At 36.5% G+C, this 72,089-nt stretch overlaps 1 pseudogene; it reads left to right on the top strand.

The window, feature by feature from the left end:
• The first annotated feature begins 24,125 nt into the window (after window positions 1-24,125).
• LOC131053111 (amine oxidase [copper-containing] alpha 2, peroxisomal-like) lies at window positions 24,126-66,813 on the top strand (annotated as a pseudogene).
• Window positions 66,814-72,089: the final 5,276 nt, after the last annotated feature.

Here is a 72,089-nt window from a genome sequence, read left to right as displayed (position 1 = left end):
TGTATATATACATATATGTATATATATACATATATGTATATATACATATATGTATATATACATATATGTATATATATGTATATGTATATATACATATATGTATATATACATATATGTATATATACATATATGTATATATACATATATGTATATATATGTATATGTATATATACATATATGTATATATACATATATGTATATATATACATATATGTATATATACATATATGTATATATACATATATGTATATATATATATATATACATATATGCATATACATATATGTACATATATGCATATATATATGTATATACATATACATATATGTATATATATACATATATGTATATATACATATATATATATACATATATGTATATATATATATATATACATATATGCATATACATATATGTACATATATGCATATATATATGTATATATACATATATGTATATACATATATGTATATACATATACATATATGTATATGTATATATATATATATATATATATATATATATATATATATATATATATATATATATATATATATATATATATATATATATATGGTTTTCATTCCAGTTTATTTAATGATATAAAAAAAGAGTTATTATAAAAATAAGAATAAGGATTTATTCATAGGCATGCAAGAGAATAGAGGAAGTTATTTCAGATGATCTCATAGGAGCCCAAGGAAATACACTATGCTTGAATTCGAGGCAACAATACAACAGAGAGCTAAATCTCCTCAGAGATAGGTACATGTATAATTTTTTTTATTTCACAAAGATCGTATTCAACAAATCTGTCTTATGAGATAATAATTTTTTTGAATAGATTTCCAGGAAATTGATATTCACAGAGAGAGATTTCTGAAAATAAATAGATAACAAGATAATATTTCCACAGGGAATATATAAAATAAATCTGAGAAGAATTCCTACTTGAAATACTATATGACATAGCGAGATTTCTTAATACAATGATTATATGCATAGAGAAAGAAATTATTTACAGAGATAAAATATTTTGAGTTTGAAACACGATTTTATTTCTTTAATCTAATTCACAGCAAGAATTTGAACAAGATTTTTATTTATCTAATCTAACTCACAACAAGTATCTAAAACATGATTTCATTAATCTAATTCACAGCAAGAAATTGAAACAAGAAATTTGATTCTCAACAAGAAATTGAAAGAAGATTTCATTTAGTTAATCTAATTCACAACAAGAAATTGAAACAAGATTTTATTAATCTAATTCACAGCAAGAACAAGAGGCATGATTCAATTAAATAAAAAAAAGAACCTGGATACTTGCTACTTGATGTAGAATCCCCTTTGAAATTCTTCAACTAGCCTCCCTTGATCCTTCCTTGCAAGCTTGGAAATTTTTTTTCAAACAACCTTAACTATTCTCCAAAGTGAAAATATGACAACTAAAACAACTAATTGAAAAAAATTTCTTCAAAGAATAACCAACTTCCTCTTTTGAAAACTTGCATACAATAAATAGGAAAAATCCCTTAATTCCACTATCTAGAGAAATTAATTAAGAATGAGATTCTTTTCCAATATTGGACCCATGCAAAATTGATTAGTATCCTAGTGGGGGAGTTACATGCAAGGTATTGAAGATTCCTCTAGAAGCTTCTAATTTCTCCTACAACATGTGCCATAATTGGGAATGGGAAAAATAAAATAAAAATAAATAATGCCCTTTTGAATTATATTCTCCAAGTGTGTATGTGGGTCCATTATTTATTCTCTTATAATATTCATTCAATTATTTTCAATAGCTCAACCAAAAATATAATAGAATTGTATCAAATCAAAAATTGATAAAGGAGGTTTGTGACAGATATGATGTAATGTCCTACAAATAAAATATTTGGATTTAGATGTGTTTTTGTGTATTTCCTCTCATAATAAATAGAAAGGTTGACAAGAAAAATTATCAATTTTTGTTTTTGTTATAATAGTTGTTGAAGATGTCTAAGATGTTCTATATGGATTGAAAAAATTGCTATGATATAAAATTATAAAAATATTTGCTCTTGATTTCATTTTATGATGATCATGGAATTACCTTCAATTGCTATATTCTTGAATTTATCTTTCTAATCTAGGTTGAGGTTCATGAGGAAATAAAACTCTTTAGTGATGTTATTTGTACTTAATATAAAAATCTATGTAAATACACCAATAGATATCAAATTTTAAAAATAAAATTAAAACAAAGAAAGTAATCTTTATCCATCTGCCCATTTTCTTAAAAAATCAAGATTAAGATCACATGCACAACAAATCCCATAAAGATCAAGATTTTTAAAAATATAGGTTCATGCTCTACCCTCAATGACACTTCCACCTAGAAAATATTGGTTGTTGCCACTTCCTGTAGGCTTGCGTTCGCTGCTAGGTCAAGCCTTGGTATCCCTGTCATGGATGAATCCCCCCGCCCCTTTCATGGGTGTCGCTATGGATGCTGGGTTGGGGGGTCTTTCTATTGTTGTGGGTGTTGACACCAAGGTTTGGTTTCTTTTGGTGTTGTTGGTTCCACAATCCTTTTCGTGGATGATCTTGTTCCTCCCAAACCTCCTTCCTTTGTTGTTGGGCAAAGCTTTGCTCGCGTGGTTAGATCTGTTGCTCATCCTTCCAAGCGAATTAATCCTCTTCATTGTTCCAAGACCTCCCTTATTGTGGTTTGTGGCCAGGAGGTTCTGGAATATGTTGATTTCTTCAAAAGTTTCACTTTGGTTTACACATTTGTTGGGATTTGGCCTTCTCTTTCGGACCTTCACCACTGGGTGAGTGATTCCTGGAAGCCTTTAGTTTCTCATGGAATTAATATTTTTCCTTGTGCTATAGAAGTTTTCATTACTTCATTTACTTCTACTCACGATCACAATTTGGTTTTGGGTAAGTTATGGGCTTGGGGAGATCACTCTCTCTCTGTTAAGCCCTTGACAACTTCCTTCAACCACACTACCGAACCTCTTACTATTCGTTTGGTTTGGGTCTTCCTCCCTAATCTTCTCTGCCATTTCTGGGAGCCTTCTTGTTTTGAGGCCATCGAGAAATCCATTGGAAACTTCTTGAGGGTTGATGATGCCACGAATTCCATGGGTCATTCTATCTTTTCTCACCTATTAATTGATATAGACATATCTTTTCCCCTCCTTAGAGGTGTGGTACTAATACTTGGGGATAGGTCATGGACTCAATCATTGGATTATGAGGGCCTCTCCTTTCACTGTTAGAGATGCTTCTCAACAAGTCACTTAGGTTCAGGCTATTCTCTCTCCCACCATAGAGGTGTTGCTACTTGGTGGAAGGATGCTACTGTTGATTACTTGATGGTCTATCTTCTGAGTCTAATCTTGTTGACTGCTCTTAGAAGGGTGATGTTGTTGGCAACAACAATGAGAGAAAACTGAGAGGTTGGGGGGGGGGGGTGAATTAGTTTTCACCAGATCTACAAACTCAACCACAAATACAAATTTGATAAGCTATAGCAACAACAAAGATAAGAAAATTGATAGCACAAAACACAACACCAATATTTTGATGTGGAAAACCTGATTAATGGAAAAACCATGGTGGGAACCTACCCATAATAAGATGATACTTTGTAGTAGTATGTGAAAATATTACAATGGGGAATGCACTAGCATTCAGACACACTACCTAGAGCTTACAACTCAAGATACAATAACCCAGAAGGCTACAACCCTCAGGGAAGTCTCACTGACTTACAACAAGATTCAAACTACAATCCAGAAGGAATGAACTGCAATGATAGCATCTGCAAATGCCTAATGACAGTTCCGGTTAAGCACATTTGTCTGCTTTATACCAATCTTTACTCAATACACCACACCAAAAGATGAATCCCTTTTTCACACATACACCACCCCTCTGATAATGCAAACACAACCTCAATCAAAAAATTACATGACTATATCACCTATTTATACAATTCATCAACCTTGACAACAATGTCGGCTTAACCCTCAACTCATAATTACAAAATTACATCACACAATACAAAGATCAACCACTAGATCAATATAATGATATACATGACATAACATGGACCTAAAGCAAATCTCCAAATACACAAAACCACCAGAAACCACACCAAGATCAACCACAACATGCTACACCACCAGGAATATTGTATAACACAAAGAAAATCACCAGTTTAGCAAAATCACCAAAAAATCACACAACTATCAATGCAGATCATCAAGACAAATAGGGTACAATTAGGAAACACCAAAAGACACATTGGAGTCATCGGTAACAACTGCACAAACACCACTTATCAAATCTTCAATGATCAACATTTGAAACTCAAGAACACTCAACCAACAACAACTATCACAAAGAAATATAACTTGTGGAGCACCAAATCATGGACCAATTGAAATGAAGATACACAAGACCATCCCAAACAATCTCCCAAAATATTATCTCAAGATTTGATCACACTGGAATATACCGGAGGAAATACTGAACTATACAAAGCACTGATCAGAAAAACAAACTACAAACCAGATCATATGATATGATCAATTAAGCTTTCTGGATCACCAAAACCAATACAAAAATATATAATGATACTAGAAATACTCCATACATCAAACCATGATCCCAATAAACCAATCTACAATGATGGTTGCAATAAATCATAGGAATATGTTGACATCAATGACAACAACATATCCTAGCAGCAACAATGCCCAACAATCTTCCCCTTTGGCATTGATGATAACACATGAATGTGAAAAACAGTCAATGCAAAGAAAGACGACATCTCCAACTAACTCCCCCTAATATCAAGCAGATAAAACAATTTTTCACATGCCTCTCTCCCCCTTTGATAGCAATGTGAAAGATTCTCAAAATAGAAAACCAAACTTACTCTCCCCCTTAAACACATTGACTATTCCAACAGAGTAGCAACACCAACTCATCAATCCAAAAAAAAAAGATAAGATTGTGAAGTTCACTAGACTAATGCAATTCAATGCATCTAGTTCTCATCAAGAGGGGTAGATACCCCTAACTTGTCTCTCAAATAGACAAATGTATTTGCAGGCAAAGGCTTAGTGAAAATATCAGCAATTTTTTCCTTTGTAGATACATACTCCAACTTTACTTCCTCTTCACTGTCTTTTTTCTCAAGAAATGATACTTGATTGATAAATGTTTAGTCTTTGAATGTTGCACTAGGTTCTTTGACATATTAATAGCACTGGAATTATCATAATATATGATAGTAGGCTCATCATATATAACTCTGATATCCTTCAATATTTTCTTCATCCAAACTACCTAAGTGCAATTACTAGCAACAACAATTTACTCAACTTCAACAGTAGATAAGGACACTGAATCTTGTTTCTTACTTTCCCATGAAACCAGTTTCTTACCCAAAAATAATGCACCACCAAAGGTACTCTTCCGATCATCAACATCACCAGCCCAATCAACATCAATTTAAGCACATAACATGAAATCATCATTCTAAAGATACCACAAACCATAATCCATAGTTCCTTTCAAACATTTGAATATCCTCTATATAACAGTGACATGACTCTCTTTTGGATCATCTTGATATCTAGCAACCATGCATATAGCATGCATAATGTCAAGTCTAGTATGAGCCAAATATAGTAGTCCACCAACCATAGATCTGTAGAAAGTCTGATTAGCTTTCGGAGATTCATCATTTTTTAGATAATTTGAGGTCAGTCACCATAGGAGTTCCAACTAGTTTAGAATCTTCTAACCCAATCTTCTTCAACAATTCCTTCACATATTTAGTTTGAGATATAAAAATACCTTTTCTAGTCTATGAAATCTGCAAACCTATGAAAAATTTCATCTCTCCTATCATAGACATCTCAAATTCTTTTTGCATATCATCAAAAAACTTCATACTCAAGTTATCATCTCCTCCAAAGATAATATCATCAACAAAGACTTCAACAATTAAGATGTTTTCACTCTCAATATTGAAATATATATTACTATTAGTAGTACCTTTATTAAACCCTAATTTTAGCAAGTACTCATCCAATCTAGCATACCAAGCTCTAGGAGCTTGTTTCAATCCATAAAGAGCTTTCTTCAGTTTGCATACCATGTCTCCATCATTTGATAATGAAAATCCATCAAGTTTCTCAATATAGACTTCTTCTTCAAGATCACCATTCAGAAAAGCTGACTTGACATCCATTTGATATACCTTGAAATCCTTATAGGCGACATATGCAAGCAATAGTCTAATAACTTCAAGTCTAGCTACTGGAGCAAAATTATCCTCATAATCAATCCCTTCTTTCTATGAACATCCTTTGCACATAATCTTGCTTTGTTTCTGACAACTTCACCGGCTTCATTCAATTTGTTCCTAAATACCCATTTAGTACCAATCACATTCTTATCTTTAGGTCTAGGCACAAGTTCCCATGTGTTATTCTTTTCAATCTAATTCAATTCTTCTTCCATAGCCCTTATCCAATTGTCATCTTTTCAAGCTTCAACAACATCTTTGGGTTCAATTTTAGAAATAAAAAATACCTCCTCAGCAGCTAGCCTTCTTCTAGTCATCACACCTTTTTTTTTTTCACCAATAATCTTATTTTTAGAATGATTCAATCTTACATACCTCAGAGTCTTCTAATTATTCATACTTTCAGGTCCCTGTACCTCTTCACCAACAACAACAATATACGGATTAATAGTTTCTACCAAATCATTCTACTTCAATTCTTCAGTCTGAATAGGTGTTAGAACAATATGCTGACGAACATCACATCCACATGCTCTGATCTCTTTTCCATAGTTCTTATCAACCTTCACATTTTAACTCTCCACTATCTTTCTTAGTCTCTTATTGTAGCACCGGTAGGTTTTTCTCTCTATTAAAATATACCAAGAAAATTCCTTCATCGCTTATTGCATCAAACTTTCCTACATCCTCATCTCTCTTGATATAACACTTGCTACTGAAAATTCTGAAATATCTCACAGTAGGAACATGACCAAACCATAGCTCATAAGGAGTCTTACTGGTATTGCCTTTTATATACACTCGGTTTAATGTGTAAACAACAATGCTAACAACTTCTCTCCAATAGATCTTCAGAACATTCCCTTCAATTAGCATAGTCCTTGCATCATCCAAGACGATTTTGTTCTTCCCTTCAACAACTTCATCCTATTGTGGGGTTCTAGGAGAAGATAATTGTATTCTAATCCCATGCTTCTCATAGAATGAATCAAACTCACCAAAACAAAATTTTCCTTCTCTGTCAGATCTCAAACATTTCACATTGAGTCTTGTCTCAGTCTCAACCTTTGCTTTGAATATCTTGAATTTGTCCAATGCTTCTAATTTTTCCTTAAAAAAGACAACCCACATCATTCTGGAATAATAATCAATAACATAAAGTATCTGTCACCCTACACACTTCTAATATTTGTAGGTACACAAAGGTTAGTATGCACAAGATCTAGCAATTCATCAGATGTATACTTCTTACTCTTGAAATAAATTCTTATTTGCTTACCTAGTTGACATTCCTTACATACCAGATTAGTAGGCTTAACAATTTTAGGAAAATATCTAATAGCTTGTGTAGAACTGATCTTAATCATTGAATCAAAATTAACATGACACATTCTCTTATGCCACAACCAACTTTCATCAGTCTGAGCAATCAAACAAATTTTCTCACCAACATTCAAATCAAAGATATTACCTTCAGTCTTAGTTTCAGATGCAATCTCTATATCGGACGCATTTAGGACCTTGTATTTTCCATTCTTGAATTATAAATCACAACCTTTGTCCAACATCTATTGAACACTTAAAAGATTATACTTCAAACCTTCAACATACAAGACATCATCAATGATATGCTTATCATAAAAGGAAATAAAATCTCTACCACAGATCACACAGGCTTTGTCATCTCCAAATCTTACTATTCCACCATCATATCTTTCCATACTCACAAATTTTCTTTTATCACCAGTCATATGATGTGAACAACCGCTGTTAATCACCCATTCATCTTTCTCTTCTACTTTAGCAGCTAAATCTTTCTCCTCAATAGTATAGCTTGTGGAATCAACAGGTACCTGTCAATCTTCTTTGATAGAAATAAACACAACTTCATCTCCTTCTGATTCTTTATCTATAACACGTTCATTAGTAGCATAATAACAGTTCTCTCGATGCTTATACTTCTGATTAGGCTTGTAAGGATTATTGTGAGATTTTTCCAAGATCAAGGACACAATAAAAAGTATAAAAGAGAGACAAAAGAATGACAAGAACAAATTGTATTCTCATCAATATGCAAATGATCAACTAGATTAACCAATACAATGGATATAGGCCTGCTTATATAGGCAAGGCCATATGGATGTACTAGCACACAATCATGACATGTGGCTCAATGAGAAACAAGGGTAGGTAAGAAATACTAGGGGTAGGTAGGAGAAATAATATAATATTCCACAAGAGGTGGATGACCCACTGAATGTGGAGTGTAACAAAAAAATAAGACCACAAAAGCTGGAATTTCTCCTACAAGCTATATCCCTATGTGCACACTTCCCTAAGTGTCTCAAATCCAAACTATGAAGAGATGCATTATCCTAAGTTAACTTAAGTAAAGTGTAATAATATCCATGATGAATATTTATTTACACTGACACCCCCCCTTAAGTGCAACTTAGGGGAATGAAGACTCAAGTAAATAATGCAAGATGGGTCCTGTCTACTAGGCCATGATAGGTACCCATGTACAATATGCAAATGCAAGCAAAACTATGCAATGCAATCTCTCACAAACGGAGAATGGGAGAAAATCCAGTGGGAAAAAACTCCCCCCCAAAAGAGAGATGAATGTACAAAAGACTCTCAAAGAAGAAGGACAAAACCTTAAAGAGGAAAAAGTCCCCCCCATAAGAGAGGAAGGAGAAGTCAGCTGACCCCCCCTAATGAGACATCCCACACCCCCAAGAGAGCTTGCAACTGTTGGAAATTACTCTCGGTGAAAGGTTTGGTGAATATGTCTGCAACCTGCTCCATTGTAGGACAATACTGCAAACCAATGACCTACTCCTGAATCAGCTCTCAGATGTAGTCAATATGGATCTTGTTGTGTTTGGTCCGATGGTGCTGGACTAGGTTCTTTGAGATGGAAATAGCACTCTAATTGTCACAATGTAGAACTAGCAGTTGTGGAGTCATGAACCCAAACTCTGTGAGAATAGGCTGAATCCAAATGGTCTCAGTCATTGCATTAACAACTCCTTGATAGTCAACCTCAGTCAAAGAGAGAGAAATAGTATGCTACTTCTTTGTCTACCAACAAATGGGGCCCGAACCAAGGTGAAAACTGTAACCTGAAGTAGACTTATGATCATCAAGATTTCCAGCCCAATTGGAGTCTATGTAACCAACCAAGTGAAGTCTTGTGCCTGTTGTATAGTGAATCCCATAGTGATGTGTACCTTGGATGTAATGAAGGATGCATTTGGCAGCCTTCCAATGAAGCTCATGTGGTTCCTGCATGAAGCAATAAACCATGCCAACTGCAAATGAAATATCAGGGCGTGTATGAGTCAAGTAGATGAGACTACCCACAAGCTGACAATACAATGTGGCATCAACTGGTGGAGAAGAACACTGAGCCTCAAGCTTGACTCCTGAAAGAAAGGAGTCGGTGCAAGCTTGCAATCAACCATATGAAAGCGTGCAAGTAGACCAAGAGCATACTTGGGCTGCGATAGTATAATCTCGGAAGGTGATTGTGAAATCTCTATCTTGAGAAAGTAGTGCAAAAGACCCAAGTCAGTCATAGCAAATCTATTATGCAAAACAGATTTGACCCTACTAATGATGGATGTGGTGCTCCCTATAATGATCAAATCATCAACATAGAGCACAAGTATCAAGTGAGAGTCATCCTGTAGCAAAATGTAGACATTCAAATCAGAATGACACCTGGTGAACCCTGCTGAGAGAAGAAAGGAATCCAACTTGGCGTACCAAGCCCTGGGGGCTTGCTCTGAGGCCATAGAGAGATTTCCTTAGTCTGCAAACCAAGGAAGTATCCTGGATGAAACCCTTTGGCTACTCCATATAAATCTCCTCATCAAGATCCCCATGAAGAAAATCACTCTTCACATCCATTTGATGTACAACCCAACCATGAGCTACAACAATAGCAAGTGTCAAGCGAATGGAGTTCATCTTGGCTACGGGCGCAAAGGTCTTAGTATAGTCAACACCTAGAACTTGAGAGAAACCTTTCGCAACAAGCCGAGCCTTATACTTATCCACACTACCATCCGCTGCAAACTTGGTTGGATAGATCCACTTACATCGAACCATCATTCTCCCCTTAGGGAGATGAACTAAATCTCATGTGTTGTTCCTCATCAAGGAACTATACTCTTCCTCCATAGCTTGGTACCACTCAGGAACCCTTGATGCTTCCCAAAATGTCTGTGGATCAGAAGTGGTAGCAATGAAGGCATGTGGAAGGTCCCGATGCTATGATCGAGTCCTCTATGTATCTGAAGAATCCCCAACAAGAGAACCTACTTATTCAAGTGTCTGTCGAGCCCAACGAGGTCTAGGTGGAGGTGGAGAACGAGGCTCCTCAATTTTCAAGTGGACCCTATGGAGGTGTAACCCTGCGAGTCGAAGTTGAAGGAGTCTCATCATTTGAATCACTAGCATCACTATCCACAATGGAGGGTGTTGGAGGTAGAGAGGCTAAGCTAGGAGAGCTTTCCTCAAAGTGAACACTCCTCTCAATGAACACCTCATGTGTCTCAGGATCCATCAATCTATATGCCTTAACACCCTCAAGATATCCAACAAAAATATAAGGCCTACTTTGAGGTTCCAATGCCTTGCACTTCCGCAGAGGTATGCTAGCCCATGCTGGACACCCAAAGACTTTGAAATGTCTCACAATCGATTTCCTACCAGCCCAAGCCTCAAAAGGAGTAATACCTTGCAAAGCTTTGTGAGTAACCCGATTTTGGATGTGTGTGGCACAACTGATAGCCTCTACCCAAAAGGCAGGATCAAGAGAATGTGCATGTATCATACAACTAGCCATTTCTTTGAGAGTTCTATTCTTGCGTTCTACAACTCTGTTTTGTTGTGGAGTGTATGCAACAGAATGTTGAAGATCAATCCCCTCAAATGTACAAAAATCCTCAAGTCTTTTGTTCACATATTCCCTTCCATTATCTGTACGAAGAATCTTGACCACTTTCCTGGATTGATTCTCCACACGAGTCTTGAAGTCCTGAAATCTGTCAAATACTTCACTCTTAGGAATGAGAAAGTAGACCCAAGTGAAGTGGGAGTATTCATTAATGAAGGTGAGGACATAGCAGGCCTTGCTAAATGAAGGTGTTGGAAATAGACCTGCTACATTGTTGTGAACAAGTTGAAGAACTTCCAAAGCTCTCCAAGCTTTCCCCTTATCAAACTTATCCTTGGGATGCTTGCCCATGGAACAACCTGAACATATACCCTCTAAAAAACTGATTCGAGGTAGACCTGTGACCATGTCTTTAGTGCTGAGTTGCTAAAGATAGCGGTAGTTGAGGTGACCAAACCACTCATGCCATAGCTTACTTTCTAAATTTGAATGAGTAAGCAAGGCCCTAGAAGGAGAACTTGGCACAAAGTGGGAGAATGAATAAATCCTTGAGTTGTCATTGACTTATCCCACTGCTACCAAGTCATCATTATCAAGTTCCTTTACCACAATTGAATCTGGTGTAAACTCAACCTTTTTCCCATTCCCATAGTGAGTGATTTGGTAGATAGAGATAAGGTTGGTAGACAAGTTACGAACATAAAGAACATTCTCAAATGTTCCATCATCCATGTCAACTGAACCTTTCCCTTCAACCTCAACTTGTGTATCATCACCTATGTAAATGTGAGGTACCTTATATGGCTCCAATGAAGAAAACTGCTCCTTTGTAGAAACCATGTGATAAGAGGCACCTGAGTCAGGTATCCATTGCTGTGAAGAACTTGTTGTAGCCACAAATGCTTGCCCTTTTCCCTTAAACTATGAGGAAGAGGAAGGAGATGAATCCTTCTTTGTGTAGGCAGATGGAAAGTTGATGTTGTTTTTCTTAAGAATATTTGTCAACTCATCAACTTGCTTTGTGTGGCATCGATGCTCATCATGACCATACTTCTTACAATATGCACAAGTTGGTTTATCCTTCTTAGGTGGCGTCCCCTTCTTGGAAGAGGATGAAAAATCACCTTGTGATGGAGAGGATGATTGTCCTTTTTCCTATTGTGGCTTTGAATTAGAGTGCTTCTTCTTCTTGTTGGAATGTTTTCCTTAACTTCCTTGATTCCCTTGATTAGCCACCAAAGCCTTGGACTTTCAAGACTTGAGAAGCCCCATGTTCAACAACTTAGATTGTTCCAATATCAACATTTCTGTGAAAGCATCAAATGAAGGCATGATGTAGGAACTCCCCACTATCAAATGATGAGTTTGGAAGCTAGACAATGCTGCATATTCTAGTGCAAGCTTGTCCAACAAGTTGAATATCAACTGAGCATCCTTTTTGTCAATTCCACAATCCTTAAGCTTTTCTCTTAGCTCATTTTCTTTGGTGACATAATATGGAATTGTATCAAAACACTTGGGATCCAATTTGGTGAGCTCATTGTCAATCTTGTAACCTCTGATTTCATCAACTTGACCATACAATTTCTGCAACATATCCCAATCCTCTTTGATTGTAGTACACTTCTAAATGGGAAAAATGAGGTCATTCGATACATACTTATGCAAAGTTCCAAGAGCCATGCAATTCTTAGTGAGCCATTCTAACTGAGCATTAGGATCAACCTTTGTATCAGGTGGTGGTGCTATTGTCCCATCTATGTAATGCATGAGACCTTTTTCCATTAATTTGCTCCATACTTTAATTTTCCATTATGCATAATTGTGTGGAGTTAAAGGTGGAAATTTATGAGGACTCATTGCAACAAAAATGAAAGAGCACAAGGAAAGAGAGGCACAATCACATAAGACACCCCCCCAAAAGTGATGATTTGGCAATTTATACTTAGTGCATGTACAATGGGCCACTTGCAAAAAATGGCAAAGTGGACTTATTATTTCAACTTTACTACTGCCTCAATAAGGTCAAAAGAGACTCAAACTATTAATCCAAGAGATCTAAACTAAGATCCAAGCAATTTACAAGTACCAAATATGCCAAATAAGACCAAATCTGAAAGTACAATTTCCACTCAAAATATCTAAAAACTAATCATATATTATGAAAGTAGACAAAAAAACATGCACTTTCAAAATAAACGGCACCTAAAAAGGAGGTCGTATGAGCTCAAACAAAGCCTTTGAAGTTGCAAAATCAAGGATTGGACAAGTATAGTTGAAAGAATCCAAAAATTCCAAAAAACCTATGTCAAAAAATCAGAAAATAACCACACCACTACAAAGAGCATGAAAAATTAGCCCAAATAAAAAAAAATTGCACCCAAAAAGGAGAAAAATTGAGTAAGTTATGAGCCTCCAAAGTTGACTCAAAAATCCAAACTACTCAACAGAGAGGGGTTTAAAAAAATTTCAAAAAATGATGACTATGCAAAAAAATGTTAGGTGGCACTGACTAGGTAGATCTACTGATGTGGCAGGTGACTAGGCCTACTATTGACGTGTCAGGTAGAGGTGGCAGGCGGTGGGCCCGGCTGTCGCGTGGCACTCAGAGGTGGGCCAGTATTGACATGGCGCTGTTGGCAGTCACCGGCGGTCTGGTGGGCGGCGGCTGGAAGTCTGTCAGTGGTGGCAACTGGGATCAGCGGAGGTTGCCAGAGGTTCCTGGGCAGGGAGTTGCAGGGGCTACCGGAAGCTGCAGAGGCCGCCAGAGCTGCACGGACCTGCGGAGCTTGTAGGAAAAAATTTGAAAAAGGCGAAAAGGATTTTTTTTTTTTTAAAAAGAAAAAAAAAATATAGTTTTGGGGCTCCGTAGATCCCCCCTGTCCCGCCGTACTAGGAATCGAACCTAGGACCTTCCATATGTTGCTGGAGTACTGTACCACTGATCTACTGGCCCTTCTTGGACCAGTCCATCATCGATCAGGGTGTGGCTTATTTCCCACACCAACACCCCCCCTTAAGCCACACCTCTCGTGTGCTTGGGGCTCCTATCCTAGATCTGGCTCTGATACCATGTGAAATTTTGCCAAGATCAAGGGCACAATGAAAAGTATAAAAGAGAGACAAAAGAATGACAAGAACAAATTGTATTCTCATCAATATGCAAATGATCAATTGGATTAACCAATACAATGAATATAGGCCTACTTATATAGGCAAGGTCATATGGATGTACGAGCACACAATCATGACATGTGGCTCAATGAGAAACAAGGGTAGGTAAGAAATACTATGAGTAGGTAGGAGAAATAATATAATATTCTACAAGAGGTGGATGACCCACTGAATGTGGAGTGTAACAACAAAATAAGACCACAAAATGTAGAATTTCTCCTACAAGCTATATCCCTATGTGCACACTTCCCTAAGTGTCTCAAATCCAAACTACGAAGAGATGCATTATCCTAAGTTAACTTAAGTAAAGTGTAATAATATCCATGATGAATATTTATTTACACCAACACTTATCATACTTTCCATGCTTCTCATATGTATCATTTCTATCATGCTTATAAAATTTATCATGCCTATCATATTTAGACATTCTCTCTGTGCATCTAGAAGCAAAATGTTATATCTTATTGCAAGAGAAACATTTCATAGATTATTTTCCGTCATACTTACCAACTCCCTTAGACAATCTCTAGGCAATCAGTGCTTCAAGCTCCTCCAATTCTCTTTCTTTCTCTCTCTTCTTTCTCATTCATATTTGGATATTTTGCATTCTTCAGGATCATACTTCTTCTTTCTAGATATAGATGCTCTAAATGTTGTCTTAGACTTTCCATGTGATTCACCAAATTCACTCAGTTCAAATGCAACAATCTTTCCAACCAACATATCTCTTGTTATAGTAGTCACACTTTGGATCTCATCAATAGCAGCTACCTTATGTTTGTAAGCAGGAGGCAATGATCTCAACACATTAGCAATAATTTCATCTTCTTCAAGGATTCCATCGACACATCTGATACCTAGGACAAGGTCATTCACCTTAGCCATAAAGGTTTTTATGTTCCCATCGTCTCCCGTCATTAGCATCTCATACTTCCCTTTCAAACTCTACAACTTAGCAACTTTTACTTGTTTATCTCCTTCATACAAGGTCTCTAGGTTCTCCCAGATCTCATGTGCAGTTTGAAGTCCCATTACATTAGTCATTTATTAATCAGTTAGGGCACTCAACAATGCTTCCTTAGCTCTAATATTATTTTCAGTTTCCTTGATCTCATCAGCAGTAACTGGTCCATTCAGAGGAATAGAATAGGCATTCTTAGTAATCTTTGAGTAATCCTCTCCAAGACATCTCAAGTGCACCTCCATCCGGTTCTTCCATATAGCATAGTTACTTTCATCAAATCTCACACTCTCCTTCTTAAAGATAACACCTCTAGTTTCCATCCTGGATCTCCTCAAGTGAGTAAGCTTCTTCTGGAGGATCTAGCTCTAATACCAATTGTTGGCAACAACAATGAGAGAAAACTGAGAAGGGGGGGTGAATCATTTTTCACCAAATCTACAAACTCAACCACAAATACAAATATGATAAACTGCAACAACAACAAAGATAAGAAAATTGATAGCACAACACACAACACCAAGATTTTGATGTGGAAAACCCGGCTAAGGGAAAAACCATGGTGGGAACCTACCCATAATAAGATGATACTCTATAGTAGTATGTGAAAATATTACAATGGACAATGCACCAACATTCAAGCACATTTCCTAGAGCTTATAGCTTAAGATACAATAACCCAGAAGACTACAAGCCTCAGGGAAGTCTCACTGACTTGCAACAAGATTCAGACTACAATCCAGAAGGAATGAACTGCAATGATAGCATCTGCAAATGCTTGATGACAATTTTGGTTAAGCACATTTGTTTGACTTACACCAATCTTTTCTCAATACACCACACTAAAAGATGAATCCCTTGTTTGCACATACACCACTCTTTGATAATGCAGACTCAACCTCAATCACAAAATTACATGACTATATCACCTATTTATACTATTCATCAACCTTGACAACAAGGTCGGCTAAACCCTCAACTCATAATTATAAAATTACATCACACGATATGAAGATCGACCACCAAAATAATATAATGATATACATGACATAACATGGACCTAAACCAAATCTCTAAATATGCAACACCACCGAAAATCATGCCAAGATCAACTACAACACGCTACACGACCAGGAATACCGCATAACACGAAGAACATCACCGGTTCAACAAAATCACCAATAACTCGCACATTGATCAATGTAGATCATCAAGACAAATAGGACAAGAATAGGAAACACCAGTAGGCATGTTAGAGTCATCAGTAATAGCTGTACCAACACCACTTATCAAATCTTCAACGATGAACATCTAAAAATCAAGAGCACTCAAACAACAACAACTGTCACGAAGAAAGATGACTTGCGGAGCACCAAATCACAAACCATCTGAAATGAAGATACACAAGACCATCCCAAACAGTCTCTCAAAATATTAGCACAAGATCTGATCACATCGAAATATACCAAAGGAAATACTGAACTCTGCAAAGCATTGATCGAAAAAACAAACTACAAACCAGATCATATGATATGATCAATTAAGCTTCCCGGATCACCAAAACCAATATATAAATATATAATGATACTCAAAATAATCCATACATCAAACCATGATCCCAATTAACCAATTTTCAATGGTGGTTGCAATAAATCACATGAATATGTTGACATCAATGACAATAACATATCCTAGTAGCAGCAATGTCCAACAGATGTCTCCTCTCGGATGAGGCATTCCTTACTATTGATGAAGCCTTAGTTGAATGGTTGAATGGTTTGAAATACTAAGAAGGGGGATAATTATTATTCTAACAACAATAAAAACTTTCCTTTGATATTACCCTTAGAAATTAATCTCATCAACATGAATCAACAAATATAAAATAAATGAAAGACATAACCACAAGATAGACACCAAATTTTTATACGTGGAAAAGCTAAATGGGAAAAACCATGGAGAGGGTTAACTTTGAAGATAATATAATTAGTTATTTGTTGTTTACATTGAGTGTTCTGGTCTTTCATGCTTCCACATTTTGTAGCATTGTGACCAAATTTATTGCATTTAATACAATAACCATGAAATGATGGGTACCTTTGTGCATTTGGTTGACGAACCGACGGTCTTTTTGTAGTAGATCTCTGATTCTAGATTTTTCCTGCATCTTCAAGTTTCCTCTCTACTTCCACCTTGACTTCCTTTCCTTTGTCTTTGTCTTTCAGATTGAACATTCACCAGTTTGAAATAATTGTCTAGTCTTTTCTTCATGAGGTTTCTGCATGTTAATAAAGTCATCTAGTAGTTTATTATTTTCATGAGCTTTATTTTTTGCCTTCAACTTCTTTACTTCTTGTTCTAGCATCTGATACTCTTTAGTATTTAGCTGAATTGAATCTTTCAAAGTTTCTTCCACTTTGTTATTTTCTTCAATTTTTAGTATCAGATCTTTAACGGTTTCATTCACCTGCTTTAATTGAATATTAACTTCTTTATCTCTCAACTTGAACTTTCAGATCTATTCTCCCAATTTCACTACACATTCATTTTCTTCTCTGATGTTTTCTTTCAATTCCTCATTCTCTGATTCCACACTTTCCAGATCTTCAAGGGTTGTATTCAATTCTTCATCCAGATGATATTCTTCGATCATTGTCACCATTTCCATGATTCAATCGACAAGGACCTCCCTCAAGAGGTTAAGCTAGATAACAAGGGACAAGACTTTGATAAGAATTGTTGAATGGTCTGGAATGCCGAGAGGGGGGATCAATAGTATTCCTACAACAATAAAAAATTTCCTTTGATATTAACCTTAGCAATTAATCTTATCAACCTGAATCAACAAATACAAAATAAATGAAAGATGTAACCACAAGATAGACATCAGATTTTTATATGTGGAAAACCTAAATCGGAAAAACCACAGAGAGGGTTAACTTTCAAGATAATATAACTAGTTATATGGTTTTTACAAAAGGGTGGCTCACTTCTTGATTACAAAATGATATGCTACTGGAATGCTCACTGCAATAGAAATGAATGAACTGAGGAAGATTGCATCTACAAATGAATGAGATCGGTTCCAAGATAAGATCAAGTAACAATACAACTCCTTATAGTAGATCTGATAAGGGATCTCTGCAACACATTCTCCAATCTATCAATACAGCCGCTTGCAACAAATCCAACAGAGATCACTGCAACACTATCTTCAATCTATCTGCATCAATATAACTGCACTCGCACACTTGACACTCACACATACCTTCACTCTTACACACACACTCCTACACGCTTCCACATATCTATCTCTCTTTGTTTCTATTTTATATCATTATTCTCCTACATATAGTATATACATATATATACATATATATATATTAGTGTGTGTGTGTGTATATATGTATATATGTATATGTGTATATATGTGTGTGTGTGTATGTATACATATATGTATATATGTATGTATGTATATATATATACATACATACATATATACATATATGTATACATATATGTATATACATACATACATATATACATATATGTATACATATACAGACACACACACACATATATACATATATACATATACATATATACACACACATACACACACTAATATATACATACATACATACACACACACATACATATTTACATACATACATACATACATACATACATACATACATATATATATATATATATATATATATATATATATATTTGTGTGTGTGTGTGTGTGTATTTATATATAAACTTGTAAGCATATACACCAAGATAATATGTTGGCCAAAAAGGTTTACAGAATAATGCATCACTCGGATCAACACACTAAAAAACATGTCTTGACCAAATAGATAATCATGTCGGCCTTCAATGATCTTCTACATGCTTCCTTTTCAATTACCAAAACAAATGCTTCAATTACTAGAGCAAAACAACAGTTTGTTGAACCCATAGACATGAATTCCAAGCATACCAACTTCCATCTTCAAGATATCAATTCCACAGGTTCCAAATCATAGAACTCATAGATCATATTGCAATACAAACATCTGAATAGCAATTCCATTGTCACAACTAATACCAACACTTGATACAAAAGGAAAGTACTCAACCATGACTAGCAAAACACTAGATTCCAGAGCAAAGGATCTTCTAAAAATTACTCCTGTAATCCATACATACCTCACTGATCAATATCACATACATACTTATCTTCCACTACTACTCAACAAGCTATATCTGGTCCTAACCAGATCATAGGGTTTGGCATCAATGCCAACATTCACACAAGTCTAACAATCTCCCCCTTTGTCATTGATGGCAAAACGTCTCAAAAAAGAAAACTTATCCACATATACTCGATATATCTCCCCCTTAATCATATCACTCATATATCTCTTTATTTCTCATTTATCCATTTCTTTCTCTCCCCCTTTGACATCAAGGACAAAGGGCCCCTTCAACAACAAAAAGAGTACAAAAAATGATTATCAACAAAACAAATTCTTAACTGCCCTTCTTTTGAAACTCTTTGAGATCTGGGAGGAGAACCTTCCAAGAATTCAATGCTAGTTTCATACTCACTTATAAGCTTCTGGTTTCAACTAATAGATCGATGGCATGAGATAACCTGTTTGGAATTGATGGATTCTGTTCATATTCTTCTACATCTTTAAGAAATCCTAAGAAATGTTCCAATTTAGCTTTATCAATTTCTTTTACTTTCCAGAAGATATTCACAATGTCTTCTTTTTGCCTTTGAAGTAATAATAGCTCATCTTGTAAAGAATTTACCTTTTTCTTTTGACTACCATCTTTATCAATTAGAAAATCAAATGTTTTCCCAATAGAGTTTAATTAATATTCAATTGATTCAATTTTCCTCTTGAAGTTTTACATAGTAGCTGACCATTGGAGACAACACATGTATACTCTATTGGCACTATCAGTACAATCCTTCATTTCACGTATACATTCGGTCAATGTTCTCTGAGCATCATAGCATATTTTCTCCAACATATTATGTACATAATTTTCTTAACAAATTCTTCTAGTGGAGACAACAGATGTTCTCTAATCTATTTAGATAATGCTTCTGGAAGAGCATCACCAATATCTTCAACTGTAATATTATTCCGAAGCATATGATTCACTAGCACTCTTTCAATCTTGTCCTACTCAAAAGATAGACCACATTTCTCCAATTTTTTGTATGCCACCTTCATCATCAAGGATTATCAATAAATTTTCTTAGATCTATAAGTCTCATCCACATTTGTCTCTGAACAATTTTGTCATTTCTGGTTAACAAAAAACTTCTCTTCAGCCATAGGGGATTCTAGATCATCAATTTCAAAAATATCTTTCTATTTTTTTTTTATCTTTCTTCTACTTCTTAGTGTTAGGATAATCGATGGAAAACTAAGAGGGGGGGATGAATCAATTGTCAACATATTATAAAACTTTAAGCAAACAAAACCTTTTACTAGAATGCATAAACCAAATACCAAAATAGTAGATATAACAATTAAGCACAAACATAAATCACAGAACAATTACCATCCATCCACAACATAGAACACTATGATTTGTATGTGGAAAACCCAGTAAAGGGAGAAACCATGATGGGAAGCCTACCCATAGTCAGATAATACTTCTCCAGTAAGTATGTGATTATAATAAGAGGGACCTACACATGTAGGAAGGTCAACAACCTAGAGCGCACTGCTCGTCACAAAAGAGCCTCAATGACTACAAAAGAAATTCAGACTACAATCCGAAAAGATGAATGAACTACAAGAATAACATCTCCTATGCTTGAGTATAGTTCTAGTTAAGCTCAACACCAGAGGTCTTAAACCTCTTACACAAACCCAATTCGATCCCATATGATTGACCAAAAGCTCTGCATATGATTACAACTTTATTCACACACAAATAATCTCATAACCCACACACCACAATCTACAAAGAGATCTTACATCATATTTATACCAACCTAGGACCTAAACAATTAGGTCGGCCACCTAAAAGATAATACAATAAATCCATTACATAATCCCACAAACCAATGATAAACCAAGTCGGCCTAAGATAGAAACAACATAAAATTATCAATAAATCCACCTGGTAACACATCAGAAGCATCAACCAACATGTTACATAAACTAGTCCATAACCTAACATAATAAGATAGAATAGGTCCGGTCCTAAATGCAAACACCAATGATCAATTAGAACACGAACAAGATAACCATCAACATCCTGATAACCTTCTAGAAGCTGCACCAACACCACTTATTGGATCCATCAAAAGATCTTCAACAAATCTCTGTCGGTAAAACCCTTATCGGTAACCAAAAGGCTTACTAAAACAAATGATAGCATCTGAATCATCAAATCCAGAACCAACTGAATGTGATATGCATCAGGAACACATGAATAACCAATCCAAACCAATTCCACAAGCCGAAACATACCAGAGAAGATCTCCAGATCAACATCATAACCCAGGCACTCTACGGAAATATGGTAGATAGAAAAACAAGTAGTGTTGACATCAATGACAAACATCAATGCAACACATAATTAATTCTTCCAAAATGCCAACAATCTCCCCCTTTCGAATTGATGGCAACACTAGATCTGAAGAACATCCAAGTGCCAAGAAATGCCAAATGAATATCCCCCAAAGGAATACATCCAACACTCTCCCCAAAATGATATGACAATAAAGTTATGAGTCAACATATTCCCCCCGCGAATGATATCCTTGTTAAGCTCAATTTTTCACATAAATATTTCTCCCCCTTTGACATCAATGCCAGAAATATGACATAAACATCAAAGAAAAATCATAAATCCTCTAAACCACACAGTTGACTACTCCTCCTGGGTAGTAGCACCAACACATCAATTTGAAATGAATGATAGTTCTGATAATACATGTTGGACTGATGCCAATAAGAATCACTCAAGTCCCTATCGGAGGGGCAAAAACTCCCAATCTATCTCTAAAGTACTCAAATGATTCCTTAGGCAAAGGTTTGGTGAAAATATCTGCAATCTTCTCTTTAGTGTTCACATAAACGAGTCTGACTTCATTTGCTTCCACCTTCTCCTTCATAAAGTTATACTTAATGGAAATGTGCTTTGTCTTAGAATGAAATACTAGATTCTTTGATATGTCAATAGATACCGAGTCATCACAGTGAATAACTACGGGTTCATTACAATCTACCCTTATGTCCTTCAACATTTACTTCATCCATAAAAATTGTGTACAGTTAGTAGCAGCAACAACTCAGCTTAGGCAGTAGATAAAGAAGTACATGAATGTTTCTTGCTGATCCATGAAACAAATTTATTTCCAAGAAAGAAAGCTCCACCAAATGTGCTCTTCTGGTCATCAACATCTCCAGCTCAATCTGTATTTGTATATGCACATAGTGTAAAGTCATAATTTTTAGGATACCACAAACCATACTCATTTGTTCCTTGCAAATACCTAAAAATCCTTTTCACCGCACTCTCATGATTATCTCTAGGATCACTCTGATATCTTGATACAATATGAACTAAATTCATTATATTTGGGCTAGTTCGAGTCAGGTATAGCAAACCTCCAATCATAGATTTATACCTTGTAGGATTTATCAGAGCTGATGCATCAATCTTTGCCAATTTCTCACTTGTAACCATAGGAGTACCAATCGGTTTAGAATTTTTCATACCAAATTTCTTCAACAACTCTCTAGCATACTTACTTTGACATATGAAAATACCTTTATCAGTCTAAGTAATCTGAAAACCTAAGAAAAATTTCATCTCCCCAATCATAGACATCTCAAATTCATTCTTCATATTATCAGAAAATTCCATACATAACTTATCCTCACCTCCAAAAATGATATCATCAACAAAGACTTCAACAATGAATATGACATCATCAATGATCTTATAATATAAGTTACTGTCAGCATTACCTATAGTGAAACCAAGCTTCAAAAGACATTTGCCCAAACTAGCATACCAAGCTCTAGGAGCTTGGTTCAATCCATATAAAGCTTTCCTTAACCTGCAAACCATGTTTTTGTCATCTGTAAGTGAAAATCCATCAGGTTGCTCAATATAAACTTCCTCTTCAAGATCTCCATAAAAAAAAGCACACTTGCATCCATCCGATAAACCTTGTATTTCTTATGGGTAGCATAAGCAAGAAATAATCTCACAACTTCAATCCTGACTACCAGAGAAAAAGTCTCATGATAATCAATTACTTTCTTATGAGAATATCCTTTACATACCAATATAGCCTTATTCTTCACAAATAGTCCATCCTCATTCAATTTATTCCTAAAGACCCATCTAGTTCCAATAACATTCTTATTTTTAGGTCGGGGAACTAAAGTCCATGTGTTGTTCTTTTCTATCTGATCTAATTCCTCTTCCATATCTCTCATCCAACATTCATCTTTACAAGCTTCAATAACCGATGTTGGTTCAACTTGAGAAGTTAAACATACCTCATCAACTGGCAACCTTCTTCTTGTCTCCAATGATCTGATCTTCTAAATGATTTAATCTTACATACCTAGGAGTCTTCTGACTTTTTGTTTCTCTGCTCTGATCTTCAGTTATTGTTGAATTCTCTGATATTATCGAGGTAATTGGTTCAACATTATGTTCCTGTACAAGTGCAATCGGTGAGAGGTGATTTCAGTTGCTTGTCGTTTATGGATTGAATGGATGTATATCTTGCGTCTAGTTGCAAACCTCGAATAATTCAGAGAGATGTCAAATTTACCAATTATATTATTAAGCAAGGAATAGAAACTCAGCACATTGGTGATTTGGTTTTTAGCAGACTGGAGGCACTTCTTTACATAACTCATCTTTATTCTTGCAATGATTCTAATAATTTAACAGAGGAGGAGAGGAGTTGGAAAGAACAAATGAATCTTGTTCCTCTATTGACCGATGGAGGGCTCCAGCAAATGCATTGCCAAGTCAAAATGGCAGCAGTCTCTCCTTGTGTGGTATTGGAGCAACAAATAAAAGCTTCAGCTAATGCAATTACCTGGTGTAAAGCTACAGCTCCTCCCTGCTGCGTGGATATTTGGAGAGCATATAAAGTTAAAACAAATGCCTGCTCCCCTCTACGTGATGTTTCCTTCTCTGTGTGGTTGGTAAAAGGAATTCAAAACTCCAAACAAATGAATTGGCAGGTTTGAATGCCGATTTAAAGTTTAATAACTTCTCCAAATGCCAAATCCTCCCTGTGGTGTTGTAATGGCAACAGAAATTTCAGCAAATAAAATCAGCAGCAAGTGCATTGGCAAGGGTAAAATGTACTATTGAAAGGTAATTAAAATTTTACCAAATGCAATTGCTGGGTGTGCAGCCAGTTTTTCCTCCTCCACGTATGTGATGAAGACAAGATATTGAAATAATAAAACCAATAGCATCCCTCCCTCACGTGGCATGATGGCTGGTGGTAGGAGCAACATGTTGAAGCAACCAAGTAGGTGTAATTCTCTACTGGCGGTAGTGTTGAAACAAAGGCATAGTAAAACAATAGCAATTTGAGTTCTCCTCCCAAAGGCATAGTAAAACACCATGAAGAGTCTCAAGAAACTAGAAAGAAAACACAGTCCCAGGCGAAGTGCATTATCCCACATTCATTGGGAAGTGGGGTTTTTTGATATTTTTAAGAAATAAGACACCCATCTAATATGTCAAAGCTTAATGACTTTTGATGGATGGTGCACAAGGGCATCCAAGGTGGACCCCACGCGTGTGGGTGTGGATCCCAAGGTGACCGAGAAGGCTAAGCAATGGTGACAAGCGAACCCCATGTAGGAATGATTCTCGAGGCGAGCTAAATTTTGTAGAGGAGTGAGTTAAAGACCATGCAGCTTCGAGAGATCCAACGATCAGCGCGATTTTGCAAGGTGGAGATGCTCACCGATTAAGGGCTGCGAAATGGCAAAAAGCTCAGGCCGAAAATGCAGCAAAAATGAGGAGTTAAAGACCATGCATCTTGGACATGATTCGATAGTCAACGGGTCGGCCTTGATTCGCAAGACGAAGTTGCTTGCTCGATACCCTTCGCAAAATGGCGAAAGGTGACATGGTAGGTCCAGGTGGAGATCCAGCTCACAGGTCCTGTCTAGTGGCAATGACATGGTGCCTAGTGGTGCTAAGGTGGCGATGACGTGGTGATGAGGTGGCATACAAGCAAGCAGCCCAGTGGCGGTGACATGGTCGACAAGTGGTAGAGTGATGAGGTGTCATCCCAGAGGGCACTCGGTGGATCCCATCGATGAATCACAAGTCACCACATGGCCGGGCATCAGGCCAAAAAGGAGACCAAAAATTAAAATTAAAATCAGATTAAATATATAGTGCAGAGTATATTAAAAATTTAAAAATTTAAATGATGTGCACACATAAATGATTAATTCGCTCCAGGTCTACATTTTGCTCAAAATATGAAGTATTATATATCACCAGAAAGCTCTCAGGATAAGGAATCCAATCATGCAGTTAATTTTAACCAATTTGGGATATTTCAAGAGTAGTTTCCATGGGAATGAAGAAGATATTTTTGAAGTTAGGGACAGAGGAGACACTTGGCTTGTTTTGATGAGATCTGATCTTTTTCCCTCCTCTTCTTATTCCAATTTTCTTCTCAATTGTAGGGGTTCCAAAATTCTGGGAGAATGGCTCCAATTTTCATGGCTTGCAGTTCTAAACTTCTTGACCCAAATTTGTAAAATTCTTTTATTTGTTTTAGGGTACAAAGGATTTCAGTGCAGTATTCAAGATGTGTTTTCTAGTTGCAGACTTTACTTGTGTTAGGCATGAGTAATTTCCCACATTATTGTCTTTGTGTATGTATTTCCATTATTATGAATTGAATCCTTAAGGAGGATGAAATTTGTCAATTTCAAGGAGATTGTGTGATTGTCTATAGGTATCCTTAAATGAAGGTTTTAAACTTTGTAATCAGTCATGAATAATGGAATGTGTCCTAGATTTGATAATTTTGTGAATGGATCTGAGTAATGCATTAATATAAGGTGTTAATGCAGGGATATTGTTCAAGGAAAACCACTTTGTAACTAGGATACATATTTGCAATTCTGTGTGTGACTCTGTTGTCCAATGAACAAGGCACTGGTCTTGCAGATTTGGGGATAGTTTCAGATCAACAATTTTAAAAGACAAATCTAATTTCCCTTTATGTTTAGGGGTTTTTGTTCTATCCTTCCAAAGCTCTGTTTCACTTATTATTTGTACAAGATCCAACCAATCTGTTGAGTTTGTGGAATGGTTTATCTGCTTCATTGATGTTGTCATGGTGAGTAAATGAGTTAATTTCATGCATCAAAAAGGGTGTCCCCCCCTAGGTTTAGTAGAACCTGAAGTGCAGGAGGATTATTAGGATCCTATGTTATGTTGTCCAAGTCCTGAGGTGTTTCATTGATTGAGATTGGCTATCTCATAGATAGATTTGCAGGTGTTCTTGGGTTAACCAGTTTTGGTGAACAACAAAAATGGCGACTCTGTTGGGGAAATCCTGAATAGAAATTGCCTAATTTCATATCCAGCCAGTCTATCCATTCTGTATGCACAGAGTTAGAGAATGTTCCTTGTTATGGATCTGTAGAATGATGTGTTATGTTATGTCATATATTACAAAGGAGTAACAGTAAATTCATTATTGAAAGTTGTAAGAAGTTCTTGCATCTGTGTGCTAACTTTTCCCTAATTGCTTATTTGAGTGGCGACTTTGTGGTTCATACTAGTGTTAAATATCCTGGAAGAGTGTTTATTGCAGCGAGATTGAAAGAGAAACATAGAATTTAAATTTGTGATTGAATGGTATTCTGCTGTTCAAAATATCCTCTATGCAAGAGGTGGCGACTTTGAGGTAAAAGACAGTGCTGAAATGTGAAGTAAATCTGCAGATCTACAAGTCTTACAATTGCAAATCTCTAGGTATTTTCAGAGGTTTTAAATGCAAGATATCTCTTCTTAAATTTTGAATGTGTAATGTAGTTTTCCCATTAAGTGAACAACACTAGTAAAGAGGGAAAGAGAGGTTTTCAAATTAGTTTGCATATCTATTTTGCTAAAATATCCAGTGTTTATGTTCTTTTGTTATAGTATGCAAATTTGGGAAAGATTTGTGTCAAGCAATGTTATGAATAGATCAGTATGATGATATGTGCTTGAGAGTTTTGTTATTCTACACAAGGTTGCATAATTATTTGTGGGAGTAGGAAGAAATGTGTAGTGAACTTTTTTAGCCCCAATTATTTCCACATATGGCCATGCCTAGTGAAATGTCACAACCATGTAATAGGAAGAGTTTCAGTATGAAGTATTATGTTGCTCTAAACTTTGAAGGTATTTTGGGTTACCCAAATCCCATACCCACAGAAATTAGAAAATATTTGCCCATATTCAGTGGGAAGAAATCAGAATCAACATGTCAACATGTGAAAAGATTTTCAGATTTGATAGGAGAATTTGAAATTTGCCAAGAGGATGTGTGCATGAAGTTATTCATTTAGTCATTGAAAGAGGATGCAAGGGATTGGTTCTCTTTTTTGTCGGTAGGTTGTATTTCCTCATGGGAAGAATTAGTTTATGATTTCATAGACCAATTTGATGAAAAGATGAGTGATTGTGATTTGCTGAAAGAATTCACTTATATACAAATCAGGGAAGATGAATTGGTATCAACATTTAATATTAGATTTTCACAAGTTTTGTCTAAAATTTCCAAAAAGTATAAACTTGATGATAAAGTATGTCTGGATGTTTATATGAGTGCATTTGATGAGAAGATGAGTTTCTTATTGAGAAACAAAGAACCCAAAACTTTGTATGAAGCTTTTAACACAGCTAGGGATATGGAAAATAACTTGAAGTATGGGATCTTGAAGAGATTCGTGTCTGCTGTTGTTTCATGCCAAAGTACCTTCAATGGTGAAATACCATGTGAAGCTGAGCAAATCATTCCTTGTGTAGGTGCATCAAGCTCTGCGGTTCCGAAAGGTTTTGTTGATGCATGTGATTCAAATTTGAATGAGAGTCAAGAACCTCTACTGTTAATACCGGTTGTCTCTCACAGTAATGATGGAATGATCAGTGGGAAGTGTTGTGAAAATGTTGATACAGAGATAGATATATACAAGGGATACGTACCATTTGATTTGTATGTCGGTTATGCTGATTATGTGGCTGCCAATTACCAAGTGAATCATGCATCTCTCGAGGATAATACTAATGAAAATAATGATGGTGATGACCATCGATCTTTACATGCTGTTGATGTATTTGATGTTGAAATACCAAATATAGAGGGATTGCCAAGTGTTGCTGTTTGTGCAAGTGAAAATGTGCAATATGATGAAAATCAAAATTGTTTAGTGCAAACAATAGTTGATCTTCACTTAAACATTGATAATGTCAATTGTGTTGAGGATGAAGTAAAAGTATCTTCAGATTTCATTTCTTCTAATCATGTTGGTGATCTTTTCAATATGAAAGTTATGCACAAAGTTAATTCAGAAAATCTCAATGGTACACATGATTGCAATGAAAATATAGCACATATAGATGGACAAATTTTTACGGAATCTCACATGGAACAGCAAAGTGTAATACAATTTCAAAAGATTGCAGAACTTAGGAAAGCTCTTGAAGTTGTGGACAAGAAGGTTGAAATGTTGGAGAGCCTTTGAGTTGTTAATGAAGACTTTCTGCAATATGGTGAAGAGGATTCTTCAGAAAAGGACTGTGAACTGAATACTTGTACACTTGATGAACAACATGCTGATCTAATAGATGGTTTTATGGCAGAAAATTTTAGTGAACATGCTGAAAACTCATCAAATGAAGTAAATGGCAACAATATTCATCTTTGTTCTTTGGCTGATGAAAAGTGTTCTATTGGTAAAGAAGATCAGTTGTGGCAAGATAAGTATGATTATCTTGATTTTCAGAATGATGGTCATAGGATGAAATCTTATGGATGTGAAACATGGAACACTGAGGATTGTTCGAGCCTAGTTTCAATTTCTTCTTTGTCTAATGAAGATGATTATGATGATAGGGTGGATGGTATCTTCAACAATTTTTCTAATGTTCTATTCAATGTTGACATAGACACGGACCAACCACTTCATTGTCATAATGTTCATAAGGGGATTTTCCATTTGGTTTCTAACCCTTTGTATGAAGAAATAATTGATCAGCTAGATGTTGTAAATGATGAACAAGTCCATAATGTTGATACCATTCCATGTAGCAGTGACATGTGTCATGATGAAGATAAGAGGCATGGGTTATGTGATGATTATTTCAAACCACAAATGGAAGTGTTTCAGGTGGATACAAGCCTAAATGAGAAAGATTTAGCTGAGGATTTGTTTCAGCCAAAGGTATGCATTCTTTTCCATGATTGGGATATTGAGAATGTGGAGGTTTTGAGCTTGATAAACAAGGATAGTATGGACTGTGATCAACATAGTGAAGTATCATATCTAGATTGTAACATTTATGTTTCTTGTTTGCATCAGTTGGTTAGTAGTGTCCCTCATTCTATTGATTTAAATGATAATAAGGTATGTGCTGATGGGAATTGCAATGTTGAGAATGAATGTTTTACTTTTGAATTTTAGCATGATGATGTCCTTGCAAAAGATAGAATTGATTGGGATGGTGAAAGGTATGGCAGCTTGTGGGAAGGCCTCAATAGTGCTTTATCTCATGATTTTATTTTTGTTGAAGTAATGTGTGACTATAAAGTTCAAAATTAGATAAAAGGCATGTACTCCAGTTGTTTCAGCAGTATGATGGTAAGGTTTGATTATAATGATTATGCTCAGTTGTTACTGGAAGGTGCCTTTGTTCGGATCATGATATCAAGAGATGAAAATTAGATTTTTGACAGAGGTAAATGTTGATGAAAGTAGAGCAGTTTATAATCAGTTGTAATTATGTTTGTATATCTTGTATAGTCGCTTTGCTTTAGTTGTGTGGTTTTCAATAAAGTGCCCTACTGTTTGGGTAGAATAAGGAGCCCTCAGTTTTTGAGAAGAGAAAGGAAGAGAAGTATTCCGTTTTTGGGTGGTTTGCTCTGCCATAGATTCTGAATTCTTGTGTTGATCTTGCAATCAACCATCCCCAATCAGAGCCACTGTTGGGACTCATTAAAATTGAGTCAAGTTTAGAGGCCCATTTCAAATTTTTTGCCCTGCATTTCCAAATGAGTCAGTTTGAATGGCCTAGTTAGAGAGAGGGCAAAATGGAGCCAGTTGATTTTTAAAGGGTAAGGCTTGAGAATCATGTCCTACACCTTTCATTTAGCCTTTTCAATGATGTGCAACTTTCAAATTTCAATTTGGATAAGTTTATAAGGTACCCATTTCAAGGGGTGAGCTGAAACTGCATTTTAGGTGCAAATGCAGATTTTACCAAGTAGCCAACTTTGAGTGTTTACATCTTTTGCCCTATTGATTTTCATGAAGAAATTCAAAATGGATTCAATTTTATGCATAAATGTGAGTTAGCTTGCAAAGTTTCAAGTCTTAACAAATCCATTTGCTCTATTTTTGAAGATCAATCCATTTGCAGTTTGTGTGGTTTGACAAGTCCCTGTTTCAGCACCTAGTTGGAGCCCTGTTTTGCACAAGTGTAAAATTTGCCTCGGTGAATGTCATGACATAATGTTTGTTCTGGGCTATTGTTGGTATGAATAAAAAGCTATGTTTCAATTTTCAAGCCTCTGCAAATCCGTTTGATCGGTTTTCAAAAGGGTTCATTGAGTCATTGTTTTCAGTGATCCATACTTCTAGTGCTATATCAGTTAATGTAGCCATTTTCATGAGTGCACCATTTGCACCCAGTCAAACTTTTGGTCAAACTAAGAATCTAGAGATTTAATATGTACTTCAAGGTACTTGTGTTTCAAATTTGAGGGTTTACGGAGGTCGTTTGATATTTTTAAGAAAGGCATCATGTGTTGCCAGAACATTGACTTCATCAGGTCCGCAGTGTCGACAAAGCCAGTTGGGCATTTTTGAAAAATAATATCTTTTCACTCGGGACTCGTCTTGAAAAACCGTTTGGTAGAGTTCATCCTTGTATATTAGAGTACACGCCTATCAGATGGTGAGGTCCAGAAAGGTGTTTTGATAGGTTTGAAAATTACGTCTTCATGATTAAATGCGAAAATGTGGCGTAAATGCCTGAAAGTTGTAAAATTCAATTTTATGATCCAAAAATGGTGTCGATCAATTCCAGAGGTAATTTTAAGGTTCCTGAGGTATTTCAAAGGTCAGTTGAATGGAAACGAAATTTTTTTAGCCAGACCCACTTTGGGGCCCGACCTGGCTCATGCCCGCACATTAAATTTTATGGCAAAATGGTCTTAAGTGCATGCTTGTATGTCAATGTTAGCTCGACTGCAGTTCACCAGTAGGACGGTGAGAGGCGATTTCAGTTGCTTGTCGTTTATGGATTGAATTGATGTATATCTTGCATCTAGTTGCAAACCTCGAATAATTCAGAGAGATGTCAAATTTACCAATTATATTATTAAGCAAGGAATGGAAACTCAACACATTGGTGATTTGGTTTCTAGCAAATTGGAGGCACTTCTTTACATAACTCAGCTTTATTCTTGCAATGATTCTAATAATTTAACAGAGGAGGAGAGGAGCTAGAAAGAACAAATGAATCTTGTTCCTCTATTGACCGATGGAGAGCTCCAGCAGATGCATTGCCAATTCAAAATGGCAGCAGTCTCTCCTTGTGTGGTATTGGAGTAGCAAATAAAAAATTGAGCTAATGCAATTACCTAGTGTAAAGCTACAGCTCCTCCTTACTATGTGGATATTTGGAGAGCATATAAAGTTAAAATAGATGCCTACTCCCCTCTGCATGATGTTTCCTTCTCTGTGTGGCTGGTAAAAGGAATTCAAAAATCAAAACAAATGCATTGGCAGGTTTGAATGCCAATTTAAAGTTTAATAACTTCAGCAAATGCCAAATCCTCCCTGTGGGGTTGTAATGGCAATAGAAATTTCAGCAAATAAAATTAGTAGCAAGTGCATTGGCAAGGGTAAAATGTGCTATTGAAAGGTAATTAAAATTTTACCAAATGCAATTGCTAGGTGTGCAGCCAGTTTTTCCTCCTCCATGTATGTGATGAAGACAAGATATTGAAATAACTAAACCAATAGCAACCCTCCCTCACGTGGCATGATGGCTGGTGGTAGGAGCAGCATGTTGAAGCAACCAAGTAGGTGTAATTCTCTGCTGGCGGTAGTGTTGAAACAAAGGCATAGTAAAACAATAGCAATTTGAGTTCTCCTCCCAAAGGCATAGTAAAACACCATGAAGAGTCTCAAGAAACTAGAAAGAAAACACAGTCCTAGGCAAAGTGCATTATCCCACATTCGTTGGGAAGTGGGGTTTTTTGATATTTTTAAGAAATAAGACACCCATCTAATATGTCAAAGCTTAAGGGCTTTTGAAAGATGGTGCACAAGGGCACCCAAGGTAGACCCCATGCACATGGTTGCTGATCCCAAGGTGATCAAGAAGGCTGAGCAATGGCGACAGGCAGACCCCACGTAGGCACGGTTCTCGAGGTGGGCTAAATTTTGCAAAGAAGGAGCGAGTTAAAGACCATGCAGCTTCGGGAGATCCAACGGTGTGCATGATTTTGCAAGGTAGAGATGCTCACTGTTTAAGGTCTGTGAAATGGCGAAAAGCTCAGGCCGAAAATGCAGTGAAAATGAGGAGTTAAAGACCATGCATCTTGGAGATGATCCGACAGTCAGCGTTGATTCGCAAGACGAAGTTGCTCGCTCGATACCCTTCGCAAAATGGTGAAAGGTGATGTGGCAAATCCAGGTGGAGATCCAGCTCATGGGTCCTGTCCAGTGGTGATGACGTGGCACCTAGTGGTGCTGAGGTTGCGATGACATGGCAATGAGGTGGCGTACAAGCAAGCAGCCCAGTGGCGGTGATGTGGCCGACAAGTGGCTGAGTGATGAGGTGTCATCCCAGAGGGTGCCCTGTGGATCCCATCAACGAATCACAAGTCACCATGTGGCCGGGCGTAAGGCCAAAAAGGAGACCAAAACTCAAAATTAAAATCAGATTAAGTATATAGTGCAGAATATATTAAAAATTCAAAAATTTAAATGATGTGCACACATAAATGATTAATTTTCTCCGAGTCTACATTTTGCTCAAAATATGAAGTATTATATATCACTAGAAAGCTCTCGGGAAAAAGAATCCAATCATGTAGTTAATTTTAACTAATTTGGGATATTGCGAGAGCAGTTTCCACAGGAATGAAGAAGATATTTTTGCAGTTAGGGACAGAGGAGACACTTGGCTTGTTCTGATGAGTTCTGATCTTTTTCTCTCCTCTTCTTATTCCAATTTTCTTCTCAATTGTAGGGGTTCCAAAATTCTAGGAGAATAGATCCAGTTTTCATGGCTTCCAGTTCTGAACTTCTTGACCCAAATTTGTAAAATTCTTTGGTTTGTTTCAGGGTACAAAGGATTTCAGTGCAGTATTCAAGATGTGTTTTCTAGTTGCAGACTTTACTTGTTTTAGGCATGAGTAATTTCCCACATTATTGTCTCTGTGTGTGTATTTTCATTATTATGAATTGAGTCCTTAAGGAGGATGAAATTTGTCAATTTCAAGGAGATTGTGTGATTGTCTATAGGTATCCTTCGATGAAGGTTTTAAACTCTGTAATCAGTCATGAATAATGGAATGTGTCCTAGATTTGATAATTTTGTGAATGGATCTGATTAATGCATTAATATAAGGTGTTAATGCAGGGATATTGTTCAAGGAAAACCATTTGTAACTAGGATACATATTTGCAATTCTGTGTGTGACTCTGTTGTCCAATGAACAAGGCACTGGTCTTGCAGATTTGGGGATAGTTTCAGATCAACAATTTTAAAAGACAAATCTAATTTCCCTTTATGTTTAGGGGTTTGTGTTCTATCCTTGCAAAGCTCAGTTTCACTTATTATTTGTACAAGATCCAGCCAATCTGTACATGTTACCTAATCTGTTGAGTTTGTGGAATGGTTTATCTACTTCATTGATGTTGTCATGGTGAGTAAATGAGTTAATTTCATGCATCAAAAATGGTGTCCCCCCTAGGTTTAGCAGAACCTGAAGTGCAGGAGGATTATTAGGATCCTATGTTATGTTGTCCAAGCCTTGAGGTGTTTCATTGATTGAGATTGGCTATCTCATAGATAGATTTGTAGGTGTTCTTGGGTTAACCAGTTTTGGTGAACAACAAGGACCAAGCTCTAATACCAATTGTTAGGATAACCAGTGGATAACTAAGAGGGGGGGTGAATGAGTTGTCAATAGATTATAAAACTTTAAGCACACAAAACCAAATACCAGAATAGCAGATATAACAATTAAGCACAAACATAAATCATAGAACACCATGATTTGTATGTGGAAAACCCGGTAAAGGGAAAAACCACAGTGGGAAGCCTACCCACAGTCAGATAATACTTCTATAATAAGTATGTGATTACAATAAGAGGGGCTGCACATGGAGGAAGGCCAACAACCTAGAGTGCACTGCTCATCACAAAAAGAGCCTCACTGACTACAAAAGAAATCCAGACTACAATCCGAAAAGATGAATGAACTTCAAGAATAGCATCTCCTATGCCTGAGTACAGTTCTAGTTAAGCTCAATACCAGAGGTCTAAACCTCTTACACAAAACCAATTCGATCACCTATGATCGACCAAAACCTCTGCATATGATTATAACTTTATTCGCACACAGATAATATCATAAACCACACACCACGATCTACAAAGAGATCTTACATCATATTTATACCAACCTGGGACCTAAACAATTAGGTCGGCCACCTAAAAGATAACACAATAAATCCGTTACATAATCTCGTAGACCAATGATAAACCATGTTGACCTAAGATCGAAACAACATAAACCAATCAATAAATCTAATAGGTAATGCATCAGGAGCATCAACCAACACATTACATAAACCAGTCCATTACCTAACTGAATAAGATAGAATGGGTCTGGTCTTAAATGAAAACACCACCAATCAATTGGAACACGAACAAGATAACCATCAACATCTTGATAACCTTCTAGAATCCGCACCAACACCACTTATCAGATCCATCAAAAGATCTTCAGCAAAGCTCTGTTGGTAAAACCCTTACTGGTAATCAAAAGGATTATTAGAACAAATGATAGCATCCATATCATCAAATCCTGAGCCAACTAAATGTGATACGCATCAAGAACACATGAATAACCAATCCAAACCAATTCCATAAGCCAGAACATACTAGAGAAGATCTCCAAATCAACATCATAATCCAACCACTCTACCAGAACTAGATAGATAGCAAAACAACTATTGTTGACATCAATGACAAACATCATTGCAACACATAATCAATTCCTCGAAAATGCCAGCACTTTGGTTCTGGAGAATCAGTATACATTGTATTCTTCAACTTTCTCTTTTCGGGGGCGTTACTTTCCTTAGCAGAACCGGTAATAGGGGATACCATATCAATACACCAAACCTCCTGAAATGTCTTGAAGTAACTTTCACATGCTTCATCTTTCTTTTCCAAACACCTCACATATCGATAAATTTGCTTTGCAATTGGAACTTGTGACTTCCACAACACATTTTCCTTCAATGGTAGAGATCTCAAAAATACATTGTTAAGAACATAAGCAAAGAACCAAATCGGAAGAGGTAGCCTTCATTCTTTGTCATGTTAATGTTCTCTATGACTCCTCAATAATTCACACAAATCATAAACTACATCTTCCATAGCAAGCTTATGTGCAACAAATAGAACAATAGTTGAGGTAGAGCCTTCCCTATTTATGAAGTAAATTTGGTAAGAGATTCCATACACAACAAATCTTACCATGGGATAAACAAATGTGTCTACCAAAAATGCTCTTTGATCTCTTGTAACCCTGGTTAGGGTTTTAACTTCCTTGTTCTTCACAATATTCTTTACCAAAATAGTTCCTTTTTCGCATAGCCTAGTAATTACCGAAATGATATCTTTAGTGATCAGATAAGGTTTGTTCAACACGATGCAATCATTTTGCACTTGACTTAGGATAAGCTTGATCAATTCTTCATTATCAAACAAAGGAAATTCTCTCCATAGATCTAGTCCTTTCTACCCTAACTCTTTAAAATTTTGTAATTTCACATCATTCAAATTGATTTCCATTTTCCTAATATTTTTATTATCAAATTCATCTAGTCGCACCTTTTCCAAAATTTTAAATTCTTGGTTGCTTGACCTTTTGACAATCATCTTAGATTCCATGATGTCAACTCTTGCTCTGATTCTCCTCTTCAACTTCTATTCTACTCCTTAAACTCTTCTCTTTGCATAATGATCTTAAAGTTCTATATTTATTTTGTCAAATACTCCTAGGTTTTACCCACCAAAAAGGGTGTCTTGTCGATGACATCAATATCTTCACCAAATGATCGGATTGCATATCGATCATAGTCATTATGAACCCACAACATGAACTACTTCAAAGAGTGGGGCTAGATAATTTTCCTTGAGAACTCTCCCTGAGCCAAAGCAACGATCTCAATTATCAAAGGAAGAGGTGCTTGCACCGGATTCTAGTACATCATATTTTCTTTCATTGTTTACCTCTTTCTTTCTCCATACAATGACTTCTATTTTATTAGATTCACAAGTCTTAACAATATTATTCTCTATATACTTCTCCACAAAAACCACATTTCTGCACTTATTAGCATAATGTTTGGATTGATTGCACTTATAACATTCGATGTTCCTTTGTATTGAATTCACTGAGTGTGTTCTAGATTTGCACTAATTAGCTTTATGACCATAACCATTTCATAGATGACAATAGCCATGAAATATCCTATACTATTCAACCCATTTATTTCAACTAGCTAATAATTCTTACTCGTAACTTGATTCCTACAGTAACTTGCTTTATTACCAAACTTCTTGTAATTGAAACATTGAGTGTTTTGTTCTTTTATGCTTCTACATTATGTAGCCTTATGACCAAATACATTACATTTAATACAATAACCATGAAATGATGGGTACCTTTATGCATTCGGTTGTCAAACCGGTGATCTTTTTGTAGTAGATCTCCGATTCAATATTTTGTCTACATCTTGAGGGTTCCTCTCTACTTCCACCTTGACTTCCTTGCCTTTGTCTTTGTCTTTTTTATTTGAACATTCACTAGTTTGAAACCCTAGTCCAGTCTTGTCTTCATGAGGTTTTTGCATGTTAATCAAGTCATCCATTAGTTTTTTTCTTTCATGAGCTTTAGTTTATGCCTTTAGCTTCTTTACTTCTTGCTCCATCTTCTCCTACTCTTTAGTCTTTAGCTTAATTGAATCTTTCAAAGTTTCTTCCACTCTATTCTTTTCTTCAATTTTTCAGGATTAGATCTTTAACAATTTCATTCGCCCACTTTAATTGATTATTTACTTCTTTATGTCTCAACTTGAACTTTTGGATTTGTTCTCACGGTTCCACTACACTTTCATTTGATTCTCTGATGTTTTCTATCAATTCCTCATTCTCTGATTCCAAACTTTCTAGATCTTCAAAGGTTGTCTTCAATTTCTTCATCCAGATGATATTCTTCGGTCATCTTCATCGATACCATGATTCAACTGAAAAAGATCTCCCTCAAATGGTTAAGCTAGAAAACAAGGGACCAAGATTTGATATGAATTTTTGAATGGTTGAATGGTCCAGAATACTGAGGGGGGCGGGGGGAGAATTAGTATTCCTACAACAATAAAAACTTTCCTTTGATATTAACCTTAGGAATTAATCTCTTCAACATGAAACAAAAAATATAGAATAAATGAAAGACATAACCACACGATAGACACCAAATTTTTATACGTGGAAAACTCAAATGGGAAAAACTATGAAGAGGGTTAACTCTCAAGATAATATAGCTAGTTATATGGTATTTACAAAAGGGTGGCTCACTGCCTGATTACAACATGACTTACTACCAGAATGCTCACTACAATAGAAATGAATGAACTTAGGAAGATTGCATCTACAAAAACATGAGATTAGTTCCAAGATAACCTCGGGTAACAATACAACTCCTTACAATAGATCCGATAAGGGATCTTTGTGACACCTTCTCCAATTTGTCAATACATCTTCTTGTAGCAAATCCGGTGAGAGGTCATTGCAACACTATCTTCAATATATTTGCATCAATATAACTACGCTCACACAATTCACACTCACACACACCTTCTCTCTTACACACACACTCCTACATGCTTCCACATATCTATCTCTCTTTGTTTCTATTTTATATCATTATTCTCCTATATATATACACATACACATACACATACATACACATACACATACACATACACATACACATACACATACACATACACATACACATACACATACACATATACATATACATATACATATACATATGTGTATGTATATGTGTATGTATATGTGTGTGTATATATGTGTGTGTGTGTGTGTGTGTTTGTGTGTGTGTGTGTGTGTGTGTACTGGTAAGCACATACACCAAGATAATATGTCAACCAAAAAGGTTTACACAAGAATGCATCGCTCAGATCAACACGCTACTAAAACATGCCTTGACCAAACAGATAACCATGTTGGCTTTCAATGATCTTCTACATGCTTCCTTTTCAATTAGTGGAACACACACTTCCATTACTAGGGCAAAACAAGGGTCTGTTGGACCCATAGCCATGAATTCCAAGCATACCAACTTTCATCTTCAAGATATGAATTCCACAAGTTCCAAAGCATAGAACTCATAGATCATATTGCAACACAAACATCTGGATAGCAATTCTAGTGTCACAACTAATACCAACACTTGATACAAAAGGAAAGAAATCAACCATGACTAGAAAAACACTAGATTCTGGAGCAAAGGATCTTTTAGAAATTACTCTTGTAATCCATGCATACCTCATTGCTCAATATCACAAACATACCTATCTTCCACTGCTACTCAATAAGCTAATCTAGTCCTAACTAGATCACAGGGTTTGACATCAATGACAACATTCACACAAATCTAACAATCTCCTCCTTTGTCATTGATGTAAACACATCTCAAAAAGAAAAACTTGTCTGCATATACTAAATACATCCACCCCTTACTCATATCACTCATATTTCTCTCCATTTCTTTGTCTTGCCCTTTGACATCAAGGACAAAGGGTCCCTTCAACAACAAAAAGGGTATAAAAAAAAAGTGTATCAACAAAATGAATTCTTAACTGTTCTCCTTTTGAAAAATCTGCTTGTATTTCTCTTTGAGTTCCGGAAGGGGAACCTTACTCCATTGCTGCTCAATATCACATACATACATAGCTTGCTACTCAATATCACATACATACATATCTTTCACTGCTTCTCAACAAGCTACATCCTGTCCTAATAGGATCATAGGGTTTGACATTAGTGACAACATTAACAAAAGTCTAACAAATTTCCCCTTTTTCATTGATGGAAAAACATCTCAAAAAGAAAAACTTGTCTGCATATACTCGATATATCTCCCCCTTACTCATACCACTCATATTTCTCTCATACTGCTGCTCAACAAGCTACATCCGGTGCTGTCGACCCTCTTGTTATCACTATTGTGGCCTCTTTCACCCTTGAGGTTCCTACATCTATCGCTCCTACTTCGTAAATCTTCTCTTCTTCTTGTGATTCTGCTCTTGTTACTTTTCTACAACAACAATCTACTATTGTTCTGTAGCAATAGCCTGGCAGTAACTTTGTGGGGTCCTCCCCGCTCAATTTTTCTTTGGATGTTCCTAATGACAGTATTTCCTGGATGGTTGTTTTATAGGTGGAAGGGGAACTTTTCCCCCCTTTCCCAAACCCCTCCTTGTCAAGTTTTGGGTGTTTCTCCTCATTCTTGAGTTGAGTTTTAGGTTGTTGTGGGTTTGATAGGTTTGTTTGGCCTGTCTGGCCTTGTTTGATTGAGGTTTGCACCCCTATTTAGTTTATCTCTCTTTTGCCACCTATGGGTTGTTGTAAGATAATTGATAGCCATTTGGCTATGTTAAAGGTCAACACCCTTGTTAACGTTGCTTTGATAATAAAAAAACAAATCCCATAAAAAATAAAATAAAATTTAACCATTTATACCATGAAAGGAAAGTTGCCATTTATGATTGTTTAAGGAAGAAAATAATAACCTTATCCTTTTTGTTTTCCTCATTAAACAACAATCAACGATCTACTGTGAAAGGAAAGTTGTCATTTTTTATTTTATAATGAAGGAAACATTAGTCTTATTGTTTTTCTTTTTCTTTCATGGATAAGAACGATGTTGCCATTGTAGAGTTCCATCTATCAACATAATATTTTGACATGTAAATGGATGCCAAATCTAAGTTATTCTTTTAACACATTGAAATCATTATAGTCCATTCCTTATTGTCACTAAATAAAACTAACCACGTCTATATAAAAAATATTAAGAAGAATTATTTTTATTTACTTAATTCTTATTTTATTTACTTGAGAGTTGTTCTATTTTACTTCAGAACTATTTAAAAGTTGTTTTATTGTATTAAGCTTGGTTAAAAGTTTTTTTTAATTTTATAAAAGAGTTACTTTATAATTTTAGTTTTATTAACATGATATTCTTAATAAATACTTTGATGTGTAAATGCTTAACAAATTTAAGATAAATTTTAACAATTGTTACATGGAAAGATGTGTACGGGTCACATTCACAACAAGTGGTCATTACACCCATGTTCACAAAATAAAAAAACATGGATAAGATTAGGTAAGTATGAAGTTTTTGGTTTTTACAAGAGACACCCATGCAACTTTTTCATCATTTGAAGCTACAAGTTTAAACAAATGATGATGGCTTAGACCCCAAAATAATGTTTTTGATATTAGCAACATCAAAACAAGGGTATGGACTTTTACACTAATAGCTCATAGGCAACATTAACAATTTACAACTAACAAGCAACATACTTACATCATTATATAAAAAAGCATTGCGTCTTAACAAGATGGTAAAAATGATATATAAAGTATTAGCAACATAAACCAAAATGCCTAAAAAGATAAAGCCAATAACCAGTGGCTATTTGAGCACATCGCTCTAGTGGTCAATGATGAACTTAATAGTTCCTTGTAGTTCCCTTCATTGTCAACATCTTTACCTAGGATTTTTTTTATACATCAAACACAAGGAAGTGGTCGAGTTGTGCATCACCCTTTGCCTAAACTTGGATATGTTGATCATCTTCTTCTCTATCTCCATCACCTTTCTCTTTAGGACCTCTAATTCCTCTATCATGGTCCTACAATTGGCAAAATTGTGCGCACTCTCCCCTTGGTGATTGTCTACCTCCTTCGGCATGACCTCTTGGGTTAGGTCCCAAGGTTCATTCTTACCACTATGTTTAGAGTTGTCATTGGTTGGTTTGTTTGAACTCTTTACCTTCCATGTACTATCGTCTGTTTCATCTTCATTCTTTGTGACATCCTCCTTGTCAGTTGCCCCCTCCTCCACTAATTTCTCCCCATAATCAACTAGTTTTTTGCCATCAGTTTTTCTCACCATATGACTAGCCAACCTATTTGAGTGTCTGCAATTGGCACTTCCACTCTTACTATAATATTTGGTGCCCTCCTCCTCATCACTAACCACCTCCTGAATGGTAATCTTGTGTTTTTTTTGGCCAGTGGGAGGGTCTCTGGGATTTCCTTTTCTTATCCACATTAGAGGTGGTAGCCGAGAGTTTATCTTTAGCCACCATACTAAGGGTAGGGTTAGCAAGGGAGCTAGGGTGAAATAGGGTTTTACTATTTTAGTTGCAGAAGAGATTTGTAGGCATTTCTTTTTGCTAGTCCCCAAGGAATTGAGAATGGTAGCCTAAGGGAGCGAGTCAAAGCATGAGGCTTCAGGTGCTTCTATAGTTGTTAGTTGTCTAGGCCCTGGTGGAGGGGTGTAGGTTTTTGGCCTTGATTTTTGGCCAAATCCAGAGAATCATGAACCAAATTTCTAGAGATGTTAACAAGAAAAGTGGAAGAGAGAGCAGATCATACTTATAAAAATGATTAAGGAGAGGAAGATGGTAATAGTAATACACTTTGAATCTTCCTTTTGAAGTAAAAATCTCATTAACATTAGACAAACCTTGCTCCATGAGTCCATCAATTTGGTAAAATCAAATCCTCCGTGTAGCCTAATCGATTCTTCCTCATCCATGAAGAATTGGGCTAAGCTTTCATTCTCTATAACATGACTTTATTTCTTCCTTTTTCTCCCTCTAGTGGAGAGGCTTGTTGCTTTCCCAATGACTTCCTCACTAATCTCAAATGATACACCTTAAATAGTAACCCTCCTATCATCCCAAGACCTAGCAAACTAGACATATAGGTTTTCATCGTAACCATTTATGCATTTAATAAATTGGGCTACCCCTCCCTCCCTAGAGATATGTCTTACTATGGGGTTCCCTTTGAACTCAGCATTGGTGTTGGGCTCAATTCTTACTGTGTCCCCACCCATAGTGAAAGCCATCATGGTAACACAAAGAACACAAACCAAAGACTTAGCCCTTTCTTTTTCCAACAATCTAAACTCAGCCTATAAAAACTTTTGAACCTTGAAATTAATTGCTTTGGTCAAATGCTTGCTAATGGTGATATAATAATTGATAAGCACTCACAATAAATGCTAAACGTGACAATCCTTTCCCTCTGGACCAAGTGAAAGATTATGCTAGAATTTCTTAGCATGGAAAATAACAAAACTTAAGACAATCATTAAGAAAGTGTTATTTTTGCTCTTAATAGTCATTTCACTGCACAATTTTTGAGGACATTCGGAGTAAATATACATAAATTCTAAAAGTTGAGGTTCTAAATACTTTCTTTGAGGAGGAATGAATTGAAAGGATAGCACATTACTTGGTCAAATTTCTCAACAAAAAAAACTTGATCAACAATAATTTTTGATCGCTCTTAATTTGCTTCTAAATTTAATTGATTGATTCTTTAACGATCTTTGTTTTGTTCTCATATTTAAATTCCATAAACTATCTAATCTCATAACCTTCAATAAATATTTTCATTCAAAAAAGACCATTAATTATATAGCCATTAAAACATATAGTATTTTAAATAGAATACCCCAAAACCCTTTCTTTCCCTCCTTACGCACCAAACCCTGCAACTGTAAGGGTGCCTGGGCAACGAAGCAGACCTTACACAACCATAAACACACATTATTGTACACCATTCCTTCATAGTTATGACTGCCATTCTTTTAAAGCCTGTCATTCAATTGCAAGGACAATGCAATTGAATGGAGAAAAGTGTTATCATACGATTAACTGCAAAACAATTGCAAAACAATTGTAATACGTTGTAGTTGCAGAAATTTAATATTTATTTGTCTGTTTTTGAATTAGATTGTGTTTTATTTTTTATTTGATGTGTTGGTATAAGAAAATTAGTATACAATCTACACAATCTAAATAATCTAGAATGTGATACTATTTTTTATTATTAACATAAAAAATAATAATTATGCACTTTACATTTACTGCCATTGTAAAGCTCCTTTACAAAATGTATCTCCTATTTTATGATAACTCTTAACTATCTCTATATGGGGAACAATCGAAATTGGGTTGTTTGCACTCTAGAGAAATTTCCAAACATGAATTGGAAAATGTGGATCTACTATTTATAATTTGGAAATGTGAATTGAAGAATGTGGATCTCATATTTTATAATGATCCTTAATTATTTATATATATAAAACAATAGAAATAAGATTGTTTGCATTCGAAAGAAATTAGCTAATGTGAATTGAAGAATGTGGATCTCATAGCCCTCTAAAAGTTCTCAAATGTGAATTCAAGAATGTGGATTGATTGATGAACTTCTTGATTGTCTTTGGTTCTTAAATGACATTGTTACATCCATATCATTTTGGTCAATGTTGTAATTGTCATATATCTATATTGTTTGGTGAAGTTTGTTTGTGGTCTGCTATATCTCTACCATCTTGGTTAATTACAGTAACTTATTTAACTTATGTTTGCGTTCTGCTATATTTCTATCATCTTGCTCAATTATAGTAACTTATATTTGTGGTCTGTTACTCCATTGACTTTTGCATTGCCAATTGTGTTTTACTGCTTTCCTATGAGCTCAACTTTGTATTAGGGTTACTCTCACCATCATACATTGAGAAATAGGGTGCCATGAAGCTAATAGGTAGTGGATCTGTAACAATCTCATGAGCCAATGGTGTAAATAACCTTAAATTCATCACTATCTTTTTCATTAGGTCTTACACCCACTTTCTTTTGTACTTGATTTATCTTATACAACAATGCAATTATAGTAGAGGAAGGAAGGGTAACAAATGAAAGTCAATGATCGATATAGGTATGATTGTGGGAGGTATGAGGTACACAAGAGATAATGGCCCGCAACTATTCTAGCTCCAAAACAGACCTATTGTACATCGTGTTAGTGATAGGTTAGTCAATCGTAACCTTTAACTATAAAATCGATGGTGTAAAACACATGACTAACATGCGTGTTAGTCAATCCGTACTATCTTTTTGGAGCCAGAATAGACGCATCAGAGATAATGAGTTAGGAACACGATATAGAGAAAGTATAAAGGAAGGATTCTTTACTTCTTGCTAGTCATCAAGGATTAGTGGTATTAAAAAAAAAAATGAGGTTATCAAACTACTAGTCTCTAGAGGCAAGTACTTCTAGGTCAACCCCATAGAGAGATTGAATTTATGGTTGTGTTGAAGATTGGCTAGCAACAAGAAAGTGTTCAAATGTTGTATACAATGTTCCTTTAATGCACTCATTAAAGGGTTCCTCTAATAAATGTTGTTTACTTCTTTAGGAAGTTGAATGATTCTAGGTGATACAAAAATAATTAGAGGATGTGTACTAATAGGCAAATGAATATATACCACAACATAGCAATAAACACAAAATATGTATCAAGTGGGTTTGTGTACGAGAATATACAAACAAAATAGATAAGATATGGTCAAATGTGAGAATGTATATAGGTCGAATTAGGTGAGAATAGAAGAAAGAGTACAACTTTACATCAAAGTCTATCAAAATGAACCCAAAACTAATCAAGAAATGACATGAATATGCAAATTTCATCATCACAATAATTAATTTTAAAAATAACTTCAAATTATTAATTTCAAAACATCATATAGAATTAAAAAATATTAAAAATAATTATTTGACTTAAAAATAATATAAAATTTTAAATTAAATTTTAGATAAGATAATTAAAATAAATAAATAATCTACACATTATTAAAAATATTCACTAATATTAATATTAATAAAATAATTTATTAATAATAAATTTATTAAAAATACTTACTTTTATTATGATGTTTTATAATCATAAAAGTGGTATAAAATATGTTATAGTTTAAATTAAATATTGAGAAATAAAATAACACGTAAGATTGGAGACAATTTAGGACAATTCATAAGAATGAATCAACCTATATTAAATCAATATTTTTTAAGGTTGTCATATGAAAATAAAAATGACATCAAAAATATTATTTTATAATTATATCTAATAAAAAAGTAATATTTTAATTTACAGTATTTAATATTTATAATTAATCAAAAAATATTGTTTAAGCTTATATTTTTTTTATCTTCAATTAATAAATTTATTGATTTAATTGACAAACCCTTCAAATATAATATTTGAATATTGAATATATTAGCGTGAAAATAGAGATGGACTACGTGAGAAAAAATAATTTTCTTCCTCTACAAAAACAATTGATAAAAGTTCAAATTTGATTTATATAACATCATTTTGTCAACCAAGAAAGTGATAGGAAGGAAGAAATTTTCACCTTTCTAAGCAAAAAAATTAGAATAAAAAAATATTTTTGATTTAGTTTATGTTATAATGTGTCAAATAATTATCTTATCATTGGTCAAAATTTACTTTTGATTATTAGTCAAGATAATGTTTAAAAATAATCATAAAAACATTTAATCAACATATTTTAAAATATTAAATTAAGTGTATTCATCTCGAGCATCAGATAAGTTTTAGTTTTAAATCTAATAAATTATTTTAGTATTTTAGATTATTAGATGTTATTGGTACTTTGACATGTTCTAGTTTTCAATTAATTAACATAGAATAAGCTAATTAAAATAAAAATTAATTCTAAAAAATCGATTAAAAATTCCCTTTTTTTTTCAAGAGTTTGATTGAGATCATTTTTGGTTGAAAATAAGAACTTTTTTATTGATAAATGTTCCTTAAAATCTAGTTCATAGACTGTTGTTTTGATATGATTATATTACAATGAAAATCACAATTTCAATGTAGGTATTATCCAATAAATGATCCATATATAGATCAAATCATTTCATTTCTTATGGTCATGTGTCTCCATTTGCTTTAATAAAATTCCAACTTGATAGTATATAGTGTTCCCATTTATTTTAACAAACAATTCAATTATCTATAGTTTTCTTTTTTATTTAACATTTTTATTATATCATAGGTACTAATATTGTTGGTTGATTTATAGGTAATAGAAGTAAGACCGGAAGTAACATTAGTGGTGAGAATGGTTGCCACAGTGGGAAATTATGATTACATTCTTGACTGGGAATTCAAGAAAAATGGAGCAATTCATGGCAATGTAAGTTACCAGCACTAATCCATCCTTATCACTTTAGGAATAACTTGTGTTTCATGTGGGTTTGTAATTATTGGATCAAAGATTAGACTTTTGTGCTAATTTTTTACTAGGATGTCCAAGTGGATAATTTTATTGTCATATAATACAAGTGCATTAAAAATATGTCATTGCTTCACCTTAACTAATAATGCATATATTTTTTTCCCAGTTTGTATTTTAACATAAAAATAAAATATAGGTGGGACTCTCAGGAATCCTCGAGTATAAAGCCACAAGCTACACACACCTTGACCAAATTCAAAAAACAAATGAAGATATATATGGAAATTTACTAGCAGAGAACACAATTGGCACATTCCATGATCATTTTCTCACATTCTATTTGGATATGGATGTGGATGGCATTGAAAATTCATTTGTGAAAGCCATGATAAAGAGGAACGATGCTACAAATGGTAAATCTCCAAGAAAGAGTTATTGGACAGTTGAAAAAATGGTTGCCAAGACAGAAGATGATGCTAAAATCCAATTTGATTTGAAAAAACAAGAGATCTACTAGTTATCAATCCCAACAAAAAGAGTAAAGTTGGTCAAGATATCGCATACAGATTGGCTACCGGATCAATTGCAACAAGTCTTCTATCACTAGATGACTATCCACAAATTCGAGTAGCTTTTACCAATAACCAGGTGAAGTAGATTATGACATGAGAAAATTCCACCTAATTTTCTATGACTATTGTTATACAATATTTGTATTTAATTTATAAAATTGTTCTTTTCAATTATATTTTTAATTTTTATTTTAATGTCTTTTTATTTGTTTAAGTGGGTGATCTCATTTGATCTAACTACTATGTATAGGTGTGGGTTAGTCGATATAATCATACTGAGCAATGGGCTGGTGGAGATTACATGGATCAAAGTCATGGAGATGACACATTAGTAGTGTGGACAAACAAGTGAGTAGCAAATTAATAAGTGTTATAATATTTCATTCTTATCAAATCATTTAAAGAAATTCTAGGATCAATCTATAATATTATTAGGTTTGATATTTTGAACTAGACTACTATTTATCTATTAGTATGAAAATAATTGATTTCAATACTTATATTATTTTGTTACTTTGAATTCTTTAACACATATGTTTAATGTTTGATGTGATTGTTATTTTTATAGGAATCGAGATATTGAGAACAAGGACATAGTGTTGTGGTATACTATGGGTATCCACCATATTCCATATCAAGAGTTCCAGTGATGCCAACACTATCAGAAGGATTTGAGTTAAAGCTAACAAATTTCTTTGAAAGAAACCTAATTTTAAAATTAGAATCTATGAATGCATCATCATTGCCTAAATGTAAAAAGGCTAGTTAGTGCATGCAGTCCTTAAGATGCATAAATAAGATGGACTTGGGGGATGAACCTTTTTCTTGAATATTTTCTTTAATAGATGGATTAATATTTATTATATTATTTGAATTCTTAAGAAAATATATAATTAAAAATTAATGTTTATAAATTCTAATGGAGTGTTCAAGTGACTACTCTAGAGTATAAAATTAGAAGTATGAAAGTATATAAAAGTGCAATTGTACAACTAATAAATATTCGCAGATAATGATTCGATGATTATTTGAGGGCTATGTCCTCGCACAAGTCTCAAGATACAATAGACAAAATAATTATGCATATGAAGTTAATCAATTATTATATGGGAAAATGTATAATTATTATATCAAAGTGATTCCTTGCATATTTTCTATGAATTAGAAGTGGCCAGGTACCATTAATAATAGCATTAATAAGTAGACATTGTTGGAAAGAATTGTAAGAGAAAATGATGTTGTATGTAACTACTGTTTATGGTGAAAATGGATAACAATAATAAGAATATTGAAAGGCTAAATAGATTCAACCACAAAACCCTAGCCTAACAACAACAAAGATCCACCATAACATATGAAGATTACCTAAGACAATGTAAATAAAACAAAATCACAAAGATTATACCATCACATGTCCAATAGGGTTTTGATCTCCATTCTTCCTATCTCCATTGATCTTGCTTGATATATTTGCTCTCAGATTTTTGTATGCACAAGAGCTCAACAAAGAACGGAATGTGGTTGCAAGTAGGATCGTAGTGTCGCCAAGTACTCCAAAATCAATCATTAGTCATTAGGGTTTGACAATGAAGGAAGCATCTCCTTAAATAGAAGACACAATAAGAAATGGAGGGTTAAGATTGAGAGGTGTAAAAAGAGAGGTCGGCTAGGATTAGAGGGTAGGTAAAAGAAATAGCAAAATAATGAAAGAGGTAGGTAGTGTATGAATTAAGAGATGAATGACATGTGTCATGTGTAGAAAAAGATAATGAATTAATTAAATAAATAAAGATTTATTTAATTAATAGAAGAAGTAGGATAATTAAATAAATAAAATATTTATTTAATTTAGGAAAGGGATAATTTAAATAAATAAATGTATTTATTTAAATGAGAAATAAGGCTAGAAGAGGATAAATGAATTAATTAAATAAATAAAGATTTATTTAATTAATAGAAGAATTAGGCTTAGATAATTAAATAAATAAAATATTTATTTAATTAGACATGACAATTTTAGGTGTCTACATTTTGCCCCTCTTTGAGACAATGCGGCTTGTCGCGTTGTTTCAAAGAAGATAAGATGAATTGATACAGAGTTGCCCCCAGAATGGGAAGGATATGCCCCCTCGAGAGATTGGATGAAAATGTTTGAAAAGATTGCAGACAATCTCTCGATAAGAAAGAAAGGCTAGAATGGACAGACCGGATAAAGTGACAGAGTCACGGGATGAAGAATACTGACTCGGGAAATGAGGGCGAGGGCTAGGGTAGGCTATAAGATAGACCACGGGCAAAAGACATCCTCATTGTCATCTACACCCTTACGAGATCATAGTGCAGAGCGAGAAAAGAGCAGCAGTAGTCAACAACAATGGCCTTTGTTCATAGATTCGACCGCGTTCGCCGATTTCAGCGACCAGCAGATGCAGGAGAGCCGGTAAGTACCCGAAGACCTCCTTATGCTTTCACGCATTTCAATTTTTGTCATTAATGCTCAATAGGTAGCAATAAATGCGATAGGAATAGGGTAGTGAAAAAAATGCAAAAATGTAGAACCGCGTCTGTGTCAGTGCCAGGCGCGTCTGTGTCCAACAGGTGCGTCTGTGTCTGGTCCAGGCGTGTCTATGCCTGGGACCGCGTTTGTGATGAATGCGGGTGCGTTTGCAAATTCCAGACGCGTTTGTGCCCTTTAGGGGCGTCTATGTTCCGTGGCCGCGTTTATGAAGTATTTAGGCACGTATGTGTTCAGAAAGCGCGTCTATATTGCATAAGCGCGTTTGTGCAGTCTATAAGCACGTTTATGATTTTAAAGCGCATTTGTGTGTCAAAAATGCATGGTTTTGGTCTTTTAGGTCAAATCGGCAGTTCTGTGATGAACATACGCTGTCGATTGGATAAGCTGCTGAGAGGATACATTCAAGCAGGTCCTCTAGGAAGACTAGGATAGATCAAGGCACTTTGTGATGAACAGGGAGCACCAAAATAGGCAGCACTTTGTGATGAACAGGGAGTGCGAATGTGAGTAACACTTTGTGATGAACAGGGAATGTCACACATGTAGTACTTTGTGATGAACAGGGAGCACTACTAGGATAGATAGCAACACTTTGTGATGAACAGGGAGTGTTACTTAGGATAGATAACCAAATGCATTTAGATAGCAAGTAGCATTTTGTGATAAACAGTGAATGCCACGATAACTGACATGATTGATTGGTTGACTGCAGGAGTATCTGCCTATGCTGGAGTCACGGGAGAGATTCCCGTCGACACAGAGATTGCGACCAGAGTTGTCGATTCAGGACAGGATTGCTATTGAGGAGATGGGTCTCAGACATGTGCTATATGTGCCCGAATTTCAAGAAAACATGGGTTTGCTGACTGCACTGGCGGAGAGATGGCACTCCGAGACTTGCACATTTCACTTACCTATGGGGGAGATGACAGTGACGCTCAAGGATGTCTATAGGATACTGCACATACCGATCGATGGAGAGCTGATTCCATATGATCGAGATGGAGACAGGGAGGCTCTGAGACAGGTATTCCAGGATCCCGGGTTGGAGATGAGAGCAGGTCACGTGGCATGGGATACCATGACCGCGATAGGTTTAGCGTTACCAGCTGTTATTGGAGGAGCCATCAGTGGTTTCTTGTGTCCAGACAGGGCTACACGGGGATTGGCAGTGGGCTGGGGAGGAGCACTGGAGATACTGGTGACTGAGCACACCAGATATGCATGGGGGCCATGTGTCCTGGCACACTTATATTATGAGCTACATCAGTTTGTCTATCACAGATCAGTAGGACTGGGCTGCGGAGGTACACTGTTATAGGTGTGGGCATATGAGCACCTTCCTATCACATGGCCTATTCATTTCAGGGGTAGAGGACATGGACAGAGTTTTGTACATTTGTATGATATGATTACGTCACAGCCTCGGATTGGCCAGCTGGAGCACTGGAGGCGGGTTATAGATGACATTGACATGGTCATCTGGAGGCCATACTTGGGGTGCGAGGAGTGGGAGGACGATGCCATGGAGCTGCCCTATACATTCAGGAGCAGGTATCTGATTGGGCGTATGCCCTACATACTGGAGAGGTAGCTGGTTGACAGGGTTGGGGGACAGTTCGGCAGGATCCAGAGGATGCCGCGAGGCTCGGGCATGTATGCCTGTACGGTCAGGGATCAGACTCAGTTCGGACCACTGTTATCGTATGATCAGGCCGTGACACAGATGACAGAGATGATGCCACTGCCTTGGGATATGTGGCCAGAGGTGGAGGATGCAGGGATGGACGCAGAGTATGCTGCGTATTGGGCAGAGCATCCGTTTCCGAGGTTGACAGATCCTGGAGAGCTGCTGGAGGGAGAGGTTGGAGGGGATGATGATGATGATGGTGGAGGGGATGGAGGTAGGGGCCGACGGAGGCAGAGGGGGGTAGTGGGGGAGAGGCGGGTGGCACCTCGGAGGGAGGGAGGATAGGAGGGAGCAGCCCAGGTGGTGAGGGGTCGAGGTGGATTGCCCCTGCAGGTACCAGCAGCACAGGGACAGAGGCAGGGACAGGTGCAAAGACAGGTGCAGCGACAGGTGCCAGTACAGGCATAGGTACAGGTTCCCCGGCATGTACAGAGACAGGCACCAGTTCAGGCACCTAGACAGGTATAGGGGGAGGCACACGTGCAGGCACCTACAGAGGAGGAGCCATAGGCAGAGGCTGAGGGTGGAGATCCTGAGGAGGATGAGCTGCTAGAGCTGAGAGAGATCTGCCAGGGCCAAGCAGACGAGATCCAGGAGTTGGAGCGGGAGAGGGATCGCCTCAAGATCAGGCTCCGAGATACAGAGCGAGAGAGGGACCAAGCCATCCAATGATATACTGAGGCCGAGACAGCTCTGAGGGCAGGGAGGCAGGCGGCAGAGGACACAGGGGCAGGCTACGCATATGTGCTACGAGCCGGAGAGGAGATAGGTTATTGGAGGGACCTGTATTATGGTGCAGTGCTAGCGGATCAGCGGGCGAGGAGCTTCCATAGACCATCCCGTACAGCGACGGCTACGGGAGGGAGTCGTAGGAGGCAGGCATCTAGTGGTGGGGTCATGGGTCCTCCACCACCACCAGATAGGCAGGGTGATCCTGGAGCGGGTCCTTCTATAGCTCAGCGTCCGTCGAGGCTAGGCGGCTCCGAGGGAGGGAGTTCATCATAGCCATAGAGGGCTCCCCTTGTATCAGTATATGTACCATTTTTGTATTGTAGACACCTGCGGGTGATTTTGTAGCCATATGATTCTTTTGACATCATTGTATCATGACACTTTTGATTATATATGAGATTATTCATCATTTTTGTGGCAGCTATATGCATGTGTACCTTATGTGATGAGATGTTCTTTATGTGATACATGTTTATGATATGGATGCTTATATGATGCAATGCAATATATTTTTGTTCTTTTATGTTGTATATGTGATGCATGATGCAAATGTGAATGTATGTAATGCAAATGAATATGATAATGCAAATGATTATTTACATAGTGAAAATGTGAGATGTGCTAACATGTGTTGTATGCAGGATGTGATGCACTTGTGATATCTATATGTATGTATGAAATGCTTATATGTGATGATGTAGGTGTAACTATATGAAATGCAAATGTTTTTGGTGTGTCATTATACTCAGTCATGTGATAGCGGGCTACGCAGACTCGAGAAGGACAATGGAAGTCAATCAAGAAAGGGGGATGGAAGACAGAAGATATGAACGTGAAAGAGCTTCTTGTGCATTATCATCATTGAGCTTTATTATGGCAAAATAGGTTATGACAATCGACGCATATGTTCGACCCAGAAAGTCATTGTACCTGTTTGCATGGAGACAATGACAGTCACAAACAAGGAATGCCTCAGTTCATACGAGACTCACAGTGTCCTCATATGCTTGGACAAGTCATAGCATTACTAAGAGACAATCCATAGATAGCAAAAGAAAATGGGTGATGATACCCCATCCTCGCCTTTCTAGTCAAAGACATCCTAGAGATAGAATCTCTAGTCAAAGACATCCCGGAAAAGCTAAAAGACATGTCACCAAAAAAAAAAAAAAAAAAAAGATGAAATCAAAAGAAAACCAAGACTCGACACCAACATCCACTGTAGTCCTCAAGTTTAGTGTCTCTTGTCACTTGTATAAGTCTTATTTGATTGTGGTCACAATGTTTACTTTCACAGAAAGGATAGATAGCACTGAACCATATGTTGTCTGAGTCTGTTGAAAGATTTGATGTGTTGAAGCCCATTGTTGCTGCTGTGTCTCATCTGAAACTGACTGGATCCATGAAACTGATACTTTATTGCGGAGAAGATGAAACTTTATTGCGGATCTGTGATGCAAATGTTGCTTTATTGTGGATTGTGCGCGAATAGACTGAAGAAAGCTGGAAGAAACTTTACTCCTCGAAACATGTGATGTTCTCAGTTCCACACCCATTACTAGACGTAGGATTTGCCTTAGCCACAGATAGGATCTGATTTATTATGGATGGAAAGGGATGCGAAAAGGGAGGTTTATTATGAATGGCTAACCAATCTTGGGTAGATCAATAACAAGCCATGATGGGAATGGGTAAGTTTATTATGGATGAATAGGTTGTGAGTGTGTGCAAAGTGAAAGGATGAAAGAGAATCCTGAAGGAGAGAGGAGCAAAGTCTCTACGCATGGCGCTGGTGACCCAGTTTTCACCATGGTACTTGCCCAGGGCGCCACCGAAGTGGTTTTCACTGTTGGACGAAATTATTTCTCTTTACTTTTTCTTTTTTTTTTTTGATTTTTTTTGTGTCACAAGGCGCCTGCTTGTCAGGTTTTCACCAAGTAACGATTTTTTTTGTTTTATAAATTTTTTTGTATTTTTGAAATTTTTTGATTTTTTTTTGTATTTTTGAATTAGGATATTCCGATGAGCTATGTGTAGAACCTGTGAAGGTGCATGTTGTTGATAGGATCCTCCAAAGGTTCACCTTTTGTAGTTGAGAGCTGATATGCCCCAGATCCATATACCGCTGTGATGATGTAAGGACCAAGCCAGTTTGGTTCAAACTTGCCCTTCTTATCTCTGTCTTGCTGATTCTTGGGGTTCTCTCTGAGGACTAAGTCACCTACTTCAAATGTGCGAGGCTTAACTTTGTGATTGTAGCTACGACTCATTCTTTGTTGGTAAGCCTTGAGATGATTAAAAGCAGTGTGTCTTCATTCCTCCAGCAGTTCTAGTTCTTGTAAGCAAGAGACCCTGTAATCTTCATCGTGGATTATGTTTCTCAAGGAGACCCGTAGAGAAGGTAACTCGACCTCAATAGGCAAGATGGCTTCAGCACCGTAGACAAGTGAGTAGGGTGTAGCTCCTATAGGTGTGCGGACACTTGTACGGTAGGCCCAAAGTGCAGGATTGAGTTGGATATGCCAGTTACGGCCAGCGTCGTCGACTGTCTTTTTAAGGATTTTAAGAATTGTTTTGTTAGACGCCTCAGCTTGGCCATTACCTTGGGGGTAATATGGTGTGGAGAAATGATGAGAGATATGGAAGCGGTCACAGAGTTCATGAACATCCTGATTTTTGAAGGGACGCCCGTTATCAGTAATAATGGAAGTAGGAATCCCATATCGGCAAATGATGTAGTTCAAAATGAAGGTAGCGATTTGTTTCCCCGTAACTTGTGTGAGAGGCACGGCTTCAATCCACTTTGTGAAATACTCTATGGCTGTGATAATGAATTTATGACCGTTGGAAGAAGGAGGGTGAATCTTGCCTATGAGATCGAGTCCCCACTGACAAAAGGGCCAAGGAGATGCAAGTGGTCGTAGTTCTTGTGCTGGTGCATGTATGAGGTCTCCATGAATTTGACACTGCTTACACTTCTTGACAAACTGATATGAATCTTTTTCCATAATAGGCCAGTAGTATCCAGTCCTGATGAGTTTCTTGGCCAAGGTAGGACGACTAGTATGCGGACCGCATATCCCTTCATGCACTTCTCGTAACGCAATCTGAGCTTCGTCACTCTCTAAACATCTAAGAAGGGTGCCATCTAGACCTCGTCGGTATAGGATATCAGCTAAAATGATGTATCGAGAGGATTGGCGAATGAAAGTGCGGCGTTGATTATTTGATAGATCGGGAGGTAAGATATTGTCGCGAAGGTATGTGAATATGGAACCATATAACTGGGATTCAGGACCAACAACACATATCATTTTTGTAGGAGTGATCTCATATGAAGGAATCAACAAGTTGTCTACCAGGAACTCATAACAGGTCTCATTTTGCAGTAGATCAATCAGCGAAGCAATTGTAGCCATGGCATCGGCAGCACAATTCTGTTCTCTTGGTATCTGCTCAAATTCTATCTTTGTGAAGTGCTGTTTCAGATCATCTACCAGTTGTTTGTAAGGCATTAGCTTTTCATCTTTTGTTTGGTAATCATCAGTTGCTTGCTGGATGACCAGTTGAAAATCCCCAAAAACACGAAGCTCTTGGATCTTCCACTGAACTGCAATTCTTAACCCAGTTGTTAATGCCTCATATTCCACTATATTGTTAGTGCAAGGAAATGATAAGCGGTATGACTTTGGTATAGAATCGCCTTGAGGAGTTATAAAGAGTATACCCGCTCCTGCCCCGTGCTATGTATATGAGCCGTCAAAATATAATTGCCATGGCTTTGCAGGTGATATTGTTAGAATGGACTCATCTGGAAATTCTGACTGTAGAGGAACATCATCTATCATGGGAGCATTTGCCAATTGATCTGCAATCACTTGTCCTTTTATAGCTTTTCTGTCTACATATTTGATGTCAAATTCACTCAGGATCATTACCCACTTGGCCAGCTGCCCAGTAAGCGTAGCTTTGTTGAGAAGATATTTTAGTGGATCAATTCTGGCAATCAACTTAGTCTTGTGAGTGAGCATATAATGTCGTAATTTCTGTGAAGCAAAGACCACAGCGAGACATGCACGCTCGATTGGTGTGTAGTTTAGCTCATATCCCACCAATGTGCGACTGATATAGTATATTGCCTTTTCCTTGCCGTCATCAACTTGTTGTGCTAGGAGTGCCCCCAGTGCTATTGGAGTAGCTGATATATAAAGTAGCAGCGGTTGATCTGGAATTGGTGGCATTAAGATTGGTGGGTTCAAAAGATAGTCTTTGAGCGCCTGAAAAGCCTGTTGACAGTTCTCATCCCATTTGAACTTGATGTTTTTGCGTAGCAGGTGCTGGAAAGGGTTACACTTATCTGCAAGTTGTGCTATGAATCTTCGTATGGACTGGAGTCTCCCTTGTAAAGATCGAAGTTGACTGATATTCTTGGGTGGCAGCATGTCCAAGATAGCCTTGACTTTCACTGGATCAGCCTCGATTCCTCTTTTAGACACAATGAATCCTAGGAGCTTCCCAGAGGTTACTCCAAAGACACATTTCTTTGGATTTAGTCTTACCTTGTATTTTTCCAGCCGATCAAAGACAACTGCAAGTATGTCCAAGTGTGTATCTCTGTCTATTGATTTTCCCAAGAGATCGTCAACATAATCTTCCACTATTATGTGCATGAGATCATGAAAGATAGTAGTCATCGCTCTTTGATAAGTAGCACCTACATTTTTCAGCCCAAAGGGCATGACGTTCCAACAGAAGGTTCCCCATGGACAAGTGAATGATGTTTTATGTTGATCTTCACGGGCAATCCTGATTTGATTATATCTAGAAAATCCGTCCATTAAAGATAACATTTCATGACCTGCTGTGAGATCAACGATCAAGTCAATGTTTGGTAATGGGAAGTCATCTTTCGGACAAGCTTTGTTGATGTCTCTGAAATCTGTACATATCCTTATGCTGCGATCTGGTTTACTGACAGGTACTAGATTGGAGATCCATTCAAGATAATCAATTGGGCGTATGAAACCGACATCCAATAATTTTTCCAGCTCTGCCTTGACTAGTAATGGCACTTGCGGGTGCATTTTCCTTAATTTCTGTTTTACTGGCTTTGCCCCCGGTTTGACTGTCAAATGATGCATTACCAGATCCGGATCTAATCCAGGCATATCAGCGTATGACCATGCAAAGTTGATTTGTCGTTCCTTGAAGAAGCTTATGAATTTTGCCCTCTCGGCCTCCATCAAAGATTGAGCCAAGAATATGTTGTGTGGAACCTCTTCTGTACCAATGTTTGTCTTTATAGTCTCCTCTACCAACATGGATGATTTTTCCTCATATGACGCTAGGAGAATGTCGAGCCTTCCATCTTCGGGTGCCTCAGAGAGGTTTTCGCCCTCAGATACATCCTTTCTTTTTACTTTTTTGGGGTCAGATAGCGCCACAGTGTGGTTTTCGCCATAAGACCCTTGTTTTGTTTTTATTTTCACATTTTTGCGACTAGAAGGCCCGACACCCTCACCGAAGTATGCCATGTTGTTGAGTTCTATGGTGTATCCTGCTTTGTGGTCTCCAGGGGGAAGATCATCTCGTATGCCAAGATAGTCGATAATAGCTTCGTCATTTTGAAATGTATCAAATTGTGCTGGTCCTTCATGATCCCAGTCAATGAGTTGGGGATGAACAAGGGGAAGATCTTTAGTGTTTTTGGAATTTGCAGGGCTAATAGTGAAGATGTGGTTATATTCAGGTATGTCAAGATAATCGTCGAGGTCATCGATGGCACTCTCCTAATCAGTTTCGATCGTGAGTGAATCCAAATTGTCATCATTAGTAGTGCCTTCTGGGACAGGTGTCCTCATCCTATGCGATTTCAACCTAGGACCTTGAAACGAAGACTGTGCGGGATCCTTATGGGTTGGTTCTTGACCAACTCTGAACTTTTTGTAAAATTCCTCCTACTCTGTAGGTTCATCTGGCTCTCTGAATGTCTCGGTGAGCTCATAGTCACTGGAGGATTTGTCTGAACCCCATTCCCACTCATTAGAATCAGTGGAATAATAATCCTCTTGTTGAACTTCGGCAACTTTGATTCGCCATGCCTCTTTTGTTCTTTTATTGTGTTTCTCAGAAGTTAGAAAACCAAGTCCCTTTGAGCGTTCCCTTCTTGTAGTTAGCTCAGGTTGTAAGGGCTCCATGACACCTTCTTTGCGTAACCCGAGAGGGCTTTTTCCATCATACCCGAATCTTTGTAGAATTTTGAAACCTTTGCCATAGTTCTCACAGGGTATAATAATCTGATCACGTGTGTCCTCTTCAATGTCTTTATAGAGCATTTTGTATAAATTTTCTTCTTCTAGTTCGCCCCACCTTTGAAAGATGGTAGGATCCCATTTGAGTATCAAGATGGAGATTTGCTTGTTAGGATGTGGCCTCCCATATTCTTTTGGAGAGCTCATGACTTGTCATAAAAACATTGTCTGATTCAAAGTGTATTCTCCCATGCCTTTGTCTTGAAACTTGCCTCTAAGTTCACCTTGTTTGGATGTCGAGGGTTTTAATGACTCAGGATCAATGTATGCTGAAGAAGGAGTAGCCTCACGATTACTGGGAATTATAGTCTCAGTATGTGATCTCAAGTTATTGCAATATATGAACGGATTTGGATCACCATTGACTGTTACCTCGACTCCATTATGAGGAAACTTAATGCATTGATGATATGTTGATGGGACTGCCCTCATTTCATGAATCCACAGACGTCCTAGCAATATGTTATACGTGAGATCTAGATCTAGGACTTGACAAACCACATCCTTTGTGACTGGCCCAATTCTTAGCGGTAAGATGACTGTGCCCTTGGACGAGCGCTCTTCATCATCATAAGCCTTAATGGTGATTTGGTTCGTAGAATTCATAGCTTTGTCAGAATATCCCAATTGTCTGATGGTGCTTAATGTACAAATATTTAGACCTGCTCCTCCATCTATCAGGACTCGCTTTATTCGATGTTTATGTATGAAGGCTTCAACGTGTAAAGGTGCATTATGAGGCTGACTTATGGAGGCATCATCGGCTTCTGTGAATGTAAGGGAGTGTGGAACGGATAGGTATCCCACCATGGCTTGAAACTGGTCCACGTTCAGATCAGTAGGGATAGTAGTATCTCTCAAGATTTTGTCAAGGATGGCTTTATGTGCAGGGGATATACGTAAGAGCTCAAGAATGGAGATGAGTGCAGGTGTCTTCCCTAATTGTTCTACAAGGTCATACTCAGGTTTGATTGGTGAAGGATTGGTATTCCTAGTGGAGGCACCTGGCAATGTGATTTTACCTCGATGAGTTGTAACATGACATTCAGAGGTAGATTCAGACGAAGAGCCAACACCCTTTAGGACAATCTTGGGTCTTTGAGAAGGATTCTCAGAATTTTTGTTCTTGATAGTAATAGTAGAGATATGATCGTCCATCGAGATGTGATTGATAGTAGAATCATAATTGTAAGGTGCTCTAGTGTAATTGGCTTGATCCTCTGTGACTTTTCCTTTTCCTTTGTCATGTTTTGGGAATGGTTCCTTAAACATCTCATGTTCTTGATTAGATGAATGTCCCTCAATCTCAATATCACCTCTATCAATGAGATCTTGCACAATGTTTTTCAATCGATGGCAATTACCTGTCTTGTGACCCTTACTCTTATGAAATTCGCAATACTCATCATCATTCCACCAATTTGGTTTGACCTTTGGTTCATATGGAGGAAAATCTGGAACTGTGATCACTTTGTTTGCCACAATCTTTTTGAATACTGATTCAAGTGGTTCTCCCAATGGAGTGTACTTCCTTCGTGGTCTAGAAGTTGTTTGAGTGTTCACCTGATTGTTGGTAGAACTTGATCCAGAAAAGACGAACTTGGGTCTCACTGTGTTGGCATCAACAACACCATCATTAACTGTGTTCTTGTTCTTGTTCCAAAATTTTGGTTTGTCCTTTCCTTTAAAGTCCTCTTTGTTTTCTTTGAATAGTTTGATAACTCCTTGTTCAATTAAGACTTTTTCTGTTGCTAGGCCCTTTTCAATAACATCCTTGAATGTAGACAAACAAGCTTTCCTGAGATCATAGCCAATAGCCTTATTAACATTTTGAGTGAACATTTCTACCATTTGTTTCTGTGGGATTTTGCAAGAGCATCTGCTAGCTAAATTTCTCCATCTTTGTAAAAATGTTGCGAAAGATTCTTCTTCCTTTTGTTTCGTATTGTACAAGGTAGTAACTGAGACATCTGTTTCTATGTTGTAAGAGAAATGCTGGATGAATGCCTCTACCAAGTCGCCCCATGACCTAATACCAGGAGGTAATTGAGAAAACCATTCCATAGCTTGATCGCCTAAGCTCTGTGGGAACAACCTCATCAAGTATGTTTCTTCTGCCGCTACCTCAATGCAAGCTGTGAAGAATTGTCTTATGTGTGCCTTGGGGTCTCCTTTCCCTCTATACTTATCAAATTTTGGCGTCACAAAGTGTGCAGGAAACGGAGGCATTGGTATACTCTTATCAAAGGGATAAGGACATATATCTCTCATAGTGTATGTAGGTTTTGATGTACTCATGTCCTCCATTTTCTTTTGTAGATCCCTAATTTGTTGCTCCAAATTATTCTTGGGAGGAGATTGATTTCTTGTAGCATACCCCATGTTTGAAATGCCCATTTGAGGAGGAGCTTGTTGCATGTATGGATGATACTGATCGTAGACATGTCCATATGGAGGTCTATATTGTTGCGGTATTTATGGAGCACTTGGCATAACTTCTTGTTGGGGAACCCCATACCTGTTTTGTGCATATATACCATATTCAATAGGTCTTTCATTTTCCATTGTGTTGCCCCCAATTTCGACATGAGGTCTCCATGATGGTCTTTGAGTGTAAGTATCATATGTTTGAGCTTGTGTATGTGGGATTGCTGCCTTTTGAAGCAAAACTGATGGTGACTCAGGCATCACATTCGGTCCCCTATTTCCTCCACTATTTGGTCTCCTTTGATCCATGTTGGGTTGAATTTGTTGTGAGGGTCGACTTTCTATAAGTTGAGATAAGTCAAAATCATGCGGTATTTTAGCTCCACTTTGTGCCATCATGTGTAAAAAGTATTGACGATCTCTCCTCATTATCTCTTCAACCAATCTATTGAAATGAGGATTCATTATGGATTCTTCTATGTCTGCTGATAGTATTGAAGAGTTGTCCACATTGTCATTGCGTGTAGCATTGTTGTTTGTAGTGTTTGTGTTTTCCACATTTGGAATGTTTCTATAGACATCCATGTCTGGTAATGTAGTGTGCTCAGGATTGTAGAATAGATCATTGTCATACTCATAAGAACTCATGTTTACAGATTCTTGAGCTTCTTTAGCTATTCTCCTAGATTTTTGAAGGCGGGTTTCAACCATGAACTAGGTGTTTGACCAATATGTGAGAGACTAGATGAAAAATGACAAGAGTATGGAAGACCAAGAGTTGTATGGAGTGTAAATGAATCTGAGGTGTACTTGCAATGTCCAAAGTGTAAGACCAAGTATGTATGTAGTAGAGTAGGTGTGACTTCCAAAGAGAGGATAGTTTCTCTTGATGAGGTAAGTTGACCTTGACTCTAAGTAAGACCAAATGAGACCCAAAGGTAAGAAACCTTGATGAGGGACCACTTAGCAAAGTGTAGTAGTATGTAGTGTGTTGAAAGAGTATAGTGAGGACAAGCAAGTGACCTTTTTGACTCAAGTTTAGACAAGTATGAATGTAAAATGAGATGTGAAGCAATGATGGATTGTGTGAAACCTTAGAACAGGCTGAATGCTAGATGAAACCTGAAGAGACAACCTAGGAAGCTCAAGTATGCCAAAACTAATTTTCTTTTGTTTGCTGGACTGTTAAAGTTTTCAATTCCTGACACAGACGCCTCTGTATACTTCACATACGCGGTTACCAGACACAGACGCCTCTCTGTTTGACACAGACGCTGTTAAAAACACATATGCTATTCTGCCCTTCACAGATGCGCTTATATGACGTAGACGCAGTTAAAACAGACACAGACGCGTTTCTGTAACCTTAGTGCAATTTTTCCAATGTGTGAAGTTGTTTTGTCATGACCAAATCTGACTGTTTGACTGTTTTTTCATGACAAGAGGACACAATGTTTGCAAACTGTTTAGACTCCAAAAGTGTGTTGTTTGATGTAAACAGTTTTGCATACACTTGAAGACACAAAAGACACAATGTTTTGTTGTTTTGTCTTGAATGTTTGAGTGTTTAGCATAAGACAAGCACAAATCTTAGGGCTGGCCAAGACAATAGTTGTTGATCCCACATAGGGTTTTACCCCAGAGGCTACGCTATTCAGAGCAGATACTTAGATGCTTGACCTCACTGGCTCCACCCTCGGCACTCACTTCTCGGGTCAGCCAAGCATCAGTCCCCATGAAAACTCCCCATGGCAAACTTTGTATCTCTACTAAAAACCGTATGTGTGTGGGCCGCTACCAGAGGTCCGACCTCCTGCCTCAACAACTAGAAGGATTTGGGCTTCTAAAACAAAATGGTGCTAGTAAGGGCATCTGCTCGTGTGGCCATACATGCGGCACTTTCAGCTCTGTAAATATAGAAGGCTCCCAGCCGGTAGGGGTTACGCCCTACAAATGATCAAATAAATTTGATCAAACGGGTTTATGGGGAGACGTAGTGTCGGTATGAACTAATCAGCACACGTTATTCATAGTTTTCACCATGAATGCATTTGATTATAGTGGTTCGGAAGAGGTGGGTTTTCCTCGCTACCACTTGGGTCGTTCTCTTCTCACTAGTAGTCCTAATGACCACACGGGAAGACAGGCCCTCTAAAGATTAAACCAAAAGAGCCTATTGCTCAAGACACAAAAGACAATGATTCAATTTTAGTGCACCAATTGAAGTGTTTGCTAATCTATGAAAACAAGGCACACAACAAAACTACAAAACCCTAGCTAAGGCCCTGCAACAAAATTGTTAGTAGTTTGGGTTGTTTCAAATGATAACCCCTTCCTGCAAGCACACAAGTTACGTAAATTTTAGAAAACCCAAAAGACTTTGTGAAAAGGGGCCTTCAACAAAAACATTTTTGCCTCCAAAGCAAGCTGTACAAACTTGGTTAGCTAGATCTGCAAAGGGTTAGCCGAAAATAATCCAGATCTGAAACCCTAAGTACAAAATCCGAAAACCCGAATCAAAGAAAATTGACAAATTTGCAAAATAGAAAGCACAAACGCTTCTATACCAGACACAGACGCTGTTCTGTGATACACAGACGCGCTCAGGTAACGCAGACGCCTTTCCCGAACACAGACGCGATAAGATCAATCACATACGCGGTTTTAATTCATAGACGCGGTTCCAGAAACCTGCAAAAATAAAATCTGGCAAAAACACAGACGCGATTCACGATATTGCAGACGCTTCTGAAACACAAAAATGTGATCCGAACGCTCGTAGACGTGGAAAAACCTAAAATGTCGTCGAAAATTGTCCGATCTACAACTTCAAAAATGCGAAATCTGCAACAAAGATGTTAAATGCAAAGGGACAAGGGTCCCACCGGGCATGCCAAAATGTTTATGGTGAAAATGGATAACAATAATAAGAATATTGAAAGGCTAAATAGATTCAACCACAAAACCCTAGCCTAACAACAACAAAGATCCACCATAACATATGAAGATTACCTAAGACAATGTAAATAAAACAAAATCACAAAGATTATACCATCACATGTCCAATAGGGTTTTGATCTCCATTCTTCCTATCTCCATTGATCTTGCTTGATATATTTGCTCTCAGATTTTTGTATGCACAAGAGCTCAACAAAGAACGGAATGTGGTTGCAAGTAGGATCGTAGTGTCGCCAAGTACTCCAAAATCAATCATTAGTCATTAGGGTTTGACAATGAAGGAAGCATCTCCTTAAATAGAAGACACAATAAGAAATGGAGGGTTAAGATTGAGAGGTGTAAAAAGAGAGGTCGGCTAGGATTAGAGGGTAGGTAAAAGAAATAGCAAAATAATGAAAGAGGTAGGTAGTGTATGAATTAAGAGATGAATGACATGTGTCATGTGTAGAAAAAGATAATGAATGAATTAAATAAATAAAGATTTATTTAATTAATAGAAGAAGTAGGATAATTAAATAAATAAAATATTTATTTAATTTAGGAAAGGGATAATTTAAATAAATAAATGTATTTATTTAAATGAGAAATAAGGCTAGAAGAGGATAAATGAATTAATTAAATAAATAAAGATTTATTTAATTAATAGAAGAATTAGGCTTAGATAATTAAATAAATAAAATATTTATTTAATTAGACTTGACAATTTTAGGTGTCTACAACTACGAATAGAAATGCATCATAATTTTTAAAAGTACTTCATGCAAATACTTCATAGAGCTATTAAGATTGTCCACTCAAATCAAGAAACTTTATTTAAATTCAAGATATTATCCATACATCACAGGATACAATTGTAACATTCTTGTTTAAATGATGACCCATATCTCTCATATGAAAGACGACCCATGATTAAATTTGGTTCTAATAGAAAATTTGTTTCATTTGTAACTCCCTTAAATATTGACTTCTTCCTCAAAATAATAATACTTTCATCAAACAATCAAGTAGAATAATTCATATGTTTAATCTATGTATATTAATAGCTAAAAATTAAAGTAAACATGTGTCCTGTACAAGTCACAACAAAGTGTTTACATCATATTGCACTACTATTGAGTACATGTAATAGATTGAATAAGAGAAACTAGACAATCTCTTTTCGACACATGTTGAGAAAATATTAACACAATTTTTAATTGGCTAAGTATATATTTCCTAACAATTGTTTTGATAACAACTCTTTGTCATGCTCAAACTTTTGGGTAAAAACGCAACAACAAATTTTATTTTTTTAAAACAACATAAAATACTAAATATACTATGATAAAGATGAGATCAATAAGTTTATCTAAGCTAAAGGTTAACTCATGCATTAAAAGAATGGTTTCCTAAAATTAATTTAATTAACTCAACCATTATAGCGCTGACATCTTTAACAAGGAAATAATTCTCCCTAAGGGGTCATCACCACTTTGTTAATTAACAAATTAATTTACCCAACAATTTTTTAATTTTAAATCGAGAGATAATAATCTCTCCTAATAGTATTTAATTACTTCTGATATTAATAACATAAAAGCTAATACATATTCCATTGATTCAAAGATAACTAATCGAGAAAATGCAAATAATGTTTTAAAATTCGACTAATAAAGTTAACCAAACAAATATAATAATTTCCTAATAATTAACTCCACATTAATGTTGAATTAAATCCCCCTTAAATATGAAATATTTAAATATTTAATATTCGACCAATATTTACCCCTTTTGCCTAAAATTAAACATTTTACTTTTAGTAATATCCATTAATAAAATTTACCACAAAGAAATTAAACTTAAAAAATAAAAATAATATATATATATATATATAAATGCCTAATATAAAATTACATTTAAAGCTAATTACCCCTATATCAATAATAGGAATAATCATCTTAAAACAATAACTAAATTACAAATGGGGTTACCCATTTCAAATTTGAAAAGGTTTCCCCCCCTTAATTATTTTATTATTATTTTCTTTATAACCCTAACTAGGGTTTGTTTATCTTCAAAACTAAATCTTGTTTTCATTCTTACCAATATCTAACCCTAACCCAAAATTGGGTTAGGGCTTCTTTGTTACTAATATTTCTTTTTTGTTGGGTTTGTGTGTGCAGGTGTTGGCAACCATGGTGGCCGAAGGAATGGCAACAAATTTGTTTTACTTGATTGTCAGTTGAAGTTCATGGACTGCGCAAGTTTAAGTTTACGACGGCCATTGTGGATGCTACCCACAGAATGACCAAGGCCATGCCTATGGGTTGCGGTCGAGGCCGCCACTGTGGGTCGCGGCCCAAGTGCGGTTGCGGTCGCAACTCACAGAGACGGCCAAAGCCACCCCTATGGGTTGCGGCCTACAGTGCAGCCAAAGCCGCTATGTGGGTTTCCACCCACTGGGAGCTGTAGGCTTCGAAAGCCTCCTGACCTTCCCTTGCATGCTCTTTTTTGTTTTGTTTATATATATATACAATTGCAAAATACATTGTGTGCAAATATTAAATAAACCAGAATATTAAGCACAATGTATTTCCCTTTTTTCAGCTTATCAATATTTTATTATATATATATATATACATATATACATGTTTAATTTATTTTTCTTGAAAGAAAAGCAACAGCTTAGTTTTTAATTTAATTTTATTTAGAACACTAGCCATTAATTTAAATAAATAATATATATATATATATATATATATATATAGTTAAAGCAGGTTATTTTTTTTTTTTTACAAAACAGGATGGCTTATATTTAATATTCTTCTATTAACATGAAGTTCTCTTTTTTTTTTGAAATAACAATACCTAGAGTAATATATTTTCCAATACGTATGCATTTTCAGAAATATAAATTTAGCAGAAATGATTTAATTTATAGCCGCAAATAGACCTTCTTAATTTCTATTTGTTCAATAAACAACAAGATGCAAATGTAAGAATAAAATTCAACTCTAAGATGTCTATTAATTTTTTTGTTTAAACTATACACATAAATAAATATTTCTCTTTTATTAATAACTGCACTATTAACATTTAATTATTTTCATTTTTTTTTTAAGAGAATAACATAAAAGAAAAATGAAACAACTTTAAGCTACATATATTTTTCCTTTTTCTCTTTTCAACATGCATTCAATATTTACTTATTTAATAAATAAAAATAGAAAGCAAATTTATTTCCATCTTTCTCAAGCAATAAATAGATATAATGAAATAACTCAAGCCTTTATTTACTATTTATTTCTCATAATGAACTAATCAAATAAATGTATTTATTGCATCATGATTTCCTTCACAAAAATAGGAAGATTACAAAATCAAGCCTCTTCATCTCTACCAAATGAGGGCTTGCAAAATACATTTTTTTTTCCTGCAACTATATACAATAAAAATAGGATCATGGAATAGTTTCCCTTCCAATCTTTATTTCCAAGCAAACCTGCAATAACATTTGTAGGTTGTGACCATGGAGGTTTACCTCCCAACCTAGGCTAACATGAAGCCACCCCCGAGCTAGGAGAACCAAGGCTAAACGAGATACAATCATTGTAAACAATACACAAGAAGACTCACAACCATAGAACTCCAAACCCAAGGTTAAACAAAGTCACTAAGTGACTATTTATTTGAGGGGTGAAGGTGGACCAAGCACCTAGAGGAGAATATGCAAATAGGAGAACAAAATGCCTTTGCAAGGCTACCAAGTAGAATAACCACGAGTTCAAACTTGCCCCAACAAATATCCTTATGTCCCCCATGGTATACAAGCCCAAAAACTCACCTTATGACCCCCATTGCATAACATAAAACACATTGTAGCAAGGGTCCCATAACGCTTGTGTATCAATCTCTTCCAAAGAGAGTCTCTACACTCTTAGGTTGTCAAGCAACCCTTCACCCCCAAAGCTACTCTACCCTCCCAAGGGTGAGTATGGCCTTGAAACACCCAAAACATATAACTTGAAATAGGCAATACAAAGCACACAAGGAAGAACTCAAAACATCTTTCCAAGCCTACAAAGAAAACAACCAAAGAAAAGCACAAACAATCTTTTCACATTTACAATACAACATTTAAAAGGAAGTAATTCAACCAACCTTAAAAATCTGCAAATGGAAATGAGGAGAGTTGTAGGAGAGCTGCCTAATCCACTATTCTTTTTCCTTCTCAAGACTTAGCCGAAAATCAAACTCAAAAAAACCAGAACCAAAAACTTGAGCAAAAATTCTATGTCTCCAAATATAGAGAGTGAGTGATCAAAATTCTCCCTCTCAAACCATTCCCTAAGAAGACACTCCTCACTCTTTCCAATCCTCTTGGGAAGGGTGAGGGATTTTCATAGGTTGGTCTTCTCAACACCTTACAAGCTCTCTATCCAAGGCACCCTATAAAGGTCAAATAAAATGGGGAAGAGAAAATATCACTCATTAGGTAGGTTGTCTAACCTAAGTAAGATCCTCAAAAGTTGAAATTCGGCCATCTTGAAAAACTTAACTTTTGAGGTGACTAGACAGTCACCAGGGAGTGGACACATGGCTAAAATTGGCCTTTACCCATAGGTATAACATATGGCCCATTAAAAATGCTCCTAACCTAACCTTAGGAGTTAGTTTAACCCTCTAGAAACTCATCCAAAGTTTACCTACGGGTCAACCTTGAGTTGACCTTTCTAATGGCTCCCTATCCAAGACGTTCTTGGTACCATACTAGGATATTATGAAAAAGCATTGGTAAAACACATTCCCTCCAAGGGACATGTCACTGCCAACTCACTTTACAACACATGTGTCAAGTGACACCACAAAATTACACAATACTTAAATACACATGGCAATGTCTCTTTTTTGGGATTAGTAAATTTAACAATTTCAAATTAAACACACATCCAAGCATAAACATTTACAAATAAAACACATTTACACATGAGGTGTTGTCTCTCCAAATAGACAACCCTTGGCTTCACAAACACACATAGGTTTAGGCTTGATTCTTTGAATAGTTTCCATGGTCACATGGATCAGTTTTCCTGCACATCTCACTTTGCACATTACTAATTCCAATAATCACATATAATATTATCACATGAAAAGAATACAATTCAGACATTTGCATACAATTTCAATATTAATAATCAAGTTTCCAATTATGTAATAAAATCCACATAAAATAATATACTCAATGGTATCATTATAATCATCATGAAATTTAATCATTTATAAAGCATGCATCCATAATTTCTAGCATCAAAATAATGCTGCAAATCAGAGATAAGTGACATACACCATATCAAGATTATCCAATCACTGGATCATATAGAATCTATGTCCATAATGTATCAAAATAAAGTATCAATAATAAGTCTAAAACATGATAATAAATGCAATGCTATGATGACTCGGGATAGGGCCTCACACCCTCCCCCTCTAGGCATGAACTTCCTCCTGGAGTTCATCAAAAAGATGGGGGTACTAAGATCTCATCTGTACTGCATCCTCCCATGAAGCCGTATCCTTGTCATAACAATCCCATTGGACCCTAACCTGGTCCAACTCTCGACTTCGAAGAGCCAGTATCTAGCAAGCCAAAATGTGAATGGGCTTCAAAGCTAACTGCCCATGTGACTCCACCTGCAAGGCATCCCAATCTAGAATATGAGACTCATCATTGATATACTTTCTCACAACTGATACATGAAACACATCGTGGATGTGTGATAGGCTAGGTGGCAAAGCTAGATGATATGCAACTGGTCCTATTCTCTCAAGGATCTCAAATGGTCCAACAAAGCGAGGTGTGAGCTTAGAACCCTTTCCATAATGGATTGGACTCTTATGCGATCGCACTGTCAAGAAAACTTTGTCCCCAACCATGAAGCTACGATCTATCCTCTTCACATCTACATACTTCTTTTGCCTATCCTATGCCTCTCTAAGACATTGTCTAATCAAATCCACCTATTGCTCCATATCATGAACTATCTTGGGACCAATATCTACTCTATCTTCAATGTGGCCCCAACTCAAAGGTGTCCTGCAAGGTTTGCCGTACAAATCCTGAAGAGGTGGCATCCCCAAGGAAGTGTGATGCCCATTATTATAGGCAAACTCTACCAAATGAAGGTACTCTTCTCATCTGGTCTTATGATCCATGAAGTACATACATAGCATGTCTTCTAACACCTGGTTTACCCTCTCTATCTGTCCATCCATTTCTGGATGATAGGCTGTACTAAATTTGAGTCTAGTACCCATTGTTGCCTGTAACGCCTTTCAAAAGGAAGAAGTGAAGAGGGAATCTCTGTTTGAAATAATCTTGCGTGGAATGCCATGAAGTCTAACAATATCCCACAAGAATACTTGTGCCATTGCTGGTGTTGTGAAGGTAGTCTGAACTGGTGAGAAGTGGGCTACTTTGGTTAGCTTGTCAACCGCCACCATGATGACATGATGACATAGGAAGACCAATGACAAAATCCATCAATATGGTATCCCACTTCCACTCTGGTATCGCATGAGACTAGAGCAACCCACCTAAATGGTGGTGCTTTGCCTTGACTCTCTGGCACTCAAGGCATCAGGCTACTAGTACCACAATGGATTGTTGAATACCTGGCCAATGAAATACCTATCTTAAATCTACATGCATCTTCTTAACTCTGGGATGTGCCGCATAAGGAGCTCTATGAGCCTCCATCACAATGAAATCACACAATCCTCTGGAAGAAGGTACATAGATGCGCCCTCTATGGTGCAGTAATCCATCAAACTCCAATGAATAGTCTACATACTTCCCTTCCAGGGTCTCTTGAGATCGCACTACTTGGCATACCTCTAAATGCCACTCATCCTCTGGCAGTAGCTGCAATATACGATCTCTAAAATCTGTGTCTATAGACATGGAGCATATCTCATGACGTCTCATACTCAAGGCATCTGCAACTACATTTTTTCTCCCTTCATGTAATGGACATCAAAATCATATTCACATAAAAATTCCATCCATCTTCTCTAACAAGAATTTAGATTAGGCTGAGTGAATATGTAGTGCAAGCTCTGATGATCTAAATGAAGCTCAAAATGATGACCCAAAAGAAAATGTCTCCACCTCACAAGTGCATGCAACACTGCTGCAAGCTCAAGATCATGAGTAGGGTAGTTTAGCTCATGATTCTTAAGTTTCATAGACTCATACACTATAGCTCGACCCTCCTGCATAAGGACTGCTCCTAAAGCATCCAAGGAAGCATCTATACATACCATGAAGTCAGTTGAGGGATCTGGCACAAGAAGAATAGGTGCACTAGTGAGTTCCCTTTTGAGTTCCTAAAAGGCCCTCAAACACTTTTCTCTCCACTCGAATTTCTTTCCCTTTTGCTGAAGAGATGTAATAGGATGTGCAACCCTAGAGAACCCCTCAACGAAGCTTCTGTAGACCCTGCTAGACCCATGAAACTCCAGACTTCTATCACACTAGTTGGCGCTAGCCAATCCATAATAGCTCTGATCTTCGATGGGTCAACT

This window comes from Cryptomeria japonica, chromosome 9 (genome assembly GCF_030272615.1).
Source record: "Cryptomeria japonica chromosome 9, Sugi_1.0, whole genome shotgun sequence".
NCBI lineage: Eukaryota > Viridiplantae > Streptophyta > Pinopsida > Cupressales > Cupressaceae > Cryptomeria > Cryptomeria japonica.
This window is presented reverse-complemented; position numbering and strand designations above follow the sequence as displayed.